Raw genomic sequence first — 72089 nt, forward strand, 5'->3', positions numbered from 1 at the left:
GAGTGGGCAAATGCATGGCAGATGCAGTATAATGTGGATAAATGTGAGGTTACCAACTTTGGTAGCAAAAACAGGAAGGCAGATTATTATCTGAATGGCTATAAATTGAGAGCGGGAAATGTGCCTATAAAATTCTAACAGGACTAGACAGGGTAGATGCAGGAAGGATGTTCCTGATGGTGGGGGAGTCCAGAACCAGGGGTCACAGTCTGAGGATATGGGGTAGACCATTTAGGACTGAGATGAGGAGAAATTTCTTCACCCAGAGAGTGGTGAGCCTGTGGAATTCATTACCACAGAAAGTAGTTGAGGCCAAAACATTGTATGTTTTCAAGAAGGAGTTAGATATAGCTCTTGGGGCGAAAGGGATCAAAGGGTATGGGGAGAAAGCGGGAGCAGGCTATTGAGTTGGATGATCAGCCATGATCATAATGAATGGTGGAGCAGGCTCGAAGGGCCGAATGGCCTACTCCTGCTCCTAGTTTCTATGTTTCTATCTGCTATGCATTTGTCCACTCACTCAGCTTGTCCAAATCACACTGAAGCATCTCTGCATCCTCCTCACAGCTCACCCTCCCACCCAGCTTTGTGTCATCTGCAAATTTGGCGATATTACATTTAATTCCCTCATCTGAATCATTAATATATATTGTGAATAGCTGGGGTCCCAGCACCGATCCCTGCGGTACCCCACTAGTCACTGCCTGCCATTTGGAAAAAGACCCGTTTATTCCTACTCTTTGTTTCCTGTCTGCCAACCAGTTTTCTATCCATCTCAATACACTACCCCCAATCCCATGCGCTTTAATTTTACACGCTAATCTCTTATGTGGGACTTTGTCGAAAGCCTTCTGAAAGTCCAAATAAACCACATCCACTGGCTCACTCTCATTAACTCTACAGTTAGATACAGTTAGATTTAGCATTATTATGGAAAAGGACAAAGAAAGAACTGGAGTAAAATCTCTAAATTGGGGGAAGACAAATTTTACAAAGCTGAGAGGTGAGCTGGCGAGAGAGGACTGGATACAGCTACTGGAAGGGAAAATGGTGTCAAATCAGTGGGAGGTATTGAAAGGCGAGAGTCTATGGGCACAGTATAACCATGTCCCCACAAAGAAAAAGGGTGGTACTGCCAAATCTAGAGACCCCTGGTTATCCAGAAGCATACAGGCCAAGATAAAGTAGAAAAAGAAAGCTTATGACAGTCACAAAAGACTAAATAGTCTTAAAAGCCTAGAGGAGTATAGGAAGTACAGGGGTGACGTAAAAAAAGGAAATTAGGAAAGCAAAGAGAGGATACGAAGAGATTTCGACAGGTAAAATCAAAGAAAATCCTCAGATGTTTTACCAGTGCATTAAGAGCAAGAGAATAACTAAGGAAAAGGTAGGGTCTATCAGAGTTGTACATGGTAACTTGTGGGTTGCTGTAGAAGATGTGGGCAGGGTTCTCAATGAGTACTTTGTCTCTGTCTTCACTAAGGAGAGGGATGATGCAGACATTCTAGTTAAAGAGGAGGAATGTGAAATATTAGATACAATAAGCATAGTGAGAGAGGAAGCAGTGAAGGAACTGGCATCCTTGAAGGTGGATAAATCAACAGGGCCGGATGGATTGTATCCCAGGCTGTTGAAGGAAACCAGGGAGGAAATAATGGATGCTCCGAGGATCATTTTCCAATTGTCACTAGATACAGGTGAGGTGCCAGAGGGTTGGAGGTCTGCAATCATTGTACTGATATTTAAAAAGGGTGCGGGAGATAGGCCAGAAAATTACTGGCGGGTCAGTCTGACTTTGGTAGTGGACAAATTACCGGAATCGATTCTGAGAGACAGGATAAACTGTCACTCAGAAAGGTACAGATTGATCAGGGATAGTTTACATGGTTTTGTTAGGGGAAGATCGTGTCTTACTAACTTCATAGAACTGTCTGAGGAAGTAACAAGGAAGATTGATGAGGGTAGTGTGGTGGATGTTGTCTACATGGATTTTAGTAAGGCATTTGGCTCAGTGACAGGAAACAAAGGGTAATGGTCGATGGTTGTTTTGGCGAATGGAAAGTGGTTTCCAGTGGCATTCCACAGGGCTCAGTGTTAGGGCTCTCGCTGCTTGTCTTATATATTAATGATTTAGACTTAAGGGTGGGAAACATGATATGGAAATTGGTAGATGACACAAAAATTGGCCGTGTAGTTGATAGTGAAGACGATAGCTGTTGTCTATAAGACCATAAGAAATAGGAGCAGAAATTAGGCTATTCGGCCCATCGAGTCTGCTCCGCCATTCAATCATGGCTGGTAAGTTTCTCAACCCCATTCTCCCGCCTTCTCCCCGTAACCTTTGATCCCCTTACCAATCAAGAACCTATCTATCTTGCTCTTAAATACACTCAATGACCTGGCCTCCACAGCCTTCTGTGGCAATGAATTCCATAGATTCACCACTCTCTGGCTAAAGAAGTTTCTCCTCATCTCTGTTCTAAAAGCTCTTCCCTTTACTCTGAGGCTGTGCCCTCGGGTCCTAGTCTCTCCTACTAATGGAAACATCTTCCCCACGTCCACTCTATCCAGGCCTTTCAGTATTCTGTAAGTTTCAATCAGATCCCCCCTCATCCTTCTAAACTCCATCTAGTATAGACCCAGAGTCCTCAAATGTTCCTCATATGTTAAGCCTTTCATTCCTGGGATCATTCTCGTGAACCTCCTCTGGACCCTCTCCAGGGCCAGCACATCCTTCCTGAGATATGGGGCTCAAAATTGCTCACAATATTCTAAATGTGGTCTGACCAGAGCCTTATAACGCCTCAGCAGCACAACCCTGCTTTTATATTCTAGTCCTCTCGAAATAAATGCCAACATTGCATTTGCCTTCCTAACTACCGAATCAACCTGCAAGTTAACCTTAAGAGAATCCTGGATGCTTTGTCTCCAGAAAGACATCAATGGTTCAGTTGAGTGGGTGGAAAAGTGGCAAATAGTATTCAATCCACGAAAGCATGAGGTAATGCATTTGTGAAGGGCAAACAAAGCCAGGGAATACTCAATAAACAGGAAGTTATTGAGAGGGGTTGAGGACGGGAGAGACCTTGGAGTGCATGTCCATAAGTCCCTGAAGGTGGCAGGTGGAGAAGGTGGACAAGGTGGTCCAGAAAGGATATGGAATGGACGAGGTATTGAATACAAAAACAGCAAATTGCAGCTATGAGTGGAGACTGGATAGGCTGGGGTTGTTTTCCTAAGACCATAGGCGGCTGTGGGGTGACCTAATTGAGGTATATAAAATTACGAGGGGCCTAGATAGGGAGACAGGAGAGACATGTTTCCCCTTCCTGAGGGGTCAATTACCAGGGGCCATAGATTGAAGGTGATTGGTAGATGGATTAGAGGGGACATGAGGTAAAACTTTTTCACCCAGAGGATGGTGGGCATCTGGAATTCACTGTCTAAACTGGTGGTTGAGGCTGAAACCCTCAATTCATTTAAAATGGTATCTGAAGTGCTGGAACCTGCAAGGCCACAGACCAGTGGGATTAAAATGAGTGACTAGATTGTCTTTGCTCTTTTTTAGGCCAGTGAAGACACAATGGGCTGAATGACCTCTGCGTCGCAACTTTTCTATGGTTCTATGGTTGTGGGTGAGTCCAGAACTAGGGGGCACTTTTTTACAATGAGGGGTCGCCCTTTTAGGACAGAGATGAGGAGAATATTTTTTTCTCAGAGGGTTGTGTGACTTTGGAACTCTCTGCCTCAGAAGGTGGTGGGGGCGGGGTCATTGAATATTTTTAAGGCAGAGGTAGATAGATTCTTGTTAGGCAAGGGAATCAAAGGTTATCGAGGGTAGATAGGAATGTGGAAATCGAAACACAAACAAATCAGCCATGATCTTATTGAACGATGGAGCAGGCTTGAGGGGCTGTACATTCTTATTTCATATGTTCATATGTACGTATGAATTTCAGTGCCAGTGTGATTCTAGGAATGTAGGCTGTACATCTCAAACGGTATGCTCCTTCTGCTGATCGCAACAGGCAAGTGCTGACCGGATGTCATGAAGCTATTAATGTATATAATATTTTGGAAAATATTTTTCTTTTAAAATAGAGGTTTAGTCTGTGGGTGTGTCTTAAATGGATTAAAGCCAACAATCTGGGTGCTTTGATGGGTACTAGTTTTGATATGTAAGGGAGATAGAGTATATTTGTATTTTTTGAATAGAACATTCAAGAAGCGGGGTAAAAATGATAACTATCTAGCAGCTACCAAACAATATGTTTATGTTACTAATAAAATTGGTACTATGAAAGGAGTTTTATTGTTAGAAGAGGCTGGTGATACATTGAGAATTTATATTCAATGAGCTGTACTAGGTATAACTTCAGCAGTTTTGTGTGTGTGTAGAGCAGAGGCAATGTAAGATCAAAGCAGCTGTAAACCTCCAACTGTCTCCACAGGAACCAAAGTGAAAAGAACCTCATTTTGAATTCATAAGGTGAAAATGCTTTGCCTGGTGTCTGGTTAAGTCTATGGGTTGCTATTGCCTTAATGGAGATTAGTTTGGGAATTTGTTAAAAGTTATGATAGTAGTAATTTGTAGCCATGTGTATATATTTTAACCTGTGTAAATTAATAAAATGTTTCGTTTAGTTTAATGTAAAACCTCGAGAACTGGTGGTCTGATTCCTGAATTTAGAGCCGCATCTCAAACATAACACTTAAAATTATAGGTTATGATAGTTGTTTAAAATTTCCCTCTGGGATTTTTAAATAACTCCACTTTACCAACTGCATCGGTCACAACTCCATAACCAACCAGCCCGTGCTTACAAAACTCAAAAACACAGTGTCCAACATTAGATGTGATTCCGTGATTGGACAACATTCGTTAAATAATCCTCAGGGTGCTAAGAATTGCCCTGACAACCAATCGAAGATTATCAGTTGGGCTCGCAGTGTGGCTCATTTGCGTGTACTGGAAGCTACATGTGTAATTACACAGGGTTCTGTTCTTGGCAAACAGAAAGAACAATATATATAGCGCCTGTTTCAGCTCAATGAAATAAGTGACAGCCATTCGCTGACTCATTCCTCAGGGCAATGCCGTAATCAATCAGGGTCAAGCTGCCTGGTTTAAATTTCAAACAATACTTGGCAGTTAAATGTTAGTCATCAGTTAACTGTTGCATTCTCCATGGCAACACCTCTACCAATCAGTCCACTTGCCAACCAATCAGCACTCTCTTCTCAAGAAGTACAAGTTGCTGTTCCCTTTACATTTTTATTCTTGTGAATGTCCTGATGACTGTGAGATGAGAAGTTTCAACATGTGTCTTTTTTCAGCGATAATTAAATATGAATTGGTCAGTTTCCAGTTCACATTGTTTGGATTTTTAAAAAATTAATTCACGGGATGTGGGCTTCGCTGGCTGGGCCAGCATTTATTGCCCATCACTAATTGCCCTTGAGAAGGTGGTGATGAGCTGCCTTCTTGAACCGCTGCAATCCATGTGGTGTAGGTACACCCACAGTGCTGTTAGGGAGGGAGTTCCAGGATTTTGACCCAGCGACAGTGAAGGAACGGCGATATATTTCCAAGTCAGGATGGTGAGTGACTTGGAGGGGAACTTACAGGTGGTGATCATTGTATTGTATGTTTTAGGATGATGATAGAAAAGGACGATAGACAATCCAGGATAAGAATAATTAACTGGGCGAGAGCCAATTTCAATGGGGCAGGAACGGAGCTGGGCCAGATAGACTGGAATGAAAGATTGGCAGGAAAAACTGTAGCTGAACAATGGGCTACCTTCAAAAAAGAATTGGTTCAGGCACAGTCAAGGTATATTCCATCGAAAGGGAAAGGCAGGACAAACAAATCCAAAGCTCCCTGGGTGAAAAATGAGATTGAAATTAAGATAAAGAAGAAAAAGTGTGTCTATGACAGTGTCAGGTAGAAAATACAATTGAGAACCAAGAGGAATACAGAAGGTTCAGAGAGGAGGTGAAAAAGCATATTAGAGAAGCAAAGAGGGATTATGAGAAAAGACTGGCAGCCAACATAAAGGGGAATCCCAAAGTCTTCTATAGGCAAATAAATAGTAAAAGGGTGGTAAAAGGAGGAGTAGGGCCGATTAGGGACCTAAAAGGGAATTTACACATGGACAAAGGGGCCATGGCTGAGGTATTAAATGAATACTTTGCATCCATTTTTACCAAGGAGGTAGATGCTACCCAGGCCATGGTGACAGACGAGGAAACTCTGTCACTAGAAGGGTTCAAAATTGATAAGGAGGAAGTGTTGAATAGACTGTCGGTACTTAAAGTTGACAAGGCACTGGGACCGGATGAGATGCATCCAAGGATATTGAAGGAAATGAGAGTAGAAATTGCAGAGGCACTGGTCATAATCTTTCAGTCTTCCCTAGACTCAGGGGTGGTGCCAGAGGACTGGAGAATTGCAAACATTACACTTTTGTTCAAAAAAGGTTGTAAGGATAAGCCCAGGAATTACAGACCAGTCAGTTTAACTTCAGTGGTGCAAGATTCTAGAAACAATTATTCGGATAGAATTAGTAGTCACATGGAAAAATATGGGTTGATAAGGAAGAGCCAGCATGGATTTCCAAAGGGGAAATTGTGTTTAACTAACTTGCTGGAGTTTTTTGAAGAGGTAACACAAAAGGTCGATGAGGGTAATGCTGTTGATGTGGTGTATATGGACTTTCAAAAGGCATTTGACACAGTGCCACACAACAGACTTGTGAGAAAAGTTATTGCTCATGGAATAAATTGGCTTAAAAATAGGAAGCAGAGAGTAATGGTCAATGGATATTTTTCGGGCTGGAGGAAGGTTTGTAGTGGAGTTCCCCAGGGGTCAGTATTGGGACTCTTGCTTTTCCTGATATAGATAATGATCTAGATCTTGGTGTGCAGGGGACAATTTCAAAGTTTGCGGATGATATGAAACTTGGGGGTGTTGAGAACTGTGAGGAGGATGGTGCAGAACTTCAAGAGGACATAGACAAGTTGGTGGAGTGGGCAGATAGGTGGCAGATGAAGTTCAATGTGGAGAAGTGTGAGATGATGCATTTTGAAAGGAAGAACATGGACAGACATTACATAATAAGGGGTGAAAGTTTGAAGGGGGTGCAGAAGCAGAAAGACCTGGGTGTATTTGTGCATAGACCATTGGAGGTGGCAGGACAGGTGGAGAGAGCAGCTAATAAAGCAGATAGTATCCTGGGCCTTATTAATAGGGGCAGAGAGTACAAGAGCAAGGAGGTTTTGCTGAATTTATATAAGACATTCGTGCGATCTTAGTTGGAATATTGTGTACAGTCCTGGGTGCCATATTATAGGAAGGATGTGAACACATTGGAGAGAGTGTAGAAGAGGTTTACAAGAATGGTTCCAGGGATGAGAAATTTCAGCTATGAGGATAGATTGGAGAGGTTGGGACTATTCTCCTTGGAGCGAAGGCGGCTGAGAGGAGATTTGATAGAGATGTTCAAAATCATGAGGGGGCTGGACAGAGTAGATAGGGAGAAGCTGGTCCCACTCGTAAAAGGATCAAGAACGAGAGGGCACAGATTTAAAGTGATTTGCAAAAGAAGCAAGTGTGACGGGAGAAAAAACTTTTTCACAACAAGTGGTTTGGGTCTGGAATGCGCTGCCTGGACATGTGTTGGAGGTAGGTTCAATCGAGACATTCAAGAGGACATTGTTTTTGTTCAAATAATCATCTAATGTGTAGGGGTATGGGGAAAAGGCAGGGCAATGGCACTAGGTCATAATGCTCATTTGGAGAGCCAGTACAGACATGACGGGCCAAATGGCCTCCATCTGTGCCATTAAGATTCTGTGGTGGTGTTCCCATCTATCTGCTGCCCTTGTCCTTCTAGATGGTAGTGGTCGTAGGTTTGGAAGGTGCTGTCGAAGGAGCCTTGGTGAATTCCTGCAGTGCATCTTGTAGATGGTACACACTGCTGCTACTGTGCATCAGTGGTGGAGGGAGTGACTGTTTGTGGATGTGGTGCCAATCAAACGGGGCTGCTTTGTCCTGGATGGTGTCAAACTTCTTGAGTGTTGTGGGAGCTGCACTCATCCAGGCAAGTGGAGAGTATTCCATCACACTCTTGACTTGTTCCTTATGGTTGGTGGACAGGCTTTGGGGAATCAGGAGGTGAGTTACTCATTGCATGATTCCTAGCCTCTGACCTGCTGTTGTAGCCACAGTATTTATATGGCTAGTCCAGTTCAGTTTCTGGTCAATGGTAACCCCCAGGATGTTGATAGTGGGGGTTTCAGTGATGGTAATGCCATTGAATGTCAAGGGGTGATGGTGAGATTCTCTCTTGTTGGAGATGGTCATTGCCTGACACTTGTGTGGCGCGAATGTTACTTGCCACTTGTCAGCCCAAGCCTGGATATTGTCCAGGTCTTGCTGCATTTGGACATGGACTGCTACAGTCTCTGAGGAGTCGCGAATGGTGCTGAACATTGTGCAATCATCAGCGAACATCCCCACTTCTGACCTTATGATGGAAGGAAGGTCATTGATGAAGCAGCTGAAGATGGTTGGGCCGAGGACACTACCCTGAGGAACTCCTGCAGTGATGTCCTGGAGCTGAGATGACTGACCTCCAACAACCACAACCATCTTCCTTTGTGCTAGGTATGACTCTAACCAGCGGAGAGTTTTCCCCCTGATTCCCATTAACTCGAGTTTTGCTAGGGCTCCTTGATGCCACACTTGGTCAAATGCGGCCTTGATGTCAAGGGCAGTCACTCTCACCTCACCTCTGGAGTTCAGCTCTTTTGTCCATGTTTGAACCAAGGCTGTAATGAGGTCAGGAGTTGAGTGGCCCTGGCGGAACCCAAACTGGGCATCGGTGAGCAGATTATTGCTAAGCAAGTGCCGCTTGATAGCAATGTTGATGACCCCTTCCATTACTTTAGTCATGATCGAGAATAGGTTGATGGGGCGGGAATTGGCTGGGTTGGATTTGTCCTGCTTTTTGTGTCCAGGACATACCGGGGCAATTTTCCACATAGCCGGGTAGATGCCAGTGTTGTAGCTGTACTGGAACAGCTTGGCTAGGGGCACAGCAAGTTCTGGAGCACAAGTCTTCAGCACTATTACCAGAATATTGTCAGGGCCCATAGCCTTTACCTTCAGCCGTTTCTTGATATCACATGGAGTGAATCGAATTGGCTGAGGACTGGCACCTGTGATGCTGGGGACTTCCGGAGAAGGCCGAGATGGAATATCCACTCAGCACTTCTGGCTGAAGATTGCAGCACCACCATTCACGACTGGATGTGGCAGGACTGCAAAGCTTAGATCTGATCCATTGGTTGTGGGATCGCTTAGCCCTGTCTATCACTTGCTGCTTATGCTGCTTGGCACACAAGTAGTCCTGTGTTGTAGCTTCACCAGGTTGACACCTCATTTTTAGGTATGCCTGGTGCTGCTCCTGGCATGTCCCCCTGCACTCTTCATTGAACCAGGGCTGATTCCCTGGCTTGATGGTAATGGTAGAGTGGGGGATAAGCCGGGCCATGAGGTTACAGATTGTGTTTGAGTACAATTCTGCTGCTGCTGATGGCCCACAGTGTCTCATGGATGCTCAGTCTTGATTTGCTAGATCTGTTCGAAATCTATCCCATTTAGCACGGTGGTAGTGCCACACAACACGATGGAGGGTATCCTCAATGTGAAGGTGGGACTTTGTCTCCACAATGACTGCGTGGTGGTCACTCCTATCGAAACTGTCATGGACAGATGCATCTGCGGCAGGCAGGTTGGTGAGGATTAGGTCAAGTATGTTTTTCCCTCTTGTTGGTTTCCTCACCACCTGCCACAGACCCAGTCTAGCAGCTATGTCCTTTAGGACTCGGCCAGCTCGGTCAATAGTGGTGCTCCCGAGCCACTCTTGGTGATGGACATTGTAGTCCCCCACCCAGAATACATTCTGCACCCTTGCCACCCTCAGTGCTTCCTCCAAGTGATGTTCAACATGGAGGAGCACTGATTCATCAGCTGAGGGAGGGCGGTACGTGGTAATCAGCAGGAGGTTTCTTTGCCCATGTTTGACCTGATGCTATGAGACTTCATGGGGTCCAGAGTCAGTGTTGAGGACTCCCAAGGCAACTCCCTCCCGACTGTATACCCCTGTGCCGCCACCTCTGCTGGCTCTGTCCTGCCGGTGGGACAGGACATACCCAGGGATGGTGATGATGGTGTCTGGGTCATTATTTGTAAGGTATGATCCCGTGAGGATGACTATGTCAGGCTGTTGCTTGACTAGTCTGTGAGACAGCTCTCCCAATTTTGGCACCAGCCCCCAGGTGTTAGTAAGGAGGACTTTGCAGGGCCGACAGGGCTGAGTTTGCCGTTGTCGTTTCCAGGTGGATGCCCGGTGGTCCATTCTTCTTTTGAGACACAGTAGTGGTTTGATACAACTGAGTGGTTTGCTCAGCCATTTCAGAGTCAACCACATTGCTGTGGGTCTGGGGTCACCTATAGACCAGACCAGGTAAGGACAACACATTTCCTTCCCTAAAGGACATTAGTGAACCAGATGAGTTTTTTAACAACAATCGGCAATGGTTTCATGGTCATGATTACATTTTTATCTGCTAAGGTGTGATGTCTTAGAGTCACAGAGTCATAGAGATCTACAGCACAGAGAAAGGCCCATAGCCTTGCTTGCCATGTGGCATCGCGAGTGCACACCCAAATACTTCTTAAATGTTATGAGGGTTTCTGCCTCTGCCATCCTTTCAGGCAGTGAGTTCCAGATTCCCACCACCCTCTGGGTGAAATAATTCTTCCTCACATCCCCTCTAAACCTCCTTAAACCTATGCCCCCTGGTTATTGATCCCTCCGCCAAGGGGAAAAGTTCCTCCCTGTCTACCCTATCTGTGCCCCTCATAATTTTATACACCTCAATCATGTCCCCCCTCAATCTCCTCTGCTCCAGGGAAAATAACCTTAGTCTATCCAATCTCTCCTCATAACTAAAACTCTCCAGCCCGGGCAACATCCTGGTAAATCCCCTCTGCACTCTCTCTAGTGCAATCACATCCTTCCTATAATGTGGATTCCAGAACTGCACACAGTACTCTAGCTGTGGCCTAACCAACGTTTTATACAGTCCCAGCATTACCTCCCTGCTCTTATATTCTACGCCTCGGCTAATAAAGGCAAGAATTCCATATGCCTACTTAACCACCTTATCTACCTGTCCCGCTACCTTAAGGGACCAGTGAACATGCACGCCAAGGTCCCTCTGATCCTCGGTACTTCCCAGGGACCTACCATTCATCGTGTATTCCCGTGTCTTGTATGTCTCTGGATTAGTCTAGCGACAAACCCACTACACCATCGCCTGTCCTATACTCCAATGATTAAATAAGTTCCATGTTGATTAAATCATGTGCTCATTGATCAGACAACCATTGCAATTAAGCATGCACAGATTCCCAATGGCTGGATACAGATATCCACTGATCAAAAATAAATTCATATTGATTAAGTACCCATATCTATTGATCAGATACAGACACCAATCTCCAATTGATTCAATACAGACTCCAATCTTCCATTGATTCGATACAGACTCCAAACTCCCATTGAATAAATACAGACTCCAAACTCCCATTGATTAAATACAGACTCCAATCTCCCATTGATTAAATACAGACTCCAATCTCCCATTGATTAGATACAGACTCCAATCTCCCATTGATTCGATACAGACTCCAATCTCCCATTGATTAGATACAGATTCCAATGTCCCATTGAATAAATACAGACTCCAATCTCCCATTGATTAGACACAGACACCAATCTCCCATTGATTCGATACAGACACCAATCTCCCATTGATTAGATACAGACTCCAATCTCCCATTGATTAGATACAGACACCAATCTCCCATTGATTAGATACAGACTCCAATCTCCCATTGATTAGATAGACACCAATCTCCCATTGATTAGATACAGACTCCAATCTCCCATTGATTAGATACAGACACCAATCTCCCATTGATTAGATACAGACTCCAAACTCCCATTGAATAAATACCGACTCCAATCCTCCAATGATTAGACACAAACTCCAAACTCCCATTGATTAGATACAGACTCCAATCTCCCATTGATTAGATACAGACTCCAATCTCCCATTGATTAAATACAGACTCCAATCTCCCATTGATTAGATACAGACTCCAATCTCCCATTGATTAGAACAAGACTCCAATCTCCCATTGAATAAATACAGACTCCAATCTCCCATTGATTAGATACAGGCTCCAAACTCCCATTGATTAGACAGACTCCAATCTCCCATTGAATAAATACAGACTCCAATCTCCCATTGATTAGATACAGACTCCAATCTCCCATTGATTCGATACAGACTCCAATCTCCCATTGATTAGATACAGATTCCAATCTCCCATTGAATAAATACAGACTCCAATCTCCCATTGATTAGACACAGACACCAATCTCCCATTGATTCGATACAGACACCAATCTCCCATTGATTAGATACAGACTCCAATCTCCCATTGAATAAATACAGACTCCAATCTCCCATTGATTAGATACAGGCTCCAAACTCCCATTGATTAGACAGACTCCAATCTCCCATTGAATAAATACAGACTCCAATCTCCCATTGATTAGATACAGACTCCAATCTCCCATTGATTCGATACAGACTCCAATCTCCCATTGATTAGATACAGATTCCAATCTCCCATTGAATAAATACAGACTCCAATCTCCCATTGATTAGACACAGACACCAATCTCCCATTGATTCGATACAGACTCCAATCTCCCATTGATTAGATACAGATTCCAATCTCCCATTGAATAAATACAGACTCCAATCTCCCATTGATTAGACACAGACACCAATCTCCCATTGATTCGATACAGACACCAATCTCCCATTGATTAGATACAGACTCCAATCTCCCATTGATTAGATACAGACACCAATCTCCCATTGATTCGATACAGACACCAATCTCCCATTGATTCGATACAGACACCAATCTCCCATTGATTAAATACAGACTCCAAACACCCATTGATTAAATACAGACACCAATCTCCCATTGAATAAATACAGACTCCAATCTCCCATTGATTAAATGCAGACTCCAAACTCCCATTGATTAGATAAACATTAGTTAGAAACTGAATGTCAATTGTTAGGTAACTTTTCCGTGTGTCTCTTATTTATAATAATAAACAGTAACAGGACGCACCATAACCTCCTCTTGGTTAGCTGAGGTGCCGTCAGGGCTGGAACACTTCCCACCCTTCCTTTTCCTGTTTCTTCTTGAATGTTCGCAGAGTTGTTCCTGTGATGACGTGTCCCTCTCTATATGAACGTTGACCTCAGCGATCGGTTGTTTCTTGGTTTCAATTCGTTTGTTCTTCTTCTGTGAAGATAAAGCAAGGACTGGGTCAGCACTGGGAACTCCACTGGAGATAGGAAATAGAGGCAGGAGTCAGCTATCCATTTTCTCAGGCTTGCACTGCCATTCAATAAGATTATGACTAATCTCCTATCTAAACTTGGGACTATATGAAGAACATTTTTAGACAGTGAGTGGTGATGACCTGGAACACGCTGCATATGAGGGTGGCAGAAGTAGGAGACAAGAAAATTCAATGGGCATTTGAGAGAAATAAAGTTGCAGGGATAAGGGGATCGAGCTGGGGAATGGGACTGACTGACCCAGCATAGGCTTGATGGGCTGAATAGCCCCCTTCAGTGCTGTAATAGCTCTGTGGGTAGAATATATTGCTGGGTGTGCGAGCGCACACCCAACCCGCTTGAGCGTGATGATGTCGGGCGAGAGTCCTGACATCATCACGCGCTCGTGTGAAATTGTGGTTGTCGGGCATGCGTGAGAGTCGGAGGTGTTCCCGCCAATGACTGATAGGCCTGTTAAGGTGATTAAAGCAGTGATTAACTGCAATCTTTCATTGCCCGTCCAATGTTACAGTTGGCAGGCGGGCAAATCGGCCAGGCGGCTTTTGCCTTTTTGAGGAAACTCATCCAAGGGCGGGATGGGGTTTCAAGTATTAATTTTTAAAAATAAAAATGTTTGCACATAATTTTCATCATCCATATATTCCAGTGACTGATTCTGTCGCGTGGGCATTTTTCCCTCGTTTTTAAAATCTTTATTTTTGCATTTAAAGTCTTCAGCTCTCTGCCTTCAGGGAGCTTTCATTCCGCACTCCACCCTCCCCCCCAACAGTGCCTGCGCTGACCTCCTCCCACCCCCACCCCCACCCCTGCCCCCACCCCCACCCCCACCCCCACCCCCACCCCTATCCACACCCCCACCCCCGCCCCCATCCCCACCCCCACCCCCACCCCCACCCCCACCCCTATCCACACCCCCACCCCCGCCCCCATCCCCACCCCCGCCCCCACCCCCACCCCCACCCCGGCAGCGCTCAGCCTCTCAGCGCCTGCCCTCCTCCCACCCCCACCCCCACCCCGGCAGCGGTCAGCCTCTCAGCGCACCTTTCACACTGACCGGCCGTTAATTGACCAGCCTGTGTGAAATCGCAGTTAGGGACCGATCGCGGTTGGGGGTCCGTTTCCTGGGCCGACTGATCCCATCGCCCACCAAGGTCCCATCCTGCCCTATGACCCCACTTGCCTTCCCAATCCTCATATCGCTTAATGTCCAAAAAGTGATGTCTGGACCACACCCCACCCGCAGGGAAATGTTTGTCCCAATATATTCAACCCCCTGCATCAGTATTAATGGCTGTGGGAGTGGGTGACAGGCCTGAGGCTGACGATGGGGAATGTTGTGCACGTGGACCAGTCTGTGTAACATACTTCCAGCAATCTCATCCCTCCCTTCATCTCACAGCAACGCAAAGGGATTTACATTGTTACTTTGACCTGTTCAATCTGCTTCTGCATCTTAAAATCTGGGAAAGAGAAACATAACTCACTCATCAAAGAGAGAGGGAGACAGAGGGACAGAGAGAGAGAGAGAGGGGAAGGAGAGGGGGGAGGGAGGGGGGAAGGAGAGGGGGGGAGGGAGAGGGTGCGGGAGGGGGTAGGGAGAGAGAGGGGGTGGGGGAGAGTGGTGGAGGAAGAGAGAGAGAGGGGGGAGGGAAAGAGAGAGGGGAGGGAGAGAGACGGAGAGGGGATGGGGAGAGAGAGGGATGGGCGCGGGGAAGAGAGAGAGGGAGGAAAGAGAGAGGGGAGAGAGAGAAAGAGAGGATGGAGGGCGAGAGAGAGAGGATGGAGGGAGAGAGAGAGGGGGAGGGAGAGAGCGGGGGAGAGGGGGCAGGGGAGAGTGGTGGAGGAAGATAGAGAGAGGGGGGAGGGAAAGAGAGAGAGGATGGAGGGCGAGAGAGAGAGGATGGAGGGAGAGAGAGAGAGGATGGAGGGAGAGAGAGAGAGGATGGAGGGAGAGAGAGGGGGAGGGAGACAGGGGGGAGATGGGGCAGGGGAGAAAGAGGGATGGGAAGGGAGAGAGAGGGAGGGTGGAATGAGAAAGAGAGAGAGGAGGGAAGAGAGAGAGGGGGAGGGAGACAAAGCATGAAAGGGGGAGCAACCGATAGCTGTAGAGGGAGAGAGAGCAGGATTCACAAGCAATACAGGGGGTGCAAAATGGCACCTCCTCCACATTGGACGGGAAACCTCAAGTGAAAGTGGTGCAAAAAAGCGAGATTCTGCCGAGAAGCGGGAAACAGCCCCCACTAGCTGAAGAATAAAGAAAAGTAGCTTAGCAGCAAAATTGCAGAGTAACTGTCCATTATGGAAACCAATCGGCAAAGCTACCAGTGTTGGTATTGAGAGGCAGAGGGCCAAGCCTTCTAGGGTGAAATTGGCTGAGGGAAATCGTCCTTGATGGTCCACTGAGATTCCAGAAGGAAACTGGAAGTGTCCATGTTTTGGAAAAGGAGTGTGTAAGGACTCAACAACCTCAAGAAATGCAGGCTGTCTGAAGACAAAACCTGGAAGAGCAGCAGAAGAAGAAGCGAAGAATGCGATGGCATAGTGGGATTGGCACTGGGCTGGTAATCCAGAGATCCAGGGCAATGCTCTGGGGACCTGGGTTCAAATCCTGCCATGGCAGATGGTGGAATGATGACCATGAATCCATTGTCGACTGTTGTAAAAACCCATCTGGGTCACTAATGTCCTTTAGGGAAGGAAATCTGCCAACCTTACCTGGTCTGGCCTACATGTGACTCCAGACCCACAGCAACATGGTTGACTCTGAAAGTCACTCTGTTGGAACAAACCACCACCAGGATGGACAACCTGGCATTGACCTAGGCACCGGAAACAACAACAGCAATCTCAGCCCTGTCCACCCTGCAAAGTCCTCCTTACAAACACCTGGGGGCTAGTGCCAAAATTTGGCGAGTTGTCTCAGAGACTAGTCAAGCAACAGCCCGACATGAAGTCTCATGGTATCAGCTCAAGCATGGGCAAGGAAGCCTCCTGCTGATTACCACGTACCGCCCTCAGCAGATCCGATGAATCTTCCATGTTGAACATTCCTTGGAGGAAGCACTGAGGGTGCAGAATGTTCTCTGGGTGGGGACTTCAATGTCACCAAGGGTGACTAGGTAGCACAACTGCTGGCCGAGTCCTAAAGGACATAGCTGCTAGACTGGGTCTGCAGCAGGTGGTGAGGGAACCAACAAGAGGGAAAAACATAGTTGACCTCATCCTCACCAACCTGCCTGCCGCAGATGCGTCTGTCCATGACAGTATCAGTAGGAGTGACCATTGTAGAGGTGAAGTCCCACCTTCACATTGAGGATACCCTCCATCGTGTTGTGTGGCACTACCACAGTGCCAAACGGGAGAGATTTCAAACAGATCTCGCAACTCAAGACTGAGCATCCATAAGGTGCTGTGGGCCATCAGCAGCAGCAGAATTGTACTCCAACACAATCTGTAACCTCATGGCCCGGCTTATCCCCCACTCTACCATTACCATCAAGCCAGGGGATCGACCCTGGTTCAATGAAGAGTGCAGGAGGGCATGCCAGGAGCACCACCAGGCAGACCTAAAAATGAGGTGTTAACCTGGTGAAGCTATAACACAGGACTACTTACATACCAAATAGCATAAACAGCAAGGGATAGAAAGAGCCAAGCGATCCCACAACCAATGGTCAGATCTAAGCTCTTGCAGTCCTGCCACATCCAGTCGTGAATGGTGCTGGACAATTAAACAACTCACTGGAGGAGGAGGCTCCACAAATATCCCCATCCTCAATGATGGAGGAGCCCAGCACATCAGTGCAAAAGATAAGGCTGAAGCATTCGCAACAATCTTCAGCCAGAAATGCTGGGTGGATGATCCATCTCGGCCTCCTCCGGAGATCACAGATGCCAGTCTTCAGCCAATGCGATTCACTCCACGTGATATCAAGAAACGGCTGAAGGCTCTGGATACTGCAAAGGCTATGGGCCCTGACAATATTCCAGCAATAGTACTGAAGACTTGTGCTCCAGAACTTGCCGCGTCCCTCGCCAAGCTGTTCCAGTACAGCTACAACACTGGCATCTACCCGGCTATGTGGAAAATTGTCCAGGTATGTCCTGTACACAGGAAGCAGGACAAATCCAACCCGGACAATTACCGTCCCATCAGTCTACTCTCGATCATCAGTAAAGTAATGGAAGGGGTCATCAACAGTGCTATCAAGCGGCACTTGCTTAGCAATAACCTGCTCACGGATGCCCAATTTGGGTTCCGCCAGGGCCACTCAGCTCCTGACCTCATTACAGCCTTGGTTCAAACATGGACAAAAGAGCTGAACTCCAGAGGTGAGGTGAGAGTGACTGCCCTTGACATCAAGGCAGCATTTGACCAAGTGTGGCATCAAGGAGCCCTAGCAAATCTGGAATCAATGGGAATCAGGGGGAAAACTCTCCACTGGTTGGAGTCATACCTAGGACAAAGGAAGATGGTTGTGGTTGTTGGAGGTCAGTCATCTCAGCTCCAGGACATCACTGCAGGAGTTCCTCAGGGTAGTGTCCTCGGCCCAACCATCTTCAGCTGCTTCATCAATGACCTTTCTTCCATCATAAGGTCAGAGTGGGGATGTTTGCTGATGATTGCACAATGTTCAGCACCATTCGCAACTCCTCAGATACTGAAGCAGTCTATGTCCAAATGCAGCAAGACCTGGACAATATCCAGGCTTGGGATGACAAGTGGCAAGTAACATTTGCACCACACAAGTGTCAGGCAATGAACATCTCCAACAAGAGAGAATCCAACCATTGCCCCTTGACATTCAATGGCATTACCATCACTGAATCCCCCACCATCAACATCCTGGGGGTTACCATTGACCAGAAACTGAACTGGACTAGCCATATAAATACTGTGGCTACAAGAGCAGGTCAGAGGCTGGGAATCGTGCAACAAGTAACTCACTTCCTGACCCCCCAAAGCCTGCCCACCATCTACAAGGCACAAGTCAGGAGTGTGATGGAATACACTCCACTTGCCTGGATGAGTGCAGCTCCCACAACACTCAAGAAACTGGACACCGTCCAGGACAAAGCAGCCCCACTTGATTGGCACCCCATCCACAAACATTCACTCCCTCCACCACCGATGCACAGTAGCAGCAGTGTGTACCATCTACAAGATGCACTGCAGGAATTCACCAAGGCTCCTTCCAAACCTACGACCACTACCATCTAGATGGACAAGGGCAGCAGATAGATGGGAACACCACCACCTGGAAGTTACCCTCTAAGCCACTCACCATCCTGACTTGGAAATATATCACCGTTCCTTCACTGTCGCTGGGTCAAAATCCTGGAACTCCCCTCCTAACAGCACTGTAGGTGTACCTACACCACATGGACTGCAGGGGTTCAAGAAGGCAGCTCACCACCACCTTCTCAAGGGCAATTAGGGATGGGCAATAAACGCCGGCCCAGCCAGCGACACCCACATCCTGTAAATTAATTTTAAAAAAGAAACTCGAAGAGACCCTGCTTGATGACAGGGTTGGAGACGAGGTGAGCAATCTTCACAGGGATAAAGAAAACCTGTTGAAAGACCTTCACACACGGACAAGATTCCCTCAGGTCAAAGTTTGTACCTTTGGAAAAGTCTGAAGAGAAAGAATTCAGCACCTCTCTGAACAAACTGAAGATTGAGTTGGCAGAGAAGACACAACAATGTTCAATTTTCCAGGAGGCAGCAAACAAATATAAACAGTTTGGCAGCTGTTTGTCCTAAACTTAACTGATGTTCACCATTATTGAAATATCTGCAGGTATGATCCCCCATTACCAGCAGTGGAAGCTCCCGTGTCCACTTCCATTCTAACAGGTTTGCCATTCTGACAAAATGAAACTGTACTTCAACAGAAGACAAGAAATAACAGCCAGGATGGTATCTTATTGTGGGGACCACGGGTGATGGTTCCTCCAAAGGGAAGGGAGCCACTTTTAATTGAAGTACACAGTGCCTATCCAGGAATTTCCCAAATGAATACCAGAGCACGCAGCTATCTGTGGTGGTCTGGGATGAATGGCGAATTAGAGAGTTTAGTAAAGCACTGTGTGTAATGTCAGCAACTGCAGAAGTTGCCAGTGACGGCTCCATTACACCCATGGGAGTGGCCAGGTAGACCCTGGGTGCGGTTACACATTGACTAAGTTGGACCTTTCCTGGGAACAATGTTTCTGCTCATTGTTGATGCCCATTCAAAATGCTTGGATGTATATGAGGTGAAGTCACCAACATCGGCCACTACAATTGAGAAACTAGGTCAGGGTTTTGCCATTCAGGGACTACCAGAAGTAGCTGTTTCCGATTACGGCACGGCATTTACAAGTGCTGAGTTTCAACAGTTTATCAGCTTCAACGGGATCACTCAGAAAAACTGCACCGTACCCACCCTTCCTCAAACGAACTGGCCGAAAGGGCAGTTCAAACGTTCAAGGCTGGCATGAAAAAGCTAACTGGAGATTCCTTGGCACCCAAGCTCGCACACTTTCTCTTTCATTACAGGACCACCCCTCACACAACAACAGGTGTCACACCTGCGGAGTTATTGAGTTATTGATGAAACACTGTCTCAGGACGAGATTGAGTTTAATAATGCTGAGCTTAGAGGGGAAGGTGGAAAGGAGTCAGGGAAGCCAGAAAACTAGACACGACTGGCATAGTGGTGAGAGGGAGTTGACCCTGGGAGAGCTGGTACATGTGAAAAACTTCGGGGAAGGACCAGGGTGGTTATCAGGTGAAATAAGTGCGCTGGCTGGACCTCTATCTCACCATGTGGAGGTGGAAGGCCGGATCATCTGTAAATATGTGGACCATTCAGGGAAGAGAGAGACAAGTCACCAAGATTTGGGTTCATCAGTGAAAATGACTGGGTCTGTGTTTCCTGTTGAGGATACTCAGCCCAGCATTGACATGTCTGATGTTCCTGTAAGAGTTGAGGATACAGAACTGTGAGTGCCACTGAAGCACCTGATGTTCAGGCAACTCCGGAAAGGGAGGCACCTGACAAAGAATCTGAGGTTGTGGAGCTGAGACATTCCACACAGACCAGGAAACCACCTGTAAGACTGAACTTGTAAATTCCTCACCCAGTGTAAATATTATGTTGTCTTGAAAAATATGTGAATGAAACAACGTGTAAATTTAAATGAATAACTGAGTTAAAGGGGGAAGAATGTGGAATTATGGTTTTATTTAGTGTGTAATGGGCCTTTAAGAATGATACTTGTTAAGGAAGATCACATGATCTGTAGTAACCAATAGGAGAGCAGCGCGAGCTACGTCAGCAGTTAGTGCAGAGTTAGAGTTGGAGTTGAAAGCACACATGTAGTTGCTGCTGAGTATATTGTAAATAAACTTAATGGCCAGGATTTCCCGGTCGCCAAGCAGGGTTGGGGCCCACTTGCCGATGGGGAAAATGATGCGGGGGTGACATTGGGCGGAACTCCCAACATCACCGCGCCTCATTTCCATTCTCAGGTGGGTGGGGGCTGAGCCAAATCAGCTGTCCGCCCGCTGACCTGTCAATGGCCAATCGAGGCCACTGACAAAGTAGTTAAAGTGATTAATGGCCCTGCCCACCTAATGTTAAGGTTGGCGGACAGGCCAGGAGCCTTGTCGGGATTCTGAAAAAGCATCAAACCTCATCCACGGGCGGGATTTAAATGTAGGTTTTAAAATGTTTAATAGAAGTGTCAATGAAAGTAATGGATATGTCCCAACTCATGTGACAGTGTCAGGGGAAGTTATCTGTTCTGTTTTTAAAATGTTTTCACACAGGTGCCGATCTCCCTGAGGCTGCACTTAGCCTCAGGGAGATGAGTGTGCTCTCTCGAGTGCCTGCGCGTAGGAGTACACTCCCAGCTCAGGGAGTCCCACTTCTGGCCAACACAGGGAGCTCATAGCGCTTCCTTGCAGACGTCACGCTGGGCGGGCCTTAATTGGCTCACCCACGTAAAATGGCGGCCTGCCCCCGATCGGGGCACCAATCAGAGGCGCGCCTCCACACACCCGCTCCTAAACTTCCCCCCTATTGGGGGGGACAATTCTGCCCAATGTTTCCACTCAGAAAGCTGTCTGCAGATCAACTCTATTATTAACAATAAACTCGGCCACCCTACAGCAGGGGGGGAAGGAGAGAGGGGGGATGGGAGAGAGAGTAAGAGAGAGAGAGAAAGACAGAGAGGCAGGAGGAGAGAGAGAGGGTGAGAGAGGGAGGGGGGCAAGGAGAGAGGGAGAGGGGGAGGGGGATGGAGAGAGAGAGAGAGAGAGAGAAAAGGGGGAGGGGAAGAGAGAGAGAGAGAAGGAGAGAGGGTGGAGAGAGAGAGAGAGACAGTGGGGAGGGTGTGAGAGAGGGAGGGGGATGGGAGGGAGAGTGAGAGAGAGGGAGAGAGAGGGAGACAGACAGAGGTGGGGGGGGGGGGGAAGTGAGAGAGAGAGATAGGCAGCCGGAGAGAGAGGGGGCGGAGGAGGGCGAGGAAGGTGGGAGAAGGCAAAGAGTCGGGGGAGACAGATGAAGGGAGAGAGAGGAGGGAGGGAAACTGAGAGGGGGAGGGGGAGGAGACAGGGAGTGGGGGGAGGGAGACGGAGAGAGAGGAGGGAGGGAGATGGGGAGAGAGGGGGAGGGAGAGGGGGCGATCGAGGGGGGGAGAGAGGGGGAGGGAGACGGGAAGAGGGGGATGGGAGAAGGGGAGGGAGGTGGGGAGAGAGACGGGGAGAGAGGGGGAGGGAGAAGGGGAGGGAGATAGGGAGAGAGGGGAAGGGAGGTGGGGAGGGAGACGGGGAGAGAGGAGGGAGGGAGGTGGGGAGATCGAGAGGGGAGAGAGATGGGGAGGGAGATGGGACAAGAGGGTAGAGGGAGATGGGGAGAGAGGGGAGGGTGAGGAGGAGGGAGGGAGATGGGTCAAGAGTGGGGAGGGAGATGGGTCGGGGGGGAGGGAGACGGGGAGAGAGGGGAGGGAGGGAGATGGGGGGGGAGGGAGATGGGTGAAGAGAGGGAGGAGGGAGAGGGGGGAGGGAGATGGGGGTGGAAAGGTGGGACACACAGAGTGGGGAGATAGACAAAGAGAGAAAGGGTGAGAGAAAGAGTATGAGGGGGAGAGTGAGTGTGAGAGAGGAAGTGAGACAATGTGAGAGACATAGTGTGGGGAAATCAGCAGAGAGAAAGAGAGAGAGAGGAAGAGAGAGAGAGAGGAAACGAGATTGGGAGACAGAGAGGAGTGAAACAGAATGGAAGAGAGAGGTTTGCAGGTAATTCAAAGGCTGCACATGTATCAATGTATTTTCAACAAACATACCTTCTGCTTGAAGCCTGAAGCAAACCCTTCACGATGCTCGTGTACCTGGTTTATTGAGAATATTGAGCAAACTCAGCTCAAAACAAACCCACAGGCAATAGGCCCCTTCTTCATGGTTCAAAATGATCTAAGAGCAGATTCAGCTGTGAGCCCTGGTCTATTAACTGTATCAGTATGCTGGGTGGCACACCTCCAGCTGGTTGTGAGCCTGTATTTCCCGATTATCAAGTTGGAGGTTTAGGATCCTAAAATCATACAGCACAGGAGGAGGCCATTCAGCCCATCATGCCTGTGCTGGGTCTTAGAAAAAGCTTTCCAATTAGTCCCATTCCCCTGAACCTCCCCTCATAGCCCAGTAAATATTTCCCTTAAATGATTTATCCAATTCCCCTTTTGAAAGTTATTGAATCTGCTTCCACCACCCTTTCAGGCAGTGAGTTCCAGAACACAACAATTCATTGCACAAAATAATCTTTCCTCATCTCCCCTCTGGTTCTTTTACTGATTCTCTTCACTCTGTGTCCCTCTGGTTACTCACCCTCCTGCCACTGAGAACCGTTTCTCCTTTTTGACTCTGCCAAAACCCTTCATGATTTGGAAGACCTCGATTAAATCTCCACATAACCTTCTCTGCTCTAAGGAGAACAATCCCAGCTTCTCCAGTCTCTCCACATGAACTGAAATCCCAAATCCCTGGAAGTATTCTGGTCAATCTCCGCACCCTTTTGCAACACCTCGACACCCTTTCTAAAGTGTGGGGACCAAATTGGACACAGTACTCTGGCTGGGGCAGAAGCAGGATTTTATCACAATTTAGCAAAACGTCCTTGCTTTTGGGCTCTGTGCCTCTCTCCATAAAGCCCAGGATCCCAAACACCTATTTTTAACACTAAGATAAAAGCAAAATACCTGTTTTTAACACTATTTTTAACCTGTTTTTAACAACCTTCTCAACCTGTGCTCCTGTCTTGTGCACATCCACCTGCAGGTTTATCAGTTCCTGCACCCCCTTTAAAACTGTGCCATTTCTTTTCTATTGTCTCTATTCTTCCTACCAAAATATAAAATGCATCACTTCACCCTTCTCAGCATTAAATTCCACCTGACTTGTGGTGCTTTACTACATAAAAAGTGCTATATAAATGCAATTTGTTATTGTTGCCTGTTTCAGTGGGCAGTCTATATCCTCCTGAATCAGTTAGCATACTCCTCGCTATTGACTACATTTCCTGAGCCTGCTTAACATCAGAAATATAACTGGCAGCACATCATTTCTGAAACCCCGCTGTCTGAATGACTTGAACCCAATCAGCACTGAAAGTGACAGAAGTGGTACCCGCTGGATATGAGGAAAGGGTCCAAGGCCATTGCCGATTCAGGGCATAGCTGTCTGCTCCGGTTACTCTGCTGTGCCTTCCTCAGTCAGTTTCACACCCACTGATGCTAGGGGCTGCTCCTGCTCTCTGGACACTGGGCATTGACTGATGATTTGAGTTGGCAAGTGGAAAGTGGAACTGGATCATAAAGAATGCTGCTCTCTGTGTGAACAACAAAGGCTGACTTTAAGTTCCCAAACTCTTTGGAGTTGGACAAAGTCTCAGTGTTTGTTAATTAGCTCTCCCCCAATCTGCTTGTACAGTACTGGCTGTACCCACATCATTCAAACAGGCTGCAGTCCAGCTTTCACAGAATCTACAATGAGAGTGCCCTCTTATATAACCAGCAACACCAAATCAATGCATTTGTTCATCGTTCTGCAGAGAGCTCCCACAACAGTGACAACAGGACAGAGCGAAAAAGGATTGGACAGCCAAACCCAACAGATTAACTTCTCTTCTGCTGATGCAGAACTGCAACAAACTGTAATAAACTGTAACAAACTGTAACAAACTGTAATAAACTGTAACAAACTGTAACAAACTGTAACAAACTGCAACAAACTGCAACAAACTGTAATAAACTGTAACAAACTGTAACAAATTGTAATAAACTGTAATAAACTGTAACAAACTGTAATAAACTGTAACAAACTGTAACAAACTGTAATAAACTGTAACAAACTGTAACAAACTGTAATAAACTGTAAGAAACTGTAACAAACTAATAAACTGTAACAAACTGTAACAAACTGCAACTAACTGTAATAAACTGTAACAAACTGTAATAAACTGCAACTAACTGTAATAAACTGTAATAAACTGTAATAAACTGCAACAAACTGTAACAAACTGTAATAAACTGTAATAAACTGTAACAAACTGTAATAAACTGTAATAAACTGCAACAAACTGTAATAAACTGTAATAAACTGGCTGAAGCACAAGAATGGCTGAGGGTCAGAAAAGGAAAACAGACTCGGAGCAACCGGACATCACTAACAGACAAGATCAATGTGAAACATCATCATCCCCTCCTCTCCCCTTCCCCTCATCAACATCATCATCCCCTCCTCTCCCCTCCTCCCCTCCCTCCCTCATCAACATCATCATCCCCTCCTCTCCCCTCCTCCCCTCCCTCCCTCCCTCATCAACATCATCATCCCCTCCTCTCCCCTCCTCCCCTCCCTCCCTCATCAACATCATCATCCCCTCTTCTCCCCTCCTCCCCTCCCTCCCTCATCAACATCATCATCCCCTCCTCTCCCCTCCTCCCCTCCCTCCCTCATCAATATCATCATACCCTCCTCTCCCCTCCTCCCCTCCCTCCCTCATCAACATCATCATACCCTCCTCTCCCCTCCTCCCCTCCCTCCCTCATCAACATCATCATCCCCTCCTCTCCCCTCCTCCCCTCCCTCCCTCATCAACATCATCATCCCCTCCTCTCCCTTCCTCCCCTCTTCCCTTCATCAACATCATCATCCCCTCCTCTCCCCTCCTCCCCTCCCTCCCTCAACAACATCATCATCCCCTCCTCTCCCCTCCTCCCCTCTTCCCCCCATCAACATCATCATCCCCTCCTCTCCCCTCCTCCCCTCTTCCCCTCATCAACATCATCATCCCCTCCTCTCCCCTCCTCCCCTCTCCTCACCTCATCAACATCATCATCCCCTCCTCTCCCCTCTTCCCCTCATCAACATCATCATCCCCTCCTCCCCTCCCTCCCTCATCAACATCATCATCCCCTCCTCTCCACTCCTCCCCTCTCCTCACCTCATCCAAACCATCCCCTCCCCCTCTTTCCCTCCCCTCCTCCCTCCCCTCCCCACTCTCACCCACTAGCTGCTGATCCTCCCTCTCGCCCACCTTGTCCTCTTTTCTTCTTGCTCCACGTTTCCTGCTTCCTCCTGTGTTTTCTCTCTGCTCCCTCTCCTGCTCCAGGCACTGCCCCCACACCCAGGCCCACAGGACTGCGGCCAGTCAATCAAACTGTCAATGAGGTTGCCAATAAAAACAAAAACTGCAGCACAACCATCCGACCCTCTTTCTGTTCAGACCATGTGAGCTACTGAGAGGAAACACCCAGGAATTAACAAACAGCTCATCCAGAAATGCTGCATAATCCCATCAGCCAGCAGTGATGAAAGCCCTTTCGTACGGCCTCAAAGCACCTGTTACTGAGTGAGTGAAGTACATGGCGCATCAGGCATGAGGCCGACCCCAGCCACACAATAACCACCGCGCCCTGATTTAAATACCCTCTTCTCCATTCCGAATTCTCCCGAGCGTCCCAAACAGTAATGTTTCTTTATCAATGTGGTGGGTGCTGCACTTTGGTGCCATTAAGCATTGTCCACCATACTGTTGACCGTTCCAATGGGAGGCCTGTAGACTCTGTAAATCTGAACCGTACCTCAACTTTACTCCTGCTCTTCAATCTTCTCTCCTCAGTTCCTATAAAATAAGAAACAAATCATTTTAAAGACAATGGTCCCTGATTTAGAACCAGCGAGAATCTGACTGTGAGATGAACCCATACAGTGAATGTGTGAACTGCAACTCATGTTTAACACAGTGAGGAAGGAGGCATTGCTGCATCTGGTTCCAGGGACGAAGCTGGGTCCAAATGGATCAAGTGTCAGTTGTGGAAAATTTGGGGAACAGGGTTCATAGTATTCAAATAGATGTTCAGTAGTACAGAACTTGAATATTGCTGAAAAGAGACATGCACTCAACAGGACACCTCACAAGAATACCAATATAAGGGGAAAACAACAATTTATACCTTATGAGAAGAGAGTGCTGATTTGTTGGTAAGTGGACTCTGATTGGTAGAGGCGTTGCTATGGAGAATGCAGCAGTGAATATCCTCAGTGTGCTAAGAATTACCCTGTCAGCCAATTTAAGATTGTCAGTCAGGCTCACAATGTGGTGCATTTGTGTGTATTGGAAGCTCGATATATTAATACACAGGGCCCTGTTCTTTGCAGCCAGATAGAACATATACACACATTGCACCTGTTTCAGCTAAACAAAATGGTAACTGACAGTTAATTATCACGTATTGTTTGAAATTTAAAGCAGGCAGCTTGACCCTGATTGATTACGGCATTGCCCTGAGGAATGAGTCAGCGAATGGCTGTCACTTATTTCATTGAGCTGAAACAGGCGCTATATATATATTTATTCTTTCTGTTTGTAAAGAACGGAGCCCTGTGTATTAATATATCTAGCTTCCAGTTCACACAGATATGACACACTGCAAGCCCAGCTGATAATCTTAAATTGGCTGTCAGCGTAATTCTTAGCACACTGAGGATTATTTAGCAAATGTTGTCTATTTGTTGGTATATTTTCCTCTCCCACTCATAGCTGGATCTTCCTCTCTCCCAACCCCAATCATCCGTAGCAGCCTATGAACAAGGCACTGATGTCCCAAAGCAGACCCAAGACATCAACGGAGACCTCCCACCTTCTGAGAGCTGCTTCGCAGCAGAGCCATGTCCATGAGGATGTGTTCCTCCAGGGTCCGGTAGCTGTCGGGTTCCAGCATCGTCTCCTCAGGTGTCCACCATCTGAGCAAGGCCCTAACGGTGAGTCCTGACTTCTGCAAACCACACTTGCCCAGGCGCGTTCTGGGCCGGCGTGTATTCCCGCCGGCATAATGGTAAATCTAGCATGGGGGACGATTTGTAGGTCCCTTACAGTCAGAAACAGGGGGATTTATAATGGGGAACAAAGAAATGGCTGACCAACTAAATACACACTTTGGTTCTGTCTTCACAAAGGAGGACACCAATAACATAGCAGAAATGTTGGGGAACACAGGGTTTAGTGAGAGGGAGGAACTGAAAGAAATCAGTATTAGTAGGGAAATGGTGTTGGGGAAATTGATGGGATTGAAGGCCGATAAATCCCCGGGGCCTGATAATCTACATCCCAGAGTACTTAAGGAAGTGGCCCTAGAAATAGTGGATGCATTGGTGGTCATCTTCTGAGATTCTATAGACTCTGGAACAGTTCCTACAGATTGGAGGGTAGCTAATGTAACCCCACTATTTAAAAATGGAGGACAAGAGAAAACAGGGAATTATAGACCAGTCAGCCTGATGTCGGTAGTGGGGAAAATTCTAGAGTCCATTATAAAAGATTTAATAGCTGAGCACGTGGAAAACAGTGGCAGAATCGGACAGAGTCAGCATGGATTTGTAAAAGGGAAATGATGCTTGACAAATCTACTGGAATTTTTCCAGGATGTCACTAGTAGAGTTGATGAGGGGGAGCCAGTGGATGTGGTTTATTTGGACTTTCAGAAGGCTTTCGACAAAGTCCCACATAAGAGATTAGTGTGTAAAATTAAAGCGCATGGGATTGGGTGTAGTGTATTGAGATGGGTAGAAAACTGGTTGGCAGACAGGAAACAAAGAGTAGGAATAAACGGGTTTTTTTCCGAATGGAAGGCAGTGACTAGTGGGGTACCGCAGGGATCGGTAGTGGGACCCCAGTTATTCACAATATATATTAATGATTTAGATGAGGGAATTAAATGTAATATCTCCAAATTTGCAGATGATACAAAGCTGGATGGGAGGGTGAGCTGTGAGGAGGATGCAGAGATGCTTCAGTGTGATTTGGACAAGCTGAGTGAGTGGGCAAATGCATGGCAGATGCAGTATAATGTGGATAAATGTGAGGTTATCCATTTTGGTAGCAAAAACAGGAAGGCAGATTATTATCCGAATGGCTATAAATTGAGAGAGGGGAATGTACAACGAGACCTGGGTGTCCTTGAACACCAGTCGCTGAAGGTAAGCATGCAGGTGCAGCAGGCGGTAAAGAAGGCAAATGGTATGTTGGCCTTCATAGCCAGAGGATTCGAGTACAGGAACAGGGATGTCTTGCTGCAATTGTACAGGGCCTTGGTGAGACCACACCTGGAATATTGTGTGCAGTTTTGGTCTCCTTATCTGAGGAAGGATGTTCTTGCTACAGCGGGAGTGCAGTGAAGGTTTACCAGACTGATTCCTGGGATGGTGGGACTGACATATGAGGAGAGATTGAGTCGATTAGGATTATATTCGCTGGGGTTCAGAAGAATGAGGGGGGATCTCATAGAAACCTATAAAATTCTAACAGGACTAGACAGGGTAGATGCAGGAAGGATGTTCCCGATGGTGGGGGAGTCCAGAACCAGGGGTCACAGTCTGAGGATTTGGGGTAGACCATTTAGGACTGAGATGAGGAGAAATTTCTTCACCCAGAGAGTGGTGAGCCTGTGGAATTTGCTACCACAGAAAGTAGTTGAGACCAAAACATTGTATGTTTTCAAGAAGGAGTTAGATATAGCTCTTGGGGCGAAAGGGATCAAAGGATATGGGGAGAAAGCGGGAGCAGGCTATTGAATTGGATGATCAGCCATGATCATAATGAATGGCGGAGCAGGCTCGAAGGGCCGAATGGCCTACTCCTGCTCCTAGTTTCTATGTTTCTATGATTTCAGTCAGGCCTTACCTTGCATCGCAATGGCAGACACCATTGGATGATCCCACAGTCCTTTCACACTGACGTCAAATGGATATTTGGCCTTCTCACCATATTATACCACCCCACTGCCCCCCACCCCCACCATGACGCCTGACGCCAACAGCATCGGAAAATTCTGGCCTGTTTCCTGTCATTCAGCCAATTTCTTATCCAAGTGCCTACTTTCCCTTTTATTCCATGAGCTAGAATTTTGCTCAAGTCTGTTGTGTGGCACTGTATCAAATTCCTTTTGAAAATCCATATACACCACATCAACAGCTTTTCCTTTATCAACCTTCTCTGTTACCTCCTCAAAAAACCCCAGCAAATTAGTTAAACATGATTTTCCCTTAATGAATCCATGCTGGCTTCCCTTAATTATCCTGCACTTGTCTAAGCGACTATTGATTTTGGCCTGAACTACAGTTTCTAGAAATTTCCCTACCACTGAAGTCAAACTGACTGGTCTGTAGTTGCCAGCTTTATCCTTGCACTCATTTTGAACAAGGGTGCAACATTCACAATTCTCCAGTCCTTTGGCACCTCCCCTGTGTCTAAGGAAGACTGGAAGATTATCACTAGTGCCTCTGCAATTTCCACTCTCACTTCCCTCAGTCCCCTTGGATGCATCTCATCTGGTCCTGGTATCCTATCTATTTTAAGTAAAGATAGCCTTTCTAACACCACCTTCCTCTCGATTGTAAGTTCTTCTAATGTACCAGTTACCTCCTCTCTCACCTCGGCCTGGGTAGCATCTGCTTCCTTTGTAAAGACAGATGCAAAGTACTAATTTAATATCTTCACTATTTCTCCAGCCTCCGCATGCAAACCTCCTTTTTTGTTCCTAATCGGCCCTATTCTTTCTTTTACCACCCTTTTATTATTTACATGCTTTTAGAACCCAACTAGAGGAGTTGCAATTCTAGACCTAGTCTTGGGGAATGAAGAAGGGCAAGTGGGTGAAGTGACAGTTGGCGACCATATCGGGGACGGTGATCACAATTCAGTTAGATTTAGCATTACCATGGAAAAGGACAGAGATAAGGCAGGAGTAAAAGTCTTGAACTGGGGGAAGGCAAATTTTGCAGAAATGAGAAGGGACTTGGCTGAGGTGGACTGGACAACACTGCTGGAGGATAAAACAGTGGAAAACCAATGGGAAGCACTAAAAAGCGAGATCCTAATTGTACAAAGTAGACATGTCCCCTACAAAAATAAGAGTGGTACTGCCAAATCTAGACCTCCCTGGTTGTCTAGAGGAATACAGGGGAAGATCAAACAGAAAAAGAAAGCGTACGATAGGCACAAAGAACTAAGCACTGCAGATAGCCTAGACAAATATAGGAAGTGCAGGGACAAAGTAAAAAAGGAAATAAGGAAATCAAAGAGAGGGCATTAAAAAGATTAACAAGTAAAGTTAAAGATAACCCCAAAGATGTTTTACCAATACATTAATGCTAACAGGTTAGTTAAGGAAAAAGTGGGACCTATCAGAAATGAAGATGGAAACTTGTGTGTAGATGCAGAGGCTGTGGGAAGGGTTTTGAATGAATATTTTGTCTCCGTGTTTACAAAGGAAAGGGAGGATGTAGATATAGTAGTCCAGGAGGAACACTGCGAGATATTGGAACAGATAGTCAAAAAGAGAGAGGAAGTACTCAAAGGGTTGAAATCCTTGAAAGTGGATAAGTCACCAGGGCCAGAAGGATTGTTTCCGAGGCTGCTGAAGGTAGTCAGGGAGGAGATAGCAGATGCTCTGAGGATGATTTTCCAATCTTTACTAGATACAGGGGAGGTACCAGAGGACTGGAGAAATGCAAACGGAGTTTAAAAAGGATCAAAGGAAACGCCAAACAATTATAGGCCAGTTAGTCTTACATCAGTGGTGAGCAAATTAGTAGAATCAATCCTGAGAGATAGGATTAACTGTCATGTGGAAAGGCATGGACTAGTCAGGGATGGTCAGCATGGATTTGTTAAAGGAAGGTCTTGCCTCACAAATTTGATTGAATTATTTGAGGAAGTGACAAGAAGGGTTGATGCAGGTAGTGCAGTGGATGTTGTGTACATGGATTTTAGCAAGGCATTTGACAAGGTCCCACATGGCAGATTGGTCAGGAAAGTAAAAGCCCATGGGATTCAGGGTAATGTGGCAAACTGGATAAAAGGTTGGCTTTGTAACAGGAAACAAAGGGTAATGGTCGATGGATGCCCTTGCGAATGGAAAGTTGTCTCAAGTGGTGTTCCACAGGGCTCGGTGTTGGGACCCTTGCTGTTTGTGTTATATATTAACGGTTTGGACGTGAACGTGGGGGACATGATTGGGAAATTTGCAGATGACATAAAGATTGGCCAAGTAGTGGATAGTGTAGAGGATAGTCATAATCTCCAAAACGATATAGATGGGTTGGTGGAGTGGGCGGTAAAGTGGCAGATGGATTTTAACATACAGAAGTGTGAGGTCATACATTTAGGGAGGTCAAACAGTTACAGGGATTACGCAATAAATGGGAATATACTAAGAGGGGTAGATGAAGTGAGAGATCTTGGCGTACAAGTACACAGGTCCCTGAAGGTAGCAGTTCAAGTAGACAAGGTTGTAAAGAAGGCATATGGAATGCTCTCCTTCACTGGCAGAGGTTAGAATATAAAAGTAAGGATATAATGTTGGAATTGTATAAAACACTGGTGAGGCCACAACTGGAGTATTGTGTGCAGTTCTGGTCACCACATTACAGGAAGGACGTAATAGCTCTGGAGAGAGTGCAGAGGAGGTTTACAAGAATGTTGCCAGGGTTAGAAAAGTGTAGATACGAGGAGAGATTGGATAGGTTGGGGTTATTTTCCTTGGAACAAAGAAGGTTGAGAGGTGACTTGATTGAGCTGTACAAAATTATGAGGGGAATAGATAGAGTGGACAGGATCAAATTGTTTCCCTTGGTGGAGAATTCTAGAACCAGGGAAACATAGATTCAAGATAAGTGGCAGAAGGTGTCGGGGGGACATGAGGAAGAACTTTTTTACGTAGAGGGTAGTGGGTGTCTGGAATTCGCTGCCCAAGTTGGTGGTAGAGGCAGAAACTCTAAACTCTTTTAAAAAGTACCTGGATCTGCACCTAAAGTGCTGTAAGCTGCAGGGCTATGGGCCAGGTGCAGGAAGGTGGGATTAGAAAGGGCACCTGGGTGTCCTCGGGCTGGCATGGACAAGATGGGCTGAATGGCCTCCTTCTGTGCTGTAACTTTTCTATGGTTCTATGGTTCTAAGACCTTGGAATTCCCTTTACTGTTCACTGCCAGCCTCTTTTCTTGCTCTCTCCTTGCTTTTCTTATTAATTTCTTCACTTGCCCTCTGGCCCTTCTATACTTAGCCTTATTCTCCATCGTATTTTCTACCTGATGTACGCACACATCTTCCTTTTCATCTTTACTTCTATCTCTCTCTCATCATCCAGGGCGCTCTGGATTTATTTGTCCTATCTTTTCCCCTTGTTCTGACCCCAACTAATAACTTACTGTTGTCTACTCTAATTCTATCAAACTCTCCAAGTAATCTATATAATTGATGCAAGTCTGATATATCCTCCATATCAGTTAACACTTCTCTACTTCCCACAGCCAGTTTTTCTCCTCTGCACTCTGAATTTCCCCTCAGGTTCCCATCCCCCTGCCAATCTCGATTAAACCCTCCCCAACAGCACTAGTAAATCTCCCCACGAGGATATTAGTCCCAGTCCTGTTAAGGTGTAAATTATCCTTCATGTACGGGTCCCAGAACTGGTCCCAGTGCCTCAGAAATCTAGACCCCTCCCTCCTGCTCCATTTCTCCAGCCACATGTTGAACTGCTCAATTTTCCTATTCTTATGCTCATTAGCACTTGGCACTGGGAGTAATCCTGAGATTACTGCTCTTGAGGTCCCGCTGTTTAATTTCCTTCCTAACTCCCTAAAATCTGTTTTGAGGACCTTGTCCCTTTTCCCACCTATGTCATTGGTCCCAATGTGGACCACGACCTCTGGCTGCTCGCCCTTCCCCAAAAGAATGTCCTGCAGCTGCTCTGGGACATCCTGACCCATGGAGGCAACATACCATCCTGGAGTCACGTCTACAGCTGCAGAAACATCTGTCTGCTCCGCTAACTATGGAATCCCCTGTCACTAAAGCATTTCCACTCTTCCTCCTCCCATCCTGTGCAGCTGAGCCTCCTGTGGTGCCACAAACATGACTCTTGCTACAATCCTGAGGAACCATCTCGCTCACCAGTATCCAAAATGGAGAAGTGCTTAGAAAGCGAGTTAGTGCAGGAATCCCCTGAGGCTATCTGCCTGTTCCTCTTACATACTCTGGCAGTCACCCATTCCCTCTCTGCCTGTGTACCTTGTAGCTGCAGTGTGACCGCCTCTCAACGTGCTATCCACATAATCCTCAGCCTCGTGGATGTGCCACACTGACTCCAGTTGCTGCTCAAGTTCCGCAACCCGGAGCTCAAGTTTCTGCTGCTGGTGACACTTCCTGCAGATGTCATCATCGAGGGCACTTTGTGCTGCATGACTTCCCACATCCCGCAAGATGCACATTTCACATGGCTGAGTTGCACTGACATACCTTATACTTTATATCAAGTGTTTATTACAGAATGGTGTAATATAATAACTCAGCTATCACTCACCAACCATCTCCTCTTTGCCGAGTCCAATCAACATACGGGACACCTATGATATCACTTTTAGATTTAATCTGTAAACTCCTGGCTCTCTCCCTCTCTCTCTCTCACTTTCTCTCTCTCTCCTCTGCTTCATGGGCTCTCTCTCTCCAAACTCCAGCTGCTTTATGGGCTTACCCTGTAGCAAAGTAACAACCAGCTACTGGAGGCTAAGGAAAGGTAGAAAATGAAAGGATCACCTCCTTCCCTTTTCACCAAACTCCCTCACTCACCAAACTCCAACTTGAGCACTCAAATGCACACAAAGCAGCACTCCAGTGCAGACAAAAGCAGCACTGAAGAAGGTCTGTTTTTATGCTTCCTAATTCAAGCTTCTGAAAACCAGTTTAAGCCAGTTTCCTAATTAATCCACTCTATCCAGGCCCTCACAACCTTGTACATCTCAATCCCCTCAGCCTCCTCTGTTCCAAGGAGAACAACCCCAGCCTCTCCAATCCTTCCTCATCGCTGCAATTTTCCAGCCCTGGCCACATCCTCGTAAACCTCCTCTGTTCCCTCTCGAATGGAATTGCAGCCTCCCTGTAATGAGGTGACCAGAACTGCTCACAGTACTCGAGTTGTGATCTAACTATTGTTTTATATAGTTTCAGCATAACCTCTCTGTTTGTATATCCTATGCCTCAGCTAATAAATGAAAGGATTCCATACGCTTTCTTAACCCCCCTATCGACCTGTTCTGCGACATTCAGGGGTCTGTGGATATTCACTCCACAGTCCCTCACTTCCTCTACACCTCTCAGTATCCTCCCATTTATTGTGTAATCCTTTGCCTAGTTTGACCTCCCCAAATGCATCACCTCACACTTCTCTGGGCTGAATTCCATTTGCCACTTTTTTGCCCAGCTGACCAGTCCATTGACATCTTCCTGCAGTCTACAGCAATCCTCCTCGCTATTAACCGCACGGCCAATTTTTGTACAGGCTGCAAACTTTTTGATCATTCCCTCTACATTCTTGTCCAAATCATTAATATATACCACAAGGAGCAGGGGACCTAGTACTGAGCCCTGTGGAACCCCACTGGAAACAGTCTTCCAGCCACAAAAACACCCATTAACCATTACCCTTTGTTTCCTGACATTGAGCCAATTTTGTATCTAATTTGTTACATTCCCCTGGATTCCATGGGCTTTTATTTTTTTAACCAGTCGGCCATGTGGGACCTTGTCAAAAACCTTGCCAAAATCCAAGTAGACCACATCAACAGCACTACCCTCAGTCCTGTCAGGAAGATTTAATAATTCTCAATGGGCTGAATTTTGCTGTTGGTGAGTAGGGGGCGGGTCTGCTCGCTGACGTGTAAAATGATGTTGGGGGGAACACCCGATGTCACCGCGCCCCATTTAAATATTCAGGAAGGCGGGGGCACATCCAAATCAGCTGTCCACCCGCCGACCTGTCAATGGTCAATTGAGGCCATTGACAGGATCATTGAAACAATTAAAGGACCTGCCCGTCCAACCTTAAGGTTTGAGGGTCGGCCAGGAGCCTCGGCGGCAAATAGAGAAAACATGAAACCTCATCCAGCTGGGATGGGGTTTCATGCAGGGTTTAAAAAGTTTAATAAACTTATAATGTAAATGATGAACATGTCCCATTTCGTGTGACATTGTCACATGAAGGGGGACATGTTAGGGAATTTTTTTTCTATTTTTAATGTTTTTAAAAGTGTCAGTGATCTCCCTGAGGCAGCACTTAGCCTCAGGGAGATGTGTGCACTCTCGCTTTTGGGGAATTCCCCCCCCTCGCCCGCACAGGGAGCGCATAGCGCTTTCTGCTGGACATCATGCTGGGCGGGCCTTGATTGGCTCACCCACGTAAAATGGCGGCGAGACCCACTTCTCCAGCGGGGATCAGCTCCCTGCCTGCCGGAGATTGGGTCAGGCCCACCCTCCTGACAGGCAGAATATTCTGCCCATAACGTTATTGGAATTTATTGTAAATTAGAGTAATAGTGGGGTCTGTACCTATGGAGGGGGGTGTGTAATAGAAGATAAGCTAAGTTTGAAATGTTAAGTAGGTAAACATAGGGATAAAGGGAATATTTGCATTTTTAAATAAACCTGAGTAGCTTGAAGTCAAAAGCGGGAGTGAAATGTTTTACCGAGCCAGGGGCAGTTAAGAAACAGTGTGTTTATTTTTCCCAAAGATTACTGGTAGAATTGGTGCTATGAGAGATTTTTATTATCAGAGAGGTAAAGTCCAAAGACATAGTGAAACAATGGGAATTTCCATTCAAAGGGGAAAATATGTATAAAGGAGAGAAGGCTGTGTGTAAAGGTAGGCATTCTAAGATCTAACAATTGTGAAAAGCCTCCAGCATCTAAGTCTCAAGCTGCTGCCGACAAAGAACTGAAGTTAAGAAAACTCACTTTGAATTGGATTGTTGGGGGTATCGTGTTTTTTTGCCTGGGTCTTTTAAAATCGATGTATTTTTCCGTTGCCTTAACGAAAGTGTAACAGGGACCAGAATTTTCTGCCCCACCCCCGCTCGCTGAGGCGTAAAGTGACAAGGGGTGACATCGGACATGCGTATCGATGTCACCGGGCGTCATTTAGATTTTCAGCTCTGTCAAAGGCCTATTAAAGCCATATAAAAACTAATTAAACCAATAAACTGAGCTGCCCGTCCAACCTTCAGATTGGCAGCGGGTGAAGAGCCCAGGTGGCCTTTGCCACAGGCGGGATGAGGTTTCATGAAGTGTTTATAAATTGAATAAAATATTTTTTAAAAATCATTGCCATGTCCCAGCTCCATGTGACACTGTCACACGAAGGGACAAGTCTTAAAATGTTTTCTTTTCTTTATTTAGCTTTTTAAAACGTGAACTAATCTCCCTGAGGCAGCTCTGTGCCTCAGGAGACCTCTGCACTCTTTCGCGCGTATGCATGAAAGAGCACAGGCCCCAACTCAACTCACTCCCCCCGCCTGCGCAGGGAGTGCTCAGCGCCTTAATTGGCCCGCCCATGTAAAATGGCAGTTCGGACCTGATCAGGTTCACGCCTACCCCTGCCCTCCCCCGCACCAACCCCCCCTGGGGGGAATATTCTCCCCAAGGAGTTAGATTAACTGGGGATTTAGAAGTTATAGTAGTAATTTATAGATTTATGTATGTGCTTGAAATAATTTTTTTAATTAATAAAGGTTTAATTTAGTTTTGTAAGAAACCTATAAGACTTGGTGGTCTTATTCCTACTGAATTCAAAGCACATATCTAGAAATTTATACAAATTGCAAAATAGTTGTGGCAGTTGTTTCAAGTTTCCCTCTGGGGTTTGAGCAGCTCAGCATTTACCATCAGCTGTAGCATAACAATCCTCCTTGTTAATTCCTCAAAAAATTCAATCAGATTAGTCAGACACGATCTTCCCTTAACCAATCCAAGCTGACTGTCCCTGATTAATCTGTGTCTCTCCAAGTGACAGGTGATCCTGTCCCTCAGAATTGATTCCAATAACTTGCCCACTGCTGAGGTTAGACTGACTGGCCTGTAATTATTCAGTCTATCCCTCCCTCCCCTTTTAAACAAAGGTACAATGTTATCAGACCTCCAATCGTCCGGCACCTCACCCGTATCCAGTGAGGATTGGAAAATGATGGTCAGACCCTCCTCAATTTCCTCCCTGGCTTCTTTGAACAGCCTGGGGTACATTTCATCCGGCCCTAGTGATTTATCCACTTTCAAGGATGTTAATCCCCTTCATACTCCCTCTCTCCCTGTGTTTATCACATCCAATACTTCACACTCCTCCTCCTTAACTACAATATCTGCATTGTCCCCTCTTTTGTGAAGACAGACACAAACTATTCACTAAGATCCACACCCACATCCTCCACCTCCACACACAGGTTACCTTCTGGTTTTTCTGGGCCTTACTCCCTCCTTAGTTATTCTCTCACTCTTAATGTTTTGATAAAACATCTTTGGGTTCCCCTTGATTTTGCGTCCAATATTCTTTCATGTCCTCTCTTTGCTTTCCTATTTTCCTTTTTGATTTCACCCCTCCACTCTCTATCCTCCCCTCAGCTTTCTGTAGTATTGAGTTCTCGGTGACTGACATAAGCTTTCCTTTTCTGCCTTATCTCACCCTGTGAGCTCCTCGATATCCAGGGGGCTGTAGATTTGGCCGTCCCACCCCTTTCCTTTGTGGGAACGTGTTTACTCTGAATCCCGTGAACCTCCCCTTTGAGTACCTCCCACTGCTCGGACACTGAGTTACCTTCAAGTAGCTGTTTCCAGTCCACTTTTGCTGAATCATTCCTCAGCTCAGTAAAATTGGCCGTGCCCCAATTTAGAAATTTAACTTTTGTTTTATCTTTGCCCTTTTCCATAATTATGTTAAAACTGACTGAGTTAGATGAAGGAACTGAGGGCCTTCTGGTTAACTTTGCAGTATTGAGGAGGCGGGGAGGCTGCAGAAGGATTTGGACAGGTTAGGAGAATGGGCAAAGAAGTGGCAGATGGAATGCAACATGGGGAAGTGTGAGGTCATGCACTTTGGTAGGAAGAATAGAGGCATAGACTATTTTCTAAATGGGGAGAGAATTCAGAAATCTGGAGTGCAAAGGGACTTGGGAGTCCTAGTCCAGGATTTTCTTAAGGTTAACTTGCAGGTTGAGTCGGTAGTTAGGAAGGCAAATGCAATGTTGGCATTTATTTCGAGAGGACTAGAATATAAAAGCAGGGATGTGCTGCTGAGCTTTATAAGGCTCTGGTCAGACCACATTTAGAATATTGTCAGCAATTTTGGGCCCTGTATCTCAGGAAGGATGTGCTGGCCCTGGAGAGGGTCCAGAGGAGGTTCACGAGAACGATCCCAGGAATGAAAGGCTTAACATATGAGGGATGTTTGAGGACACTCTGGGTCTATACTCGATGGAGTTTAGAAGGATGAGGGGGGATCTGATTGAAACTTACAGAATACTGAAAGGCCTGGATAGAGTGGACATGGGGAAGATGTTTCCATTAGTAGGAGAGACTAGGACCCGAGGGCACAGCCTCAGAGTAAAGGGAAGAGCTTTTAGAACAGAGATGAGGTGAAACTTCTTTAGCCAGAGAGTGGTGAATCTATGGAATTCATTGCCACAGAAGGCTGTGGAGGCCAGGTCATTGAGTGTATTTAAGAGCGAGATAGATAGGTTCTTGATTGGTAAGGGGATCAAAGGTTACGGGGAGAAGGCAGGAGAATGGGGTTGAGAAACTTATCAGCCATGATTGAATGGCGGAGCAGACTCGATGGGCTGAATGGCCTAATTTCTGCTCCTATGTCTTATGGTCTTATGATCACTGCCACCAAAATGCTCCCCCAATGTCACTCCTTCCGCCTGCCCAGCTTCCTTTCCGAAAACTACGTTCAGAACTGCTTCCTCTCTTGTTGGGCTTGCTACATACTGGCCAAAACATTGCTCCTGAATGCACCTTAAGAATTCTGACCCTCCATTTCTTTCACACTAAAACTATGCCAGTTAATATTGGGGTAGTTAAAATCCCGTACTATTACTGCCCTACTGTTTTTGCACCTGTCAGAGATTTGCCCACATCTTTGCTCTTCATTTCTCCCTCTGCTTTGGGGGTCAATAGTACACTCCCAGCGGTGTGACTGCCCCTTTTCTGTTCCTTAGCACAACCCTTGTGGCCTCAATTGATAATCCTTCCAACGTATCATCCCTCATCATCACTGTCATTGCTTCTCTCACCAAAATTGGCACTCCTCCTCCCTTTTCATCCCGCTCTCTATCTCGTCTGAGAACGCCTGAGCCAGGAATGTTGAGCTGCCATTCCTGTCCCTCTTTAAGCCATGTTTCTGGAATAGTTCAGATATCAAACAGCCACGTTTCTCACTGTGCCCTCAGCTCGTCTGCTTTATTTGCCCTGCTCCTTGTATTGAAGTATAAATCCCTCAGCACTGCCAAACTCTCTCTTTTATTTTCTATCTTTTGTTTCCTTTGCCTTCCAGACTCACTCTCAGATTCTCTGCCTTTCAGTGAGTGAAAAGGGGACCGGGGACAGTGACCCCCCCACCTAGAAGAGTGGGGAGAATTTCCCCCATATCGAGCGGGCCTGGTGGGAGTGGGTGTGGGCCGGCCCACCACCAGCGATCGGGTCCGCGCTGCCATTTTACACGGCCGGGCAAATTAAGGCCCTCCCAGCATCCTTCACGACCCCCGTGCCTAGCGGGAGTGGGAGGGCAGCAGTGGGCACGCTCAGAACATCGGGTCCAATGGCGACCTGGTGGTCGGTATAAAGGGAGGGCTCACAGCCTTGGAAACGCTGCCCGTAATGGCCGGGAGAAGAGCAGAGCAGGGGGCTACTGTACATCACGCAAATTCGGAGGGTAGGGGAGCGGCCAGGCCAGGCCGGAGGGTAGGGCAGCGGGTCAGGCCAGGCCGGAGGGTAGGGCAGTGGCCAGGCCGGAGGGTAGGGCAGCAGCCAGGCCAGGCCGGAGGGTAGGGCAGCGGGACAGGCCAGGCCGGAGGGTAGGGCAGTGGGACAGGCCAGGCCGGAGGGTAGGGCAGTGGGACAGGCCAGGCCGGAGGGTAGGGCAGTGGGACAGGCCAGGCCGGAGGGTAGGGCAGTGGGACAGGCCAGGCCGGAGGGTAGGGCAGTGGGACAGACCAGGCCGGAGGGTAGGGCAGTGGGACAGGCCAGGCCGGAGGGTAGGGCAGTGGGACAGGCCAGGCCGGAGGGTAGGGCAGTGGGACAGGCCAGGCCGGAGGGTAGGGCAGGGGGACAGGCCAGGCCGGAGGGTAGGGCAGGTTGGAGGGCAGGCCAGGCCGGAGGGTAGGGCAGCAGCCAGGCCAGGCTGGAGGGTAGGCCAGGCCGGAGGGTAGGGCAGCGGGACAGGGCAGGCTGGAGGGTAGGGCAGTGGGACAGGCCAGGCTGGAGGGTAGGGCAGTGGGACAGGCCAAGCCGGAGGGTAGGGCAGGGGGACAGGCCAGGCCGGAGGGTAGGGCAGGGGGACAGGCCAGGCCGGAGGGTAGGGCAGCGGGACAGGGCAGACCGGAGGGTAGGGCAGTGGGACAGGCCAGGCTGGAGGGTAGGGCAGTGGGACAGGCCAGGCCGGAGGGTAGGGCAGTGGGACAGGCCAGGCTGGAGGGTAGGGCAGTGGCCAGGCCGGAGGGTAGGGCAGTGAGACAGGCCAGGCCGGAGGGTAGGGCAGTGGGACAGGCCAGGCCGGAGGGTAGGGCAGCGGGACAGGCCAGGCCGGAGGGTAGGGCAGCGGGTCAGGCCAGGCCGGAGGGTAGGGCAGCGGGTCAGGCCAGGCCGGAGGGTAGGGCAGCGGGTCAGGCCAGGCCGGAGGGTAGGGCAGGTTGGAGGGCAGGCCAGCGGATCATTGTGCCCCTCGGTTCTCGGATGAGTGCCTAGTAGCCCTCCTGGAGGAGGAGCATGGCAGGAGGTCCTGATTCTGAGGGACGGGAGGCAGAGGCCCCCCCACGTGACCAAACGTGTGAGGGAGGAGGTGGCCGAGAGTGTGAGCTCGCAGGATGAGGTGCGATGCACACGGGTCCAGTGCTGAAAATGATTCAACGACCTTCTGCACTCGGGAAGGGTGAGAACCATGTTGGCTCAGGTCACTTAATGCAGCCGTTACCCTTTTCCCCCCAACCCTCACCACCCCACCCCCCGGCAACTCTGAGTACAGTTACAGCATTGACTCCTTCACAGCATGGATCCCTCGCTGGGTGGGCCAGCAGATATTGCCCATGCCTAGTTCGCCCTGAGAGAGTTGAGCTGAGATGGGTTCTGCACCTGCACTGACACCCAGGGTATAGAATGGAGGGGAAACTCCAGGATCTGCACCTAGGCAGAGTGCTGGAACTGAGAAGCATGCTGGCTGCTAACATGCTGGGAGGGGAGCTTCCAGGTTGGAGGGGCACCAATCCATCTGCTGCCCTTGGCGTTCCAGGTGCTTGTGCCTCCTTGCTTAGCAAAGTGTGATGGAGGCAGCATTTGGGCAAGGGTGGGGGGTCAGCCCTGGCTTGTTTGGGTGAGTGTGCGGCAGCTGTGGGGTGATGCAGAACTGGAGCCCTGCAATGTCCCACTCTGGCTGGGTTGGCAGGGATGCGATGGGAATCCAGGTACAGGCTGGATTAATCAATGCTCTTCTCTCCTTTTCAGGAGAAGACTGCACACAATTCGGCCGAGTGGATGCGGACTGGCGGAGGCCAGGCCCAGTTGGCCATCTTGACTCGTTTTGAACAGCTGGCCATGGATTTGGAGAGGCGCCAAGCTCCCAGGTGCACCAGTGGCGGTGAGGCTGGGGGCCACGGGGAGGTATGTTTGCCGAGCACTGAGGTCACCATGTGTGTCCCAGAAGCCATGGTACTGCTGAATGCTCAGTGATTGAAGTTTACAACATGGGTTGACCATTGATTATGGAAGGATGAGCGTATAATGGTCCAGGAGAGCGGCAAGCAAGTTGACTTTGTCTGCACTGTAACTAATCAAATGTCCTTGTTCTTCCTTTCAGCATCACCGGAGCAGGACCGGGAGGAGGAGGCAGAGGGACCACCTCTCACACCTGAGGGCCCTGAACAAATCCACTCACCAGCGTCACACCTCCTCTGCCAGGCAGGCACCAGCGCAGATACTAGCACCTCGGTGGGAATTAGAACATCGGCTAGTGTCCCGGGGCACGGTGGTGAGGGCACCGCACGCTCGCTTGAGGTGCGGGCAGAGAGAGAGAGTGCCCAGGGCGTTGGCAGTCAGAGGACCGCTGGGGACCAGGTACATGCTCAGTCAGTGGCTGATGATGTGCCTCTGGAGTCATCCATGAGACAGCAGACGCTGTAAGTCCAGCAGGGTGTGCGGGAGGGTCTGGCGGAGATACATGAGGCTATGCGCGGCATGGTGCCCGTGCTTGAGGAGTCTACGTGGAGCATCACCAATGCAATGAGCCTCATGGCCAAGCGCCATGTTTCCTCCATGGAGTGAGTGGCGACTCGTGGAGAGGCTCCTCCAGGAGAACAATCAGGGCCTCCCGGAGTTGTGCTCAGACCAGCAAGCCCTCACAGAGGCATTGACCTCAGCTGGTCAGTGCCAGTGTGGGAGATGGTCTGGGCACCAACTATCCCAGCTTGGTGCCCATCCATCTACAGTGAGCAAGGGGGTCCAAAGTGACCTCACATCAGCGCAGCAGCTGCCTGGCGTCTCTGCGGGCTCCTCTCAGGACGCTCCGGATGAGGGCAGCAGCTCCCCCGCCCCTCTCCCAGTTACCGTAGCATCTGGTAAAGCTGCGACGACTGGGGAGATGCAGCTGTGGAACTGGACGTTCCCTCCCAGGCGGCGCCACCACAGGCTCCACGGGCCAGAGGATGTCCACCAAGGTCATCGAGGCCAACAGGACAGCAGAGTCAGCAGGCTGGCTCAGATGCCACTCCCAGCGACGGGTCAGCACCAAGACATAGCACCCGAAAATGTAAACATAAGGCACCTTAGGCAGACCACGGGTTTCTCACTGGTGTTTTTATATTACCCTATATGAGTTCATTTAAGACTTGATGTGATGTGCAACACCTTTTTTTTTGCTCTCTAAAGTTACTTTTGTAATCTCATTAAATGTTGATATGTAACCATGGTTCAGGGTGATTCCTTACTTCTGCAGGTGGACGGGAACCCCTGATGTTATGAGTTTGACACTGAGCTTTATTGACAAGGGCCTTATTTAATTTTCCTATCTAGGCAGATTGAACACTCAGGTATCAAGTATGGAGCCTGCACCTCTGGCGTGTGTTGAAGGTCCATCTGTGGTGGGCTAGCTGAAGGTTCTTTGGATTAAAGCCTCCCGGGTGTCCCTGCCTCCCTGGAGTATGCCCGGGTCAGCGTCTACCCCCTCAGCGTTCTCCTGTGCATGCTCATCCTCGGACTCACTGCTGGACTCATTATGTGCATCTGGAGCAACTGTGTCCATGTCTTCCTTGTCCACTGCGTCGCCCCTTTCCAGCGCCAGGTTGTGGAGAGCGCAGCATGCAACCACTATCAGTGACACACGATCTGGGGGTTATTGTAGTGCGCACCCTGAGCGACCCAGGCATCGGAAGCGCATCTCGAGAAGACCAATGGTTCTCTCCACCACAGCTATTTTAGCGCTGCTCAGCCTCTGTTCTCTCTCGGAGAGGGGTCATGAGCCACCTTTTGAGGGGATCGCCCTTGTCACCCAGCAGCCAACCATCCAGCCAGGCTGGAGCACTGAAGAGCCCCGGCACCTGGGAGTGTCTGAGGATGTAGGCGTCGTGGGAGCTGCCTGGGTACCTTGCACAGACTTGTAGAATCAGCATCCTGTGATCACACACTATCTGCACGTTCATGGAGTGGAAGCCCTTCCTGTTGACGAAGGCACCGGGCTCACCTGCTGGCGCCTTGATGGCCACATGTGTAGAGTCTATAGCACCCTGGACACGGGGGAAGCCAGCAATCGCTGCGAAGCCTCTGGGTCGCTGTGTCTGGCCTGCCTTGTCCCAGCGGTAGTGGATGAAAGTCAATGCACACCTGAACAGAGCGCCTGTCACCTGCTTGACACAAGTGTGGACAGCTGATTGGGAGACTCCACAAAGATCACCCACCGACCCCCGGAAAGAGCCAGAGGCATAGAAGTTGAGGGCAGCTGTGACCTTCAGCGCCACTGGCATGGGGTGTCCACCCACACAGTTTGCACAGATTTCAGGGCCTATCATCTGACAGATGGAGGTGACTGTCTCCCTTGAGAGATGGAGCCTCCTTCGGCACTGCACCTCAGACATATCGAGGTAGCTGCTTCGCCACCTGTATACCTTGGATAGTGGTGTCTTCTGCGGGTCCTTCCGCCTTGGACTTCCTGTTGGCCCTGCGCCCCTTGTGCCTGCGACTCTCCTCCCAAAGGTGCCTCCTGTGGAGGCTGAATGTGAACTCCTGGCCTCCCCCACCTTCTGGCCTTCCCTTCCTCCTCACAGGAGGTGCCTCCAGTGGAAAGCACGACTCCCATTCCCAGGCTAAGGGAAGGCTTCCTGAAAGCTGCAGGCCCCAAAAATGATCTTTACTGTAGAGTCCTGACCTGAAGGCTTTTACTTCTTCCCAGGCAGCTGGTATGAGCTGTGAAGTATTCCTGCTCACACAGGAAAGTAGCAGTAACTTTCACAATTAAATCCCTTAAACATCACATTCACGACCCCACTCACCCCTCTTTTCCTGCCCTGCGACATCCTGAAGATCGCACAGGCTGTGAAAAATCAAGATCAATCGATGCCTCAAGGGCCTTAACTGCCCATTAATTGATGGCGGGCGCGCATCCGACCTTATAGCGCGCCCACCTTCCCAAATACTGCGGTGGTGTGCGGTGGTGTTGGGACACTCGCCTGACGTCACCGCAGGGGCCACCCCCGCACTCCGATGGGAAAATTCTGGCCGGTAACCCCCACCGGACAGAACGAGCGAAAAGAGGACCCAGAGACTTAGCTAGTCCCTCTGTTTAGAATATATATATTCAGGCATTCTCAGTGTGACTAGCACTGAGTACACGACCTGAACAGAGTGTGGGAGTTTGGTGAGCTGAGGGAGTTCAGTGAGGAGGGGAGGGAGGTGTTCCTTTGCTTTTTCTAACTCTTTCACCCTGTAGGAACTGGTTCTCGCTCTGCTACCGGGGAAGAAGTTAGCTGTTTGGTGACTATCCGATGAAAGATCAAGGTCTATTCTATTCCCAAGGTTTAAAATAGCACCGGAATTTGTGATAAGATTAATAAAGATATAAAGGAAAATAAATAATTGAATAAAAGAATTAAGTAATGAATTAAAACACATAAGTATGGAAGGACAGGTGATGTGTTACAGCTGCAGCATGTGGGAGCTCCTGGACACCAGTCTTACCCAGCCCCTTGGCATGGGCGGCGCTTGGAGGGTTTGGTGGTGGGGCCTGTTCAGGAACTCTGTTCCATCTGAATCAGGCCATAGGTTTTCTGTTCTCAGTACAAAAGAGATGTTTTAAAGCAGAAAAAGTAAATGCTCAACAGGTCAGCAGGAAAATGGTGAGATGAATGTTTCCAGTCAATGACTCTTTGAACTGGAAGATGTTGCAGGTCAAAAACAGAATTACCTGGAAAAACTCAGCAGGTCTGGCAGCATCGGCGGAGAAGAAATCAGTTAACGTTTTGAGCCTTCATGGCCCTTCGGCAGAACTGAGATGACCAGTCTATTAGAGTGAGTAGACCCAGTGCAGAAGATACAAGGGAAAGAAGCGACTATATGTATGAAAGAAAGGTACGAAAGACTAATCTGTAGAGGGCAAACATGTCTGCAGTGTCTGCGGCTCGAGGAGTTTTAGCTCAGAGTCATCGAGCTGGAGGCTGAGCTGCAGACACTGTGACACATCAGGGAGAGGGAAAGTTACCTGGACTCTTTGTACCAGGAGACGGTCACACTCATTAGGATAGGGCCTCGATTTGGAAGTTGGTCAGGGACAGGAGGGTCTGACTGTAGCTGAGGCAGGTAAAGGGACTGAGAGGGCAGGAGTGCATGAGGGTCAGCCTCTGCAATTGTCCAGTAGGTTTGAGGTTCTTTCAGCTTGTTTGGATGAGAGTGGGGGCTGCAGGGTGGATGAGCTGACTGACTATGACACCGTGGTACAGGAAACCATTCAAGTGGGGGAAGCACAAAGTAATGTCGTGGTAATAGGGGGAAGTGTAGTGAGGGGGATTGACGCTGTTCTCTGCAGCAAAGAGCGAGAGTCCGGACGGCTGTCTTGCCTGCCTGGTGCCAGGGTTCAGGACGTCTGCTCAGGGCTGGAGAGGAATTTGCAGCGGCAGGGGGAGGATCCAGTGGTCTTGGTCCATGTAGGTACCAATGACATAGGCAGGATGAAGAAGGAGGCTCTGTGTACTCAGTATGAGGAGCCAGGCACCAAATTAAGAAGCAGAACCTCAAAGGTAATAATTTCTGGATTATTACCTGATCCACATGGAAATTGGCATCAGGCAAATCAGATTAGAGAGATGAATGTGTGGCTCAAAGACCTGGTGTGGGAGAAGTGGGTTCCAGTTCGAGGGGCACTGGCACCAATAGTGGGGAAAATGGGGTCTGGACCATTGGGACAGTTTACACCTGAATCGTGCTGGGTCTGGAGTCCTCACCAGCCGCATAACTGAGGAAGTAGAGAGGGTTTTAAACTGAATAGTGGGGGCAAGGGGTCAAATTTCAGAAGATGTGGTAAATCAAAGAGTAGAGACGAGGCAAGAGAGACAGGTATTAATATGGGGAATATACTGTGACAGGAAGTGACAGAGTACAAATCTAAGAGTAAATCAGCAGATAAGGCTAGACGCTACAAAAATAATAAAAGGACAAAACTAAAGTCTCTGTACCTAAACGCATGTAGCAATCGAAACAAAACAGATGAACTGATAACGCAAATTGAAATAAATAAGTACGATCTGATAGACATTACAGAGACATGGCTACAGGATGACATAAATTGGGACCTGCATATTGAAGGGTATGTGACATTTAGGAAGGCCAGAAAGTTAGGAAAAAATGGTGGGGCGGCTCTGTTAATTAATGATGGTATTAGCGCATTAGAGCGGGATGAACTAAGTTCAGGAACCAGGATGTAGAAGTGGGACTAGTGGAATAATATTTCGGCACAGACTAGAAGGGCCGAATGGCCTGTTTTCTGTGCTGTAGTGTTCTATGGTTCTAAGTGGTTTGGGTTGAGATAAGGAATGATAAAGGCAAAGAGTCACTTGTGGGAGTGGGGTGCAGGCCCCCTAATTGTAACTACACAGTAGGACAGGGTATAAAAGAAGATATAATGGGAGCTTTCCAGAAAGGTACAGCAATAATCATGGGGGGTTTTAATCTAGATATAGACTAGAAAAATCAAATAGGCAAAGATAGCATAGATGAATTTATAGAATGTTTTTTGGATAATTTCTTAGAACAGTACGTTTTGGAGCCAACCAGAAAGCAGGCTCTACTAGACCTGGTATTGTGCAACACAGTAGGATTGATTGATGATTTCCTAGTGAAGGCACCCCGAGGTAGCAGCGATCATATGATGATTGAATTTTACATTCATTTTGAGGAGAAACGAGTACGTCCATGACTATTTTAAACTTAAATAAGGGCAATTATGAGAGTATGAAAGCAGAGCTAGCTAAAGTGAACTGGCAAGTGAAGTTAAGGGATACGTCAATAGAAGTTCAGTATCAGAAGTGAATTTAAAGGGATATTTCAGAATACACAGAATATATACATTCCAGTGAGAAAGAAAAATTCCAAGGGCCCACCATCCATGGTTAACCAAAAAGTTAAAGTCAGTATCAGACTTAAAGAAAAAGCAAATAATTACACAAAGACAGGTGGCAGGTCAGAAGATTGGAAAGAATATAAAGAACAGCAAAGAATGACAAAAAGGTTAATAAGGAGGAAAAAATTAGAGTATGAGAGAAAGCTAGCTAGAAATATAAAGACAGTAAGAGTTTTTATAGATATTTAAATAGGAAAAGATTTAACAGAGTGAGAGTTGGTCCTATAGAGAGTGCGTCTGGGGAATTAATAATGGAAAGTAGGGAGATGGTGGATAAATTAAACAGGAATTTGGTTTCAGTCTTCACTATAGAGGATACCAGTAACATCCCGGAAATAGCTGTAAATCAGGAAATGGAAGGGAGGGAGGAACTCGGGAAAATTACAATTACCAGGAAAAGTCATTGGCAACCAGTATTAAGGAAAATCCCAAGGCCTTTTATACATATGTAAAAAGCAAGAGGGTAGCCAGGGAAAGGGTAGGCCCACTCAGGGACAGAGGTGGGAATCTGTGTGGAGCCAGAAGAAATGGGAGAGATACTGAATGAATACTTATCATCAGTATTCACCAAAGAGAAGGACTTAGCGGTCGATTTGTCTAGGGAAGAGTGTGTAGATAGCCTGGATCATGTTGAGATCAAAAAAGAGGAGGTGTTAGGCGTCTTGAAGAATATTAAGGTGGATAAGTCCCCAGGGCCAGATGGGATCTACCCCAGAGTACTGAGGGAGGCAAGGGAGGAGATTGCTGGGGCCTTGACAGAAATTTTTGTATCCTCACTGGCTACGGGTGAGGTCCCAGAGGACTGGAGAATGGCCAATGTTATTCCGTTGTTTTAGAAGGGTAGCAGGGATAATCCAGGAAATTACAGGCCGGTCAGCCTTACGTCAGTGGTAGGGAAATGATTTACTACCATTTGGAAGCAAATGGACGTATTAGTGAGAGGCAGCATGGTTTTGTGAAGGGGAGGTCGTGTCTCACTAATCTGATCGAGTTTTTCGAGGAAGTGACAAAGATGATCGACGATGGAAGGGCAGTGGATGTTATATACATGGATTTCAGTAAGGCCTTTGACAAGGTCCCTCATGGCAGACTGGTACACAAGGTAAAGTCGCACGAGATCAGAGGTGAGCTGGCAGGATGGATACAGAATTGGCTTGGTCATAGAAGACAGAGGGTAGCAGTGGAAGGGTGCTTTTCTGAATGGAGAGCTGTGACTAGTGGAGTTCCGCAGGGATCAGTGCTGGGACTTTTGCTGTTTGTAGTATACGTAAATGATTTGGAGGAAAATGTAACTGGGCTAATTAGTAAGTTTGCAGATGACACTAAGGTTGGAGGAGTTGCAGATAGTGAAGAGGATTTTCAAAGGATACAGCGGGATATATATCGGTTGGAGACTTGGGCGGAGAAATGGCAGATAGAGTTTAATCTGGACAAATGTGAGGTAATGCATTTTGGAAGGTCTAATACAGGCAGGATTACACAGTAAATGGCAGAACCCTTAAGTGCATCGATGGGCAGAGCGATCTGGGTGTACAGGTCCACAGGTCACTGAAAGTGGCAACGCAGGTGGATAAGGTAGTCAGGAAGGCATATGGCATGCTTGCCTTCATTGGCAGGGGTATTGAGTATAAAGGTCATGCTGCAGCTGTATAGAACCTTGGTTAGGCCACACTTGGAATATTGCGTGCAATTCTGGTCGCCACATTACCAGAAGGATATGGAGGCATTGGAGAGGGTGCAGAGGAGGTTTACCAGGATGCTGCCTGGTCTGGAGGTTATTAGCTGTGAGGAGAGGTTGGAGAAACTTGGATTGTTCTCACTAGAGCGACAGGGATTGAGGGGTGACTTGATACAAGTTTACAAAATTATGAGTGGCATGGACAGAGTAGATAGTCAGAAGCTTTTTCCCAGGGTGGAAGAGTCAATTACTAGGGGACATAGATTTAAGGTGAGAGGAGAAAACTATAGAGGAGATGTGCGGGGCAAGTTTTTTACGCAGAGGGTAGTGAGTGTCTGGAATTCGCGGCCAGAGGAGGTGGTGGAAGCAGGTACGATAGTGGTGTTTAAGAGGCAGCTTGACAAATACATGAATAGGATGGGAATAGAGGGATACGGACCCCGGAAGTGCAAAATGTTTTAGTCGACGGGCAATATGATCGGCGCAGGCTTGGAGGGCCGAAGGGCCTGTTCCTGTGCTGTACTTTTCTTTGCTCTTTATTCACACTGTCCCCATCAAACACTCCGATGTAGGTGTAGAAATCCCCAGAGGGGGATTGTGATATACTTGAACAAATTAGCATTGAAAGGGAGGAGGTATTAATGGTTTTAGCGGGCTTAAAAATGGATAAATCCCCAGGCCCAGATGAGATGTATCCCAGGCTGTTGTGTGAGGCAAGGGAGGAGATTGCAGGGGCTCTAACACTAATTTTCAAATCCTCTCTGGCCACAGGAGAGGTGCCAGAGGACTGGAGGACAGTGAGTGTGGTACCATTATTCAAGATGGGTAGGAGGAATAAACCAGGTAATTACAGGCCAGGGAGTGTAACATCAGTGGTAGGGAAACTATTGGAAAAAATTCTGAGGGACAGTATTAAACTCCACTTGGAGAGGCAGAGATTAATCAGGGATAGTCAGCATTGTCAGGAGGAGATCATGTCCAACAAATTTGATTGAATTTTTCGAGGAGGTGACTAGTTCTGTAGATGAGGGTAGTGTGGTTGATGTAGTCTACATGGACTTCAGTAAGGCTTTTGACAAGGCCCCGCATGGGAGAATGGTCAAGAAGGTAAGAGCCCATGGGATCCAGGGCAATTTGGAAAATTGGATCCAAAATTGGCTTAGTGGCAGGAGGCAGAGGGTGATGGTCGAAGGCTGTTTTTGCAATTGGAAGCCTGTGACGAGTGGTGTACCGCAGGGATCGGTGCTGCGACCCTTGCTGTTTGTCGTGTACATTAATGATTTAGACATGAATATAGGAGGCATGATCAGTAAGTTCGCAGGTAACATGAAAATTGGTGGAGCCATAAATAGTGAGGAAGAAAGCCTTAGATTAGAGGACGATATAGATGGGCTGGTAAGATGGGCAGAGCAGTGGCAAATGGAATTTAATCCTGAGAAGTGTGAGGTGATACATTTTGGGAGGACTAACACAGCAAGGGAATAGACAATGAATGGTAGGGCCCTAGGAAGAACAGAGGATCAGAGGGACCTTGGTGTACATGTCCATAGATCCCTGAAGGCAGCAGCACAGGTAGGTAAGGTGGTTTAGAAGGTATAGGGGATACTTGCCTTTATTAGCTGAGGCACTGGAGCGTTTCAGCTATGAAGAGAGACTGGATAGGCTGGAGTTGTTTTCCTTAGAACAGAGAAGGCTGAGGGGGGACCTGATTGAGGTATACAAAATTATGAGGGACGATAGGGTAGATAGGAAAAAACTTTTCCCCTTAGTGGTGGTGTCAATAACCAGGGGGCATAGATTTAAAGTAAGGGGCAGGAGGTTTAGAGGGAATTTGAGGAAAAAAATTTTCACCCAGAGGGTGTTTGGAATCTGGAACTCGCTGCCTGAGGGGGTGGTAGAGACAGGAACCCTCACAACATTTAAGAAGTATTTGGATGAACACTTGAAATGTCATAGCATACAGGGCTACGGGCCAAGTACTGGAGAATGGGATTAGAATAGATAGGGGCTTGATGGCCGGCACAGATACGATGGGCCGAAGGGCCTGTTTCTGTGCTGTAAAACTCTATGACTCTATAGCTCTGTGACTCTAAGGTCTTGAAAGAAGTGGCTAGTGAGATACTTGATGCATTGGTTTTAATTTTCCATAATTCCTTAGATTCGGGAAGGTTCCATTAGGTTGGAAAATAGCGAATGTAACTCTTTCATCCAAAAAGGGAGGGAGACAGAAAGCAGGAAACTACAGGCCAGTTAGCCTAACATCTGTCACAGGGAAAATGTTCGGAGCTATTATTAACGATATTATAGCAGAGCATTGAGAAAAATTTAAGGCAATCGGTCAGAGTCAACATGGTTTTGTGAAAGGAAAATCATGTTTAACAAATTTATTGAAGTTCTTTGAGTCACGTGTGCTGTGGATAAAGGGAAATGTACTGTACTTAGATTTCCGGAAGGCATTTGATAAAGTGCCACATCAAAGTTATTGCAGAAATTAGAAGCTCATGGGGTGGGGGGTAACATATCGGCATGGATAGAAGATTGGCTGGCTAACAGGAAACAGAGTACAGGCTAAAACCATACATAATACTCCAGGTGTGGTCTCACCAAGGCTCTATACAATTTCAGCAGGACATTTTTTAAAATTCATTTTCAGGATGTGGGCTTCACTGGCTGGGCCAGCATTTATTGCCCATCCCTAATTGCCCTTGAGAAGGTGGTGGTGAGCTGCCTTCTTAAACCGCTGCAGTCCATGTGGTGTAGGTACACCCACAGTGCTGTTAGGGAGGGAGTTCCAGGATTTTGACCTAGCGACAGTGAAGGAACAGTGAAATATTTCCAAGTCAGGATGGTGAGTGACTTGGAGCGGACTTCCAGGTGGTGGTGTTCCCATCTATCTGCTGCCCTTGTCCTTCTAGATGGTAGTGGTCTTGGGTTTAGAAGGAGCTGTCTAAGAAGCCTTGGTGAATTCCTGCAGTGCATCTCGTAGATGGTACACACTGCTGCTACTGTGTGTCGGTGGTGGAGGGAGTGAATGTTTGTGGATGTGGTGCCAATCAAGCGGCTGCTTTGTCCTGGATGGTGTCAAGCTTCTTGAGTGTTGTGGGAGCTGCACTCACCCAGGCAAGTGGGGAGTATTCCATCACACTCCTGACTTGTGCCTTGTAGATGGTGGACAGGCTTTGGGGAGTCAGGAGGTGAGTTACTTGTTGCAGGATTCCTAGCCTCTGACCTGCTCTTGTAGCCACAGTATTTATATGGCTAGTCCAGTTCAGTTTCTGGTCAATGGGAACCACCAGGATTTTGATAGTGGGGGATTCAGTGATGGTAATGTCATTGAATGTCATGGGGCGATGGTTGGGTTCTCTCTTGTTGGAGATGGTCATTGCCTGACACTGGTGCGAATGTTACTTGTCAGCCCAAGCCTGGATATTGTCCAGGTCTTTCTGCATTTGGACATGGACTGCTTCAGTATCTGAGGAGTTGCTGTGGTTAGATTCGAACCCGATTCCCGGAGCATTGCCCTGGGTCTCTGGATTACTCATCCAGTGACAATATCATTACACCACCTCCTCCCCTTAAATGAAGTTGCCTGTAACTAGTTCAACTCCAGCAGACACCAGCCTGGCCTGTCCAAACTTTCCTCATAAGATTTACAAGAATGTTGTCAGGGTGTGAAAGTTGCAGCTATGAGTGGAGACTGGATAGGCTGGGGTTGTTTTCCTTAGAACTTAGGGGGCTGTGGGGTGACCTAATTGAGGTATATAAAATTACGAGGGGCCTAGATAGGGAGACAGGAGAGACATGTTTCCCCTACCTGAGGGGTCAATTACCAGGGGCCATAGATTGAAGGTGATTGGTAGATGGATTAGAGGGGACATGAGGAAAAACCTTTTCACCCAGAGGATGGTGGGCGTCTGGAATTCACTGTCTAAACTGGTGGTTGAGGCTGAAACACTCAATTCATTTAAAAGGTACCTGGATCTGCATCTGAAGTGCTGGAACCTGCAAAGCTACGGGCCAGGAACTGGGAAGTGGGATTAAAATGAGCAGCTAGTTTCTTTGATTTTTTTCTTTGTTGGCTGGCACAGACACAATGGGCTGAATGGCCTCTTTCTATGCTGTAATGTTTCTATAGTTCTATGAACTGTTACTCTGTACCTAACCCCATTCTGTACCTGTCCTGGGAGTGTTTGATGGGGACAGTGTAGAGGGAGCTTTACTCTGTATCTAACCCCGTGCTGTACCTGTCCTGGGAGTGTTTGATGGGGACAGTGTAGAGGGAGCTTTACTCTGTATCTAACCCTGTGCTGTACCTGTCCTGGGAGTGTTTGATGGGGACAGTGTAGAGGGAGCTTTACTCTGTATCTAACCCCGTGCTGTACCTGTCCTGGGAGTGTTTGATGGGGACAGTGTAGAGGGAGCTTTACTCTGTATCTAACCCCGTGCTGTACCTGTCCTGGGAGTGTTTGATGGGGACAGTGTAGAGGGAGCTTTACTCTGTATCTAACCCCGTGCTGTACCTGTGCTGGGAGTGTTTGATGGGGACAGTGTAGAGGGAGCTTTACTCTGTATCTAACCCTGTGCTGTACCTGTCCTGGGAGTGTTTGATGGGGACAGTGTAGAGGGAGCTTTACTCTGTATCTAACCCCGTGCTGTACCTGTCCTGGGAGTGTTTGATGGGGACGGTGTAGAGGGAGATTTACTCTGTATTTAACCCCGTGCTGTACCTGTCCTGGGAGTGTTTGATGGGGACAGTGTAGAGGGAGCTTTACTCTGTATCTAACCCCTTGCTGTACCTGCCCTGGGAGTGTTTGATGGGGACAGTGTAGAGGGAGATTTCATCTGTATCTAACCCCGTGCTGTACTTGTCCTGGGAGTATCGGGATTTGGTGGAGTCGGAGGGTGTGACATGTTGGAGCAGTTTGGCCTAATGATTGGAGGTCAATCCCTCGGAATCCCGGCCTGGGCTCTGTGTTTGTGGATTTTGAGAAAGCAGGGATTCATCAGGCAGTGCCTTTGCTTCCTGCTCCAGGATGAGTGAGGGCTCCCAGCTGGAGTTTGGGATTTGGGGCTAAACCCTGGGCCTGTGAGGCTGGATAGAAGATGAGTAAACTAAACCCAGCTGAGGAGAAAGCACCTGGTTCTCGGGGTGGTGTCAGCCTGTCATGTGGAAGTCACACATACTCAGTCCGTGTGTTTGAGTGAATCTGTAGCGGGGAGAGAGGAGCTGAGAGAATGATTGTCCAGCTCTGTCTTCAGCCTCCTGACTATCCCATTGGTAGTTCACTGCTCACCGTGCTCTGCCTGGCCTGTGAGGACTCCTTCTGTCGCCAGACTCTAACTGCAGCTTCCATCTGGGGCCCACTCCTAACCCGATCAACAGCTGGCAGAGCACTTCACCTCATTGTTAATGTTTAACGTCAATATCACTCCGTGTTCAAAGACCCTCTGTCTTTATTCGCAGGCTGGCTTCACACCCTCCCTCACTCACGTTGAAGATGCTTGATTTCCCTCTGCCACTCCCTCCCTCTCTCCTTCTTTCTGAGCATCTCTCCCTCCCTTCCTCTGCCCCTTGTCCCCCTCTCTCTCGCTTACCTGTCCAGGTGTTAATCCAGAGGTGCTCCTGATGATGACTCCTCAATCCACAGAACAGAAAGATGAGCCAGAGGGTCAGTGTGAAAGAGACAAGAGCCGAGACCCAGAGGAACTGTAACCATCCGGAATCAAGTACAAAACTGGGGAGAGTGACAGACATTCTCCAGACAATCACCAGGCAGTGCTCCCCACAGCTCCAGTCTCCCCACCCAAGGTTAACCCTTTCTCTCCTGTTGTGTCAGAGGAAGCGGTGAGAAAGAGATCGAAGCTGGGACTGGAGACGGGAGATATCTTTCTGGTCCACGTGGAAGATTGGAGCCTGATTCTTGGAAATATTTGGAAAGAAAACAGAGGGATTGAGCCAGAGCCGGAGGCACCGCCCAAACACATTGCTTTAAACATTAACCCTTACAGCCTCTGTCAGGCTCAGTGACTCTTAAAGATGCAGATCCAGCAGAAGAATGATGTCAACAGTGAAACAGGATCAGCAGTAAATATTAGAGGATTGAACTGATCATCATGTTAAAGTCTCACTGAGGCTAATTATTCTTTTGTCACAGGATGTGGGCTTCGCTGGCTGGGCCAGCATTTATTGTCCATCCCCAGTTACCCTTGAGAAGGGGGTGGTGAGCTGCCTTCTTGAACCGCTGCAGTCCATGTGGTGTAGGTACACCCACAGTGCTGTTAGGCAGGGAGTTCCAGGATTTTGACCCAGCGACAGTGAAGGAACGGCCGATATATTTCCAAGTCAGGGTGGTGAGTGACTCTCAGCCCCCTCACTATTGCCAGGATTAATCTCCAGCCTCATCCAGCTGTCCCCTCCCTCCAAGCTCCCCAGGGGTCCAGGAGGTCACAGCCCCACACAACTGGAGTCCGTCGAGTGTCTGGGCAGGGAATTTGGGAAGTTAGTGACTTATCCTAAATCCACACAACCTGGAAGCATCTGTGGGTTCAGTCAGGGGATGAGAGCCTGCCTGGTACTGAGTCCTTGTGATCTCGAAACAAGCCTGCTATCAGCTGAGCCACATGAAATTTTCTGCAATCATTTATTGCCTTCTGCTCTTGCTCCAAACTCTGTCCCTGAGTTCCTGATTCCATCCCTCTCTCTGGCTGCTGTTTGAGGGTGAATCAGAATGCACACGTCCTTCATGTCATATTCCACCTGTGACATCACTACAATCCAACTTACACAAGCTCAAAATCTTCCTCCCATCTCCCATCCATCATCTCTCTGTCCCAGGTCCTGTGGCGATGGGGCAGGTGACGTAGCAGCAGGTGTGGATTCACCAGGAGCTGTAGCTGTGAATCTGCACACAGGCAACACAGGCCAGAGGGTCATTTTTCACTGGAATGAAGCAGAAGTGGAACTCAGCAGCCTTGTGCAGGACCACACTGCTCACCTCCCTCATACCAGGGAGGGGCAAGAAAAGGTGCCCGAAACAATATCTGCTTCACCTTGTGGCTGGCTGGCTGCACCAGCCAGGGATCTCAGTAACACGGCTAGAAATCAGTCCAAAACAGAACGGAAAGGTGACACCAGTCACCATTGGTGTATGGAACATGCACACCCTCATGGACTAAGCCACTGCCAAAAGACCTGAGAGAAAAACTGCTCTTATCTTCAGCCAGAAATACCAAGTGGATGATTCACCTCAGCCTCCTCCGGAGGTCCCCAGCATCACAGATGCCAGTCTTCAGCCAATTCGATTCACTCCACGTGATATCAAGAAACGGCTGAAGGCACTGGATACTGCAAAGACTATGGGCCCTGACAATATTCCAGCAATAGTACTGAAGACTTGTGTTCCAGAACTTGCCGCACCCCTAGCCAAGCTGTTCCAGTACAGCTACAACACTGGCATCTACCCGGCTATGTGGAAAATTGCCCAGGTATGTCCTGTACACAAAAAGCAGGACAAATCCAACCCAGTCAATTATCACCCCATCAGTCTACTCTCGATCATCAGTAAAGTGATGGAAGGGGTCATCAACAGTACTATCAAGTGGCACTTGCTTAGCAATAGCCTGCTCACTGATGCGCAGTTTGGGTTCTGCCAGGGCCACTCAGCTCCTGACCTCATTACAGCCTTGATTCAAACATGGACAAAAGAGCTGAACTCCCGAGGTGAGGTAAGAGTGACTGCCCTTGAAATCAAGGCAGCATTTGACCGAGTGTGGCATCAAGGAGCCCTAGCAAAACTGGAGTCAATGGGAATCAGGGGGAAAACTCTCCTCTGGTTGGAGTTATACCTAGCACAAAGGAAGATGGTTGTGGTTGTTGGAGGTCAGTCATCTCAGCTCCAGGACATCACTGCAGGAGTTCCTCAGGGTAGTGTCCTCGGCCCAACCATCTTCAGCTGCTTCATCACTGACCTTCCCTCCATCATAAGGTCAGAAGTGGGGATGTTCGCTGATGATTGCACAATGTTCAGCACCATTCATGACTCCTCAGATACTGAAGCAGTCCATGTCCAAATGCAGAAAGACCTGGACAATATCCAGGCTAGGGCTGACAAGTGGCAAGTAACATTCGCGCCACACAAGTGCCAGGCAATGACCATCTCCAACAAGAGAGAATCTAACCATCACCCCTTGACATTCAATGGCGTTACCATCACTGAATCCCCCACCATCAACATTCTGGGGGTTACCATTAACCAGAAACTGAACTGGACTAGCCAGATAAATACTGTGGCTACAAGAGCAGGTCAGAGGCTAGGAATCGTGCGACGAGTAACTCACCTCCTGACTCCCCAAAGCCTGTCCATCATCTTCAAGGCACAAGTCAGGAGTGTGATGGAATACTCCCCACTTGCCTGGATGAGTGCAGCTCCCACAACACTCAAGAAGCTTGACACCATCCAGGACAGAGCAGCCCGCTTGATTGGCACCACATCCACAAACATTTACTCCCTCCACCACCGACGCACAGTAGCAGCAGTGTGTACCATCTACAAGATGCACTGTAGGAATTCACCAAGGCTCCTTCCAAACCTACGACCACTACCATCTAGAAGGACAAGGGCAGCAGATAGATGGGAACACCACCACCTGGAAGTTCCCCTCCAAGTCACTCACCATCCTGACTTGGAAATATATCGCCGTTCCTTCACTGTCGCTGGGTCAAAATCCTGGAATTCCCTCCCTAACAGCACTGTGGGTGTACCTACACCACATGGACTGCAGCGGCTCAAGAAGGCCCAGCCAGCAAAGCCCACATCCCGTGAATGAATTTAAAAAATGAGAGATAAACTAATGGGACTTCAAGCTGACAAGTCCCCTGGACCAATATAGAAAATTCTGGAAAAAGTCAGCAGGTCTAAAAGCATCTATGGAGAGAGAAACAGTTAATAATTCAAGTCTTTCTTCAGGCCATACAGACTCGAAACGTTAACTCTGTTTCTCTCTCCACAGATGCTGTTAGACCTGAGTTTTTCCAGCATTTTTTGTTTTTATTTCAGATTTCCAGCATCCACAGTATTTTGCTTTTATCTTAGCCCCTGGGCCAGATGGCCTCCATGTGAGTGTGTTAAAGGAGGTGACTGCAGATCCATATGTTGCAATCTTCCCAAATTCCCTAGATTCTGGAAAGGTCCCGGCAGACCAGCAAATGTATGCAATCGGAGTCGGATTGCCACTTGGTCCCACTCTCTGACCTGGAAATCGTCTCAATCCTGTCTCACTTGGCCTCCAGACTCAGGCCAGGCGAGGTCTGTGCAGGGCAGTGTGCTCCTGAGGCCTTCAGTCGAGCGCTGCTGAATCGGACAGAAGGAGCCCTCGCCCCTTTTTTACGGCACTGGTTGCTGTAAATCAGGAAAGGTTAAAGGTCCTTCCACGAGAAGGTAGGGTTTGTCTGGGAAGTGGTTTGAATTTGTTGCTGGGGTTGCGGGTTTGGGGGGGGAATCGGACAGTCAGGGGGGGATCGGAGAGTCAGGGGCAGAGTTGGGAAAGTTGGGGAGAGGGTTGGACAGTCCGAGAGAGGGGTCAGAGATTTGGGGCAGGCTCGGACAGTTATCGGGCGTGGGTGTCGGGAGTCGGGGTAGTTGGACAGTTGGGGTGGGCCGGACAGTCAGGAGGGAGGAGCTAAGTAACAAATTATGAAGCAGAACCTCAAAGGTAATAATAATATTACCTGAGCCACATGCAAATTGGCATAGGGTAATTAAGATTAGAGACCTGAAAGTGTGGCTCAAAGACTGGTGTGGGAGAAGGGGGTTCCAGTTTGTGGGACACTGGTACCAGTACTGGTGAAAGTGGGGGCTGTACCGTTGAGACAGTTGACACCTGAACCGTGCTGGGACGAGTGTCCTCGCAAATCACAAAACTAGGGAAGTAGAGAGGGCTTTAAACTAAACAAGAGGGGTGAGGGATCAAGCTTGGGTAGAGGTAGCAATTCAAGGCATAGAGTCAACATAGGAGAGCAAAATAGTAACATGAGAAATGAGGGTCAGAGAATGGCAGGAAGGGGCAGAGAGATAAAACCTAAGAATTCACCAACAGTCGAGACTAGATGTTACAAAGGTAACAAAAAGACAAAACTGAAGGCTCTCTATCTGAATGCGCGTAGCATTCATAACAAAGTAAATTAATTGATGGCCCACATTGAAGTAAATAAAAATTACAGGGATGTGGCTGCAGGATGATAAATATTGAGTCCTTAATATTGAAGAGCACATGACATTCAGGAAGAATAGGAAGCTAGGTAAAGGTGGAGGGGTAGCACTGTTAATCAAGGATGGCTTTGGTGCAATAGTTAGAAGTGACCTTGATTCAGGAGATCAGGACGTAGAATCGGTTTGGGTGCAGATGAGGAATAGTAAGGGAAATAAGTCATTAGTGGGAGTGGTCTACAGGCCCCCGAACAGTAGCCACAGTGTAGGACAAAGAGAAAATATTGGGTGCTTGTGATAAAGGGACGGCAATAATCATGGGTGATTTTAAACTACATGTAAACTGGAAAAATCAGATTGGCAGTAATAGCCTGGATGGCGAGTTCATGGAATGCTTTTGGGGTAGTTTCTTAGAGCAGCATGTTCTGGAACCAACGAGAGGGCAGGTTATTTTAGTCTTGCTATTGCGTAGCATGAAGGATTAATTATTGACCTCAGAGTAAAGGCACTTCCTGGTAGCAGCGGTCACAATATGATTGAACTTTACATCCAGTTTGAAAGGGAGAAGAGTGGGTATAGTGTCTAGTATCTTAAAATTAAATAAGGGCAACTAGGTCAGGATGAAAGCTGAGCTTTTTGAAATGAACTGGGACACTAGGCTAGAGGATAGATCAATAGAGAAGCAGTGGCAGACATTTAAGGGGATATTTCAGAGTATTCAGAATAAGTACGTTCCTATTATAAAGAAAAATTCCAAGGGGAGGACCCACCATCCGTGATTAACTAAAGATGTTAAGGAAAGCATCAAACTTAAGGAAAAAGCATATAACTGCACAAAGATGAGTGACAGGATAGATGATTGGATAGAAAATAAAGAACAGCAGAGAATGACTAAAAGATTAATCTGGAGAAAGAAATTAGAGTATGAGAGGAAGCTAGCTAGAAATGTAAAAACAGATAGCAAGAGTTTCTACAGGTGTTTAAAATGGAAAGGAATAAGTAAAGTGAGTGTTGGTCCTCTAGAGAGTGACAGTGCGGGGTTAATAAGGAAATAGTGGAAGAAATGAACAAATATTTTGCTTATGTCTTCACCATAGAGGATACAAAAAACATTCCAGTAATAGATGTGAATTAGGAGGTGATGGGGAGAGGGGAACTTGGTGAAATTACAATCACTAGGCAAGCGGTACTGAGCAAACTGATGGAGCTGTGGGCTGACAAGTCTCTGGGTCCAGATGGATTTCATCCTAGGGTCTTAAAAGAGGTGCTAATGAGGTCGTAGATGCACTGGTGTTAATTTTCCAAAATTCACTAGATTCTGGAAAGATTCCATCAGACTGGAAAGTGGCAAATATAGTCCCTCGATTCAAGAAGGGAGGGAGGCAGAAAACAGGAAACTATAGGCCAGTTAGCTTGACGCCTGTTGTGAGGAAGTTGTTAAGAGTCGATCATTGAGGTTACAGCTGGGCACTAGAGAAACTGAAGGTAATCGGGAAGAGCCAGCATGGCTTTGTGAAAGGGAAATCATGTTTAGCCAATTTATTGGAGTTCTTTGAAGGAGTAACATGTGCAGTGGATAAAAGGGAGCCTGTAGACGTGCTGTACTTAGATTTGATAAGGTGCCACATCAAAGATTACTACGGAAAATAGCAGAATCACAGAATCTTAACGGCACAGAAGAGGCCATTCGGCCCATCTTGTCTGCACCAGCTCTCCAAATGAGCATTATGACCTAGTGCCATTGCCCTGCCTTTTCCCCGTACCCCTGCACATTGTTTCTATTCATATAGTCATCTAATGCCCTCTCGAATGCCTCGATTGAACCTGCCTCCACCACACTTCCAGGCAGCGCATTCCAGACCCGAACCACTCACTGTGAAAAAGTTTTTTCCCACATCACATTTGTTTCTTTTGCAAATCACTTTAAATCTGTGCCCTCTCTTTCTTGATCCTTTTACGAGTGGGACCAGCTTCTCCCTATCTACTCTGTCCAGCCCCCTCATGATTTTGAACATCTCCATCAAATCTCCTCTCAGCCACCTTCTCTCCAAGGAGAACAGACCCAACCTCTCCAATCTATCCTCATAGCTGAAGTTTCTCATCCCTGGAACCATTCTCGTAAACCTCTTCTGCACTCTCTCCAATGTGTCCACATCCTTCCTATAGTGTGGATCCAGGACTGTACATAATACTCCAGCTGAGATCTAATGAGTGTCTTATATAAATTCAGCATAACCTCCTTGCTCTTGTACTCTCTGCCCCTATTAATAAAACCCAGGATACTATCTGCTTTATTAACTGCTCTCTCCACCTGTCCTGCCACCTTCAATGATCTATACACATATAGACCCAGGTCTTTCTGCTCCTGCACCCCCTTCAAAATTTCACCCCTTATTTTATATTGTCTGTCCATGTTCTTCCTATCAAAATGCATCACCTCACACTTCTCCACATTGAACTTCACCTTTTTAAAATTTATTCACGGGGTGTGGGCTTCGCTGGCTGGGCCAGCATTTATTGCCCATCCCTAGTTGCCCTTGAGAAGGTGGTGGTGAGCTGCCTTCTTGAACCACTGCAGTCCATGTGGTGTAGGTACACCCACAGTGCTGTTAGGGAGGGAGTTCCAGGGTTTTGACCCAGCGACAGTGAAGGAACGGCGATATATTACCAAGTCAGGATGGTGAGTGACTTGGAGGGGAACTTCCAGGTGGTGGTGTTCCCATCTATCTGCTGCCCTTGTCCTTCTAGATGGTAGTGGTTGTGGATTTGGAAGGTGCTGCCTAAGGAGCCTTGGCGAATTTCTGCAGTGCATCTTGAGTGTTGGTGGTGGAGGGAGTGAATGTTTGTGGATGGGGTGCCAATCAAGCGGGGCTGCTTTGTCCTGGATGGTGTCAAGCTTCTTGAGTGTTGTTGGAGCTGCACACATCCAGGCAAGTGGGGAGTATTCCATCACACTCCTGACTTGTGCCTTGTAGATGGTGGACAGGCTTTGGGGAGTCAGGAGGTGAGTTACTCACTGCAAGATTCCTAGCCTCTGACCTGCTCTTGTAGCCATCGTATTTATATGGCTAACCCAGTTCAGTTTCTGGTCAAAGGTAACCCCCAAGATGTTGATAGTGGGGGATTCAGTGATGGTAATTCCATTGAACATCAAGGGGCGATGGTTAGATTCTCTCTTGTTGGAGGTGGTCATTGCCTGACACTTGTGTGGCGTGAATGTTACTTGCCATTTCCCAAGCCTGGATATTGTCCAGGTCTTGCTGCATTTGGACATGGACTGCTTCAGTATCTGAGGAGTTGCGAATGGTGCTGAACATTGTGCAATCATCAGCGATCATCCCCACTTCTGACTTATGATGGAAGGAAGGTCATTGATGAAGCAGCTGAAGATGGTTGGGCTGAGGACACTACCCTGAGGAACTCGGCCACCTATCTGCCCACTCCACAAACCTGTCTATGTCCTCTTGAAGTTCCACACCATCCTCCTCGCAGTTCACAACACTCCCAAGCTTCATATCATCCGCAAACTTTGAAATTGCCCCCTGCACACCAAGATCTGGATCATTAATATATATCAGGAACAGCAAGGGTCCCAATACAACCCCTGGGGAACTCCACTACAAACCTTCCTCCAGCCTGAAAAATATCCATTGACCATTACTCTCTGCTTCCTATTTTTCAGCCAATTTTGTATCCACGTTGCTACTGTCCCTTTTATTCTATGAGCAATAACTTTTCTCACAAGTCTGTTGTGTGGCACTGTGTCAAATGCCTTTTGAAAGTCCATATACACCACATCAACAGCATTACCCTCATCGACCTTTTCTGTTACCTCTTCAAACAACTCCAAGTTAGTTAAACACAATTTCCCCTTTAGAAATCCAGGCCGGCTCTTCCTTAACAACCCATATTTTTCCATGTGACTAATTCTATCCCGAATAATTGTTTCTAGAATCTTGCCCACCACTGAAGTTAAACTGACTGGTCTGTAATTGCTGGGCTTATCCTTACAACCTTTTTTGAACAAGGGCGTAATGTTTGCAATTCTCCAGTCCTCTGGCACCACCCCTGAGTCTAGGGAAGACTGAAAGATTATGGCCAGTGCCCCTGCAATTTCTACTCTCACTTCCTTCAATATCCTTGGATGTATTTCATCAGGTCCCAGTGCCTTGTCAACTCTAAGTACCGACAGTCTATTCAACACTTCCTCATTATCAATTTTGAACCCTTCTAGTGACAGAGTTTCCTCGTCTGTCACCAAGGCCTGGGTAGCATCTACCTCCTTGGTAAAGATGGATGCAAAGTATTCATTTAATACCTCAGCCATGGCCCCTTCATCCATGTGTAAATTCCCTTTTAGGTCTCTAATCGGCTCTACTCCTCCTTTTACCGCCCTTTTACTATTTATTTGCCTATAGAAGACTTTGGGATTTCCCTTTATGTTGGCTGCCAGTCTTTTCTCATAATCCCTCTTTGCTTCTCTAATATGTTTTTTCACCTCCTCTCTGAACCTTCTGTATTCCTCTTGATTCTCAATTGTATTTTCTACCTGACATGTGTCATAAGCACGCTTTTTCTTCTTTATCTTAATTTCTATCTCCTTTTTCATCCAGGGAGCTCTGGATTTGTTTGCCCTGCCTTTACCTTTCGATGGAATAAACCTTGACTGTGCCTGAACCAATTCTTTTTTGAAGGCAGCCCATTGTTGAGCTACAGTTTTTCCCACCAATCTTTCGTTCCAGTCTATCTGGCCCAGTTCCGTTCTTGGCCCATTGAAGTCAGTTCTTGTCCAGTTAATTATTCTTATCCTGGATTGCCTATCGTCCTTTTCTATCATCATCCTAAAACGTACAATACAATGATCACTGTCTCCTAAATGCTCCCCCACTGATACTTGATCTACTTGGCCCACCTCATTTCCAAGAACCAGGTCTAACAGTGCATCTTGTTGGATTGGACACATACTGCTATAGAAAATTCTCCTCAACACAATCTAGGAATGTTTGCCCCTGTCCGCCCTTTACACTACCACTGCCTGTTCTGACCGATGCAGTTGGTAAAGTGGAGTTATTTAAAAATCTCAGAAGGAAACTTTAAACAACTGTCATAACCTATAATTTTAAGTATTATGTTTGAGATGCGACTCTAAATTCAGGAATCAGACCATCAGTTCTCAAGGTTTTTCATCATCTAATTGAAACATTTTATTAATTTACACAGGTTAATCTACACAGGGGAAGCAGTGGCATAGTGGTATTGTCACTGGACTAGTATTCCGGTAGACCCAGGTTAATGCTTTGGAGACTTGGATTCAAATCCCACCACGGCAGATAGTCAAATTTGAATTCAATAAAAATCTGGAATTAAAAGTCTGATGATGACCATGAAACCATTGTCGATTGTTGTAAAAACCCATCTGGTTCACTAATGCCCTTTAGGGGAGGAAATCTGTCGTCCTTACCTGGTCTGGCCTACATGTGACTCCAGACCCACAGCAATGTGGCTGATTCTTAAATGCCCTTTGAACTGGGCAATAAATGCCGACCCAGCCAGTGAATGAGGACATGAATGCTTAAAAAAAGGTTAAAATATATTTACACATGGCTACAAATTGCTACTTTCATAACTTTTAACTAATCTCCATTATTGCAACAGCAACCCATAGACTTAACCAGACACCAGGCAAAGCATTTTCACCTTACAAATTCAAAATGAGGTTCCTCTCACTGTGGAGCCAGTTGGGGGCTTACAGCTGCCTTTTGATCTTACATTGCCTCTGCCCTGCACACCCAAAAACTACTGAAGTTATACCGACCAGCCCCATTAAATGTTAATTCTCGTTGTCTCACCAGTCTCTTTGAACTTAACCTTTTAACAATGAAACCCCATTCATTGTACTAATTTTATTAGTAATATGCAAGAGTTTTTTTAGAAATATAAAGGGTAAGAGAGAGGCAAAAGTGGACATTGGGCCGCTGGAAAATGACGCTGGAGAAGTAGTAGTGGGGAACAAAGAAACGGCGGAGGAACTGAATAGGTACTTTGCGTCAGTCTTCACGGTGGAAGACATGCGTAACATCTCCAAAGTTCAAGAGAGTCGGGGGGCAGAGGTGAATATGGTGGCCATTACCAAGGAGAAGGTGCTAGGAAAACTGAAAGGCCTGAAGGTGGATAAATCACCTGGACCAGATGGATTACACCCCAGAGTTCTGAATGAGATAGCTGACGAGATAGTGGAGGCGTTAGTGGTGATCTTTCAGGAATCACTGGAGTCAGGGAGGGTCCCAGAGGACTGGAAAATCGCTAATGTAACCCCCCTGTTTAAGAAGGGAGTGAGGCAAAAGACGGGAAATTACAGGCCAATTAGTCTGACCTCGGTCGTTGGTAAGATTTTACAGTCCATTATTAAGAATGAGATTTCAGAATACTTGGAAGTGCATGATTAAATAGGGCAAAGTCAGCATGGTTTCATCAAGGGGAGGTCAGGCCTGACAAATCTGTTAGAATTCTTTGAGGAAGTAATGAGTAGGTTAGACAAAGGAGAGCCAATGGATGTTATCTACTTGGACTTTGACAAGGTGCCGCACAGGAGGCTGCTCAGTAAGATAAGTGCCCATGGCGTTAGAGGCAAGGTACTAGCATGGATAGAAGATTGACTGTCTGGCAGGAGGCAGAGAGTGGGATAAGGGTCTTCTCAGGATGGCGGCCGGTGACTAGTGGAGCTCCACAGGGGTCAGTGTTGGGACCACAACTTTTCACTTTATACATTAATGATCTAGATGAAGGAACTGAGGGCATCCTGGCTAAGATTGCAGATGATACAAAGATAGGTGGAGGGACAGGTAGTGTTGAGGAGGTGGGGAGGCTGCAAAAGGATTTGGACAGGTTAGGAGAATGGGCAAAGAAGTGGCAGATGGAATGCAACATGGGGAAGTGTGAGGTCATGCACTTTGGTAGGAAGAATAGAGGCATGGACTATTTTCTAATTGGGAAGAGAATTCAGAAATCTGGAGTGCAAAGGGACTTGGGAGTCCTAGTCCAGGATTCTCTTAAGGTTAACTTGCAGGTTGAGTCAGTAGCTAGGAAGGCAAATGCAATGTTGGCATTTATTTCGAGGGGACTAGAATTTAAAAGCAGGGATGTGCTGCTGAGGCTTTATAAGGCTCTGGTCAGACCACATTTAGAATATTGTGAGCAATTTTGGGCCCCGTATCTCGGGAAGGATGTTCTGGCCTTGGAGGGGGTCCAGAGGAGGTTCACGAGAATGATCCCAGGAATGAAAGGCTTAACATATGAGGAACGTTTGATGACTCTGGGTCTATACTCGATGGAGTTTAGAAGGATGAGGGGGGATCTGATTGAAACTTACAGAATATTGAAAGGCCTGGATAGAGTGGACGTGGGGAAGATGTTTCCATTAGTAGGAGAGACTAGGACCCGAGGGCACAGCCTCAGAGTAAAGGGAAGATCTTTTAGAACAGAGATGAGGAGAAACTTCTTTAGCCAGAGAGTGGTGAACCTATGGAATTCATTGCCACAGAAGGCTGTGGAGGCCAGGTCATTGAGTGTATTTAAGACTGAGATAGATAGGTTCTTGATTGGTAAGGGGATCAAAGGTTACGGGGAGAAGGCGGGAGAATGGGGTTGCGAAACTTATCAGCCATGATTGAATGGCGGAGCAGACTCGATGGGCCGAATGGCCTAATTTCTGCTCCTATGTCTTATGGTCTTATGTCTTAAACATATCGCTTGGTAGCTGTTAGAAAGGCATCAGGTTTTCACCCCACTTCTTGAATGCTCTATTCAAAAAATGCAAATGCGCGCTATCTCTCTTACATAACAAAACTAGTACATGACAAAGCACCCAAACGAGCTGGCTTCAATCCAGTTAAGACATGTCCACAGACTAAACCTCTATTTTAAAAGAAAATAGTTTCCAAAATATTATATACGTTGATAGCTTCATGACACTGTCCCAGTCTACATTCAGGTAATTAAAGTTCCCATGATAACTACTCTATAATGCTGCATCTCTCTGTAATTTCCCTGCAGATTAGGTCTTCTACGTCCTTCTCAATATTTGGCGATCTATAGATTACACCGAGCAATGTAATTGCTCCCCTTTTGTTCCTTAGCTCTAGTCAAATTGATTCTGTTCTTGAAATAAAAGCGCATGGTGTAGGGGGTAACACATTAGCATGGATAGAAGATTGGCTGGCTGGCAGGAAGCAGAGAGTATGCATAAATGGGTCTTTTTCTGATTGGCAGGATGTGACGAGTGGAGTCCCACGGGGGTCTGTGCTGGGGCCTCAACTTTTTATGATTTACATCAATGACTTAGATGAGGGGAGTGAAGACATGGTGGCTAAATTTGCAGATGACACAAAGATAGGTAGGAAAGTATGTTGTGAAGAGGACATAAGGAAGTTGCAGATAGGTTGAGTGAGTGGGTAAAGATCTGGCAAATGGAGTTTAATTTGGGAAAATGTGGAGTTGTTCACTTTGGAAGGAAGAACAAAAAAGCAGAGTCTTATTTAAATGGAGAGTGGCTGCATAATTCTGAGGTGCAGAGGGATCTAGGTGTTCTAGTACATGAGTCACAAAAAGTTAGTATGCAGGTACAGCAAGTAATTAAGAAGGCTAATGGAATGTTATCCTTTATTATACAGGGCATTGGTGAGACCGCACCTCGAATACTGTGTGCAGTTTTGGTCTCCTTATTTAAGGAGGGATGTAAATACATTGGAGGCGGTTCAGAGGAGGTTTACTAGATTGATACCTGGAATGAGTGGGTTGTCTTATGAGGAAAGGTTGGACAGACTGGGCTTGTTTCCACTGGAGTTTAGAAGAGTGAGGGGTGACTTGATTGAAGTTTACAAGACCCTGAATGGCCTTGACAAGGTGGACGTGGAAAGGATGTTTCCTCTTGTGGGTGAGTCCAGGGGGCACTGTTTTAAAATTAGGGGTCACCCTTTTAGGACAGAGATTAGGAGAATTTTTTCTCTGAGGGTTGTGTGACTTTGGAACTCTCTGCCTCAGAAGGTGGTGGGGCGGGGTCATTGTATATTTTTAAGGTGGAGGTAGAGAGATTCTTGTTAGGCAAGGGAATCAAAGGTTATCGGGGGCAGATGGGAATGTAGCAATCGAACCACGAGATGATCAGCCATGTTGGTATTGAATGGCAGAGCAGGCTCAAGGGGCCGAATGGCCTACTCCTGTTCCAGTTTCTTATGTTCTTATGAAAGTCGGGGGAGGTGCCGGACAGTCGGGGGAGGGGTCGGACAGTCGGGGGAGGTGCCGGACAGTCGGGGGAGGGGTCGGACAGTCGGGGGAGGGGTCGGACAGTCGGGGGAGGGGCCGGACAGTCGGGGGAGGGGCCGGACAGTCGGGGGAGGGGTCGGACAGTCGGGGGAGGGGCCGGACAGTCGGGGGAGGGGCCGGACAGTAGGGGGAGGGGCCGGACAGTCGGGGGAGGGGCCGGACAGTCGGGGGAGGGGCCGGACAGTCGGGGGAGGGGCCGGACAGTCGGGGGAGGGGGGTGTTGGACAGTCAGAGGGGGGATGTGTCACACGGGGGGTGGGATGGTTGGGGAGGCGGATTGGACAGTTGGGGTGTGGGGATTGGACAGTCGTGGGGGAGGATCTGATAGTTGAGATGGGGGCCAATGGTCAGACGGGACGGGGTCAGGCAGACAAGGAGGGGGTCGGACAGTCTGGGCGGGGGGGGTGGTGGGGGCGTGTCTAACTGTCAGGCATGGAGAGGGGTGGTCGGACTGTTGGGTGCCGCGGACACTGTGTGTTTGAGTTTTGCAAGCATGGGCTGGTTGGGTATGGTCTGTACCTTGCCCGTTGCGAGCAGTGGCTGGGGCATGCTGTTGATACCATCTGCCAGTCTTTGGGACCTATTACCTCCATATCCAGCATCCCATTGTAATATTCCTCAGGGTAATGCCTGGACTAACCAGGGTCAAGCTGCCTGGTTTAAATTTCAAACAATGCTCAGCAGTTATCAGACAGCCCCCATCACTGGTGCATTCTCTGTGGCAACGCTTCTACCAATCAGAGTCCACTTGGCAACCAACCAGCACCTTTTTCACATCCAGTATAAATTGTTGTTTTCTCCTTGTATTGATATTCTTACAAAGTGTCCTGACTAGTGTAGGATGAAAAGCTTCAACATGGCGCTTTTTTTTGGTAACACTCAGGATACAGGCCGGTTAAGTGAATGGGCAGAAATTTGGCAGCTGGAATATAATCTGGGAAATTGTGCGGTGGGCCCTGTTGGCAGGAATAGAAAAGCAGAAGACGATTGAAATGAAGAGAGAGCGCAGAATACCGTGCGGAGGGATCTGGGTGTTCTCAGGGGTGTCCTTGTACAGGAATCACAAAAGTCCACGTGCAGATCGGTAAGTTATGGCCCATGAGGGATGGTAGGCATCTCCCTGAGTTAGAGAGAGATTACTGGACATATAGCCTGAGAGGCACCAGCCCACATCAAGTATGGCACAGGCCAGGAGGCAGGACCCAAGTGTGGCCCAGTCAGAGCAGGAATTGAGCCTGTGCTGTTAGCATTATTCTGAATCATACTGCAGCCAACAATCCAACCCACAGGCCCCCAGTGTGCAGGTACAGCAAGTGATCAGGAAGGCCAATGAAATGCTGGCCTTTACTGCAAGAGGAATAAAGTATAAAAGTCGGGAAGTCTTGCTACAGCTGTATTGGTGTGATCGCACCTGGAGCATTGTGTAAAACTCCGGTCACCTTACAGGGAGGGATATACCTGAATTGGAAGCAGTTCAGAAAAGATTCACCGGGCTGATTTCTGGGATGAGGGGTTGTCTTATGAGGAAAGGTTGAGCAGGTTGAGTTTAAACTCATTGGAGTTTAGGAGAAGGGGAGATGGTGTAATCAGCAGGTCATTAGGAAGCAAATAGAATCTGATCATTTATTGTGAGGGGAATTGAACACAAAAGTAGGGAGGTTATGCTTCAGTTGTACAGGGCATTGGTGAGACCACACCTGGGCCAGAATATGACACTCGATGGGTGGGTGGGCAGGTGTGCGCACCCGACCCAAGCCAGTGTAAAATGAGGCGTGATGATGTTAGGCGAGCGTCCTGATGTCATTGCGAACTGCGTGATATTTTTGTCAGCAGGCACATGTGGGAATCGGCAGAACATCCGCCCGCCGACAATTAAAACGCCTGTTAAGACCATTCAGGTCATGATTGAAAGAAATGTTTTGCTGCCTGTCCAACCTTGTGGTTAGTGGTCAAGCGGCCTTTGCATTTGTTAGGAAACCTCATCCACGGCTGGGATGAGATTCCCAACAGCAAATAAAAATAAAATAAAGTTTTAACATTTGATAGGAGAGGCGGTGGTTTAGTGGTATTGTCACTGGGCTAGTAATCCAGGAACCCGGGGTAATGCTCTGGGGACCTGGGTA

At 47.5% G+C, this 72089-nt stretch overlaps 1 protein-coding gene across 1 annotated transcript; it reads right to left on the minus strand.

Moving 5' to 3' along the window:
- Positions 1-13294: 13294 nt before the first annotated feature.
- Positions 13295-56323, minus strand: LOC144675840 (uncharacterized; the record flags this gene model as incomplete). The annotated part of the gene is made up of 3 exons (XM_078536415.1): positions 56036-56323; positions 26659-26699; positions 13295-13471 (listed from the first exon to the last, which is right to left on the minus strand). Coding segments are annotated over exons 1-3 (378 nt in total), but the record flags the coding sequence as incomplete, so codon positions are not given.
- Positions 56324-72089: the final 15766 nt, after the last annotated feature.

The sequence above is a fragment of the Cetorhinus maximus genome, unplaced genomic scaffold, assembly GCF_964194155.1.
Source record: "Cetorhinus maximus unplaced genomic scaffold, sCetMax3.hap1.1 HAP1_SCAFFOLD_1190, whole genome shotgun sequence".
Taxonomy (NCBI): Eukaryota; Metazoa; Chordata; class Chondrichthyes; order Lamniformes; family Cetorhinidae; genus Cetorhinus; species Cetorhinus maximus.